Raw genomic sequence first — 72,089 nt, forward strand, 5'->3', positions numbered from 1 at the left:
TATTATTTTTAAAAGTTCCTGTCCCTTCCCCATTTTGAGATCTAACCTACATTGCTTTAAATTTTAAATTTTCTTAAGTTTTTATTGTTTATATGTGAGATGTATATGGGTAGATGTCTATGCCACAGCACATATGTGCAAGTCAGGGGAAAATTTTGGGGGGGTCGTAGGGGAACAAAAACAAGAAATCAAAGGAAAAAGAAATATGACTGATCCTAGGTATGGTGGAGGAGACATGAACAAACTGAACTGCACATTCAGGTGGAGAGAGCAAGAGATGAGAACCAGGTTCATCATCATGAGGCCCAAATTAGTACATGAAAGGAGCAGGTAACCAAAATGGTTAGTTAGGGCAGCCCAGCCCCCTGGGCTGTAGAGTTCAGAGTAGGGGCAGGATATGGCCAGCCAAGAGGGCCTTATAACAGGTAGGGGCTGAGGTATGCAGGGAGAACATGGAAGCCAGTATCCATTTTGATACGTTATGTTAAGTAGGCACTTCAACCATTTGTCCTGGGTTGAAACCTAGCAACAGGACAACTTTGTGAAGTTGGTTCTTACCTTCAATAATTACCTGGATTTTGAACAACAGCACTTTCAACACTGACCCCTCTCACCATCCCTAATTCACAGTTTCCCAAGATTTAACTTTTCCTTAGAAAAAAAGCAACATTCATACAAATAAACAAAAGAGTTAATATATAAATGGATATTATGGTTAGAATAAGGCAAGTTATCCCATGTCATCTATATTGTGTAAAATCTCATTCAGCAATTAAGTGAATAATCCCCAAAATCTTTGCTCTTATGTGCTTGATATCCTTTCTTTCTTATGAAATTTAATGTGTAGCCAGTATGTTTAGAGATAAGGATCAGATCCAGACCTTTCAGAATTTGTTGTCAACTCCCTGTGTCCAGATGCTAATTCAATTATTATGGTTCTTTTTTCAGTAACCCTTACATTTCTATTCTTATCCTGTCTCTTAACTTGGAACTACAGAACACTGACAGGTAATAACCAAAACCTCTGGGCTCTTTTGTCTTCTGGAGAGGAGTCACATTACCTTTGATAAAATGAGAAATATTGGCAGTTTTGAAATGGTAAGTTCAGAATGAAGCAATAGATGATAACTGATAATGAGGGTTGTAGAGGGCAGAGATGCACTAAGAGAACCAGGAATGTTAATCATGCAGGGTGTCTTCCACAAGGATGAGATAAAATCAAATACCTGCAATCTATCCAAATAGCAGAGAGTGGAAGTTGTTAATGAGTTGGTGAACTTTTTGCTGTCTGTAGGTACAGACCTTATCCTAACTCCCTAGAATAATTATTTCAGGCTCTTCTCCCTCTAGACCATAACCCATCCTTAGGTGAAATGTCACTTGTACTTTATGACCTTTTGACCTCTATGCTATTGGTCAGAGACTACATTAGATTTTAGGTCTTTTAGCTACAGAACCCTCCCTCACGGTCACATGAACTTTGTAAGAGTTTCTATGTAGCTACACCTTAATCTTTATTGTGCACCTGGAACCAGGATGATTATACAAATTATTGTTGCCTGGAGACCCTTTTCTAAATTCTATTGTGTTTAAAATCTGTCTACATTGCAGTAGACTACCTAGAAATTGACTCCCTGGAGTCTGATCCAGGTTGAAGAAGTCAATCTGCACCAGAGTTTTCATTCTTATCTCTTTTCCAGTTTTGCTTCCCTGTCTCACATCTGCAGGGAACCCCTCAGAGGATGGTGATACTTTGATTAGATTATGAAACTTTAGGTGCTATTCTTTGATCATTATGTCATATAATAAACTGAACTTGTTATAAAGAATAATCATACAAGTGTTCTTTCTTGGCAATGGTGATGGACATCTTCAATCCCAGCACCTAGCAGGCAAAGGAAGATGGATCTCTGTGAGTTTGAGGCCAGCCTGGTATACAGAGGGAGTTCCAGGACAGAAAAGACTATATAGAGAGACTCTGTCTCAGGGAGGCAAAGGTGTTCTTTCTGCTGCATCAAAATCCTCTGATCACAAAACATGAATTTTCTTTATTAAGAAAAATTTTTATTCCTTTTACATACCAAAGATCCCCCTCTTTCCTCCTCCTGCCCTCTAGCCTCCCCCTCCCAATACACATCCCATTCCCTCCTACAAGAAGGTAAGTCCTCCCATGGGAGGTACATTTAGTAGAGGCAGGCCCAAGCCCCTCCCCTTGCCTCAAGCTTGTGCAAGGTATCCCATCATAGAAGTGGGCCCCAAAAGGACTGCTCATGCACCAGGGATAGATTTCTGATCCTACTGCTGGGGCCCCGTAAGCAGATCATGCTACACAACTGTCTCATTTATGCAGAGGACCTAGTCCAGTCCAATGCAGGTTCCACAGCTGTTGATCTGAATTTCATAAGTTCCCACTAGTTTGGTTTGGTTGTCTCTGTAGGTTTCCCCGTCATGATCTTGATGTCCCTTGTTCATAGAATCCCTCTTCTCTCTCTTGGACTGGACTCCTAGAGCTCTGCCTGGTGTTTGGCTGTGGATCTCTGCATCTGCTTCCATTAGTCACTGGAGAAAAGCTCTGTGATGACAGTCAGGGTATTCACCAATCTGATCACTGGGGTAAGCCAGTTCAGGCACTGAACCTCCCCACTATTGCTAGTACTCTAAGGTGGGGTCATCCTTGTGGATTCCTGGGAACTTTCCTAGCACCCGGTTTATCCTATCCCCATGATGTCTCCCTCTATCATGGTATCTCTTTCGTTGCTCTGCCACTCCATCTCTGTTCCTGCTGGACCATTGAATTCCCTTATGTTCTCATCCCCCATCCCCTACCCTATATTGCCCATCCCTCATCCCAAGTTTACTCATGGAGATCTTATCTATTTCCTTTTCCCAGGGCTATTCATTCATCCCTCTTTGGGGCTTCCTTGTTAGCTAGCTTCTCTAGAGCTGTAGGTTGTATGTAGTCTGGTTTTCCATTGCTTTATATCTAGTATCCACTTATGAGTGAGTACATACTATGATTGTCTTTCTGAGTCTGGGTTACCTCACAAAAAAAGGATGATTTTTTTCTAGTTCCATCCATTTTCCTGCAAACCTCATGATGTCATTGTTTTTCTCTGCTGAGTAGTACTCCATTGTGTACATGTACCACATTTTCTTTATTCATTTTTTTGGTTGAGGGGAATCTAGGTTGTTTCCAGGTTCTAGCTATTGTAAATTATGCTGCTATGAACATATTTGAGTATGTATCCTTGTGGTATGATTGAGCATTCCTTGGGTATATGCCCAAGAATGGTAGAGCTGGGTCTTGAGGTAGATTGATTGCCAGTTTTCTGAGAAACTGCTATACTGATTTCCAAAGTGGCTATATAAGTTTGCACTCCCACCAACAGTGGAGGTGTGTTCTCCTTGGTACACATCCTCTCCAACATAAGGTGTCTTCAGTGTTTTTGATTTTAGCCATTTTGACAGGTGTAAGATGGTATCTCAGAGTCATTTTGATTTGCATTTCCCTGATGACTAAGAATGTTGACCAGCTGGCTGGAGAGATGGCTCAGTGGTTAAGAGCACCGATCGCTCTTCTAGAGGACTCAAGTTCAATTCCCAGCACACACATGGCCACTAACAACTGTCTATAACTCCAAAATCTGACATCCTCATTCAGACCTACATGCAGGCAAAATGCCAATGCAATTGTGCTGGAGAGATGGCTCAGAGGTTAAGAGCACTAACTGCTCTTCCAGAGGTCCCAATTTCAATTCCCAGCAACCATATGGTGGCTCACAACCATCTATAATGAGATCTGGTGCCCTCTTCTGGTGTGCAGACATACATACAAACAGAACACTGTATACATAATAAATAAATCTTTTTAAAAAATAAAATAAAAATAAATTAAAAAATGTTGATCAATTCCTTAAATGTCTTTCAGGCATTTGAAATTCTTCTGTTGAGAATTCTCTATTTAGCTCTACAGCACATTTTTAATTGGATTTTTCAATATTTTGATGTCTAGTTTCTCAAATTATATATATATTTGAGATCAACCCTCTGTCAGATATGGGGTTGGTGAAGATCTTTTTCCATTCTGTAGGCTGTTGTTGTGTTCTGTTTACTATGTCCTTTGCCTTAAAGAAGCTTCTCGGTTTAAGGATGCTTCATTTATTAATTGTTGCTTTCAGTGTCTGTGCTACTGATATTATATTTAGAAAGTAGTCTCCTGTGCCAATGTGTTCAAGACTACTTCCTACTTTCTCTTCTAGCAGGTTCAGTGTAACTTGTTTTATTTTGAGGTCTTTGATCCAACTGGACTTGAGTTTTGTGTATGGTGACAGATATGGGTCTATTTGCCATCTTCTACATGTTGACATCCAGGTATGCCAGCACTATTTGTTGAAGATGCTTTCTTTTTTTCCATTGTACAGTTTTGGATTTTTTGTCAAAAATCAAATATTCATTGGTGTGTGGGTTAATGTCAGGGTCTTCATTTCGATTCCACTGGTCCATATGTCGATTTTTATGCCAATACTAAGTAAGCTGTTCTTGTATAATATTAGAGGGAACAGCCTTAATATTATACATCCCAAGGGCTCAGGAGAGAGAACTACTAACGGCGAGGACTATTATCAGGAAATATAATCTCAGCACACCGAGTTCTATAGTCCACTTGCTTTAATTCCTCTGGCATAATATCCTTTATACACAGCTTCAGTTCTGTTCTCATGTCTAGCTCCTTTCTTGTCTGATTTCTCTCTATATTTATCTACTGTCCCCTCTAGGTTCTATCTTAATTCCTTCATCTAGTTCTGCCCCTTCTAGGTTCTCATCCATCTTGTTCCTTCCCATATCAGCTTCTCTCCCATCTCCTTCTCTCTCATCTGGCTCTTCCTCATCTTGTTCTTCCCCATCTGGCTCTTCCTCATCTTCCATCTCGTTCCTCTAGTCCTCTCTTTTAGCTCTTCAATCTAGTTCTTCCCCATCTCAGCTCGTTCCTCTCAAGTTCTTACCCATCTAGTACTTCCATTCTCTTCTCTCTTCTCTGTCCTCACGTGCCTGGGAGTCCTGGTATATATATACTTACAAGCAGTATTTCCTTAGCAGTGCAAAGCCAGGCTTCCAGGGTCAAATGGAGGGGTGATAAGAATAGGCTTAATTGACACATCCGCCAGGCCTTCTCAAACAGGTAACCTGGATGCTTAAGTCTGTTCTTAGAGAGTACAGAGGTATCTCTGATAAGGTACTTTCCTCCATCCGGTGATGGACCTGGCCGGATGCTACCAATAATGATAATTACAGGGAGGCTTGAACTGGGGGTTCTGGCTGAGCATAGCTGTTAGCACAGAAGGTTATCTAAAAATTCCTAGAAGTGGTTAGGTAAGTAGTTAGAGGTCTATAAAGTTAGTAAGGCTGTAAGAAAGGAGGGGTCTGAGCTAAATTGTGTAAAGCTATTACTTAATGTCTACCTGACCTAGGCGGTGTCCCCTTGTGGAATTTACCTTAAGTCAGGAGACTCGCCTGTGGGTTGCTATCACTGTTAATCCTCGGAAATTGGGTGACCACCTGGGTGATGTTTCCTGTAGTCCTTGAAAGTGACCAAGGGAGATATCTGATTCCAGAGAAAGCCTTTCCCTAAGGCTGTTCTCCAAATTACCTGGAATGTGTATGTCAGAGAGTGCTCAGTCTACACTGTTAGTCCTTCTTAGGGAAAAGTCAATTGGGAAAGCTATGAAGGCACACATGATTTTCATAACAGAAGACAGCTGATATATAACAAGCCAAGTAACACCAAAAACTCCTTGGGATTTGGCTTCCTCTGGAGGAATTCCATGATCCCTCCAGGTAGTGACTTTGCCATAACCAGCTGAGTTCTTATGATATATTCCTGCGGCCCACAACAAGCTGTTTTATTACTATAGCTCTATAATAGAGCTTGAGGTCAGGAATGGTGGTGCCTCCAGAGGCGGCTTTATTGTACAGGATTGTTTTAGCTATCCTGGTTTTTTTGTTTTTCCATAAGAAGTTGAGTGTTGTTCTTTCAAGGTCTGTGAAGAATTGTGTTAGTATTTTGATGGGGATTGCATTGAATCTGTAAGAATTTAGTAATACTTTGGTAAGATTGCCATTTTTACTATATACCTATCCATGAACATGGGAGATCTTTCCATTTTCTGATATCTTCTTCAATTTCTTTCTTCAGAGTTTTAAAATTCTTATCATACAGGTCTTTCACTTGCTTTGTTAGAGTTACCCCAAGGTATTTTATATTACTTGTTCCTATTGTAAAAGGTGGTGTTTCTCTAATTTCTTTCTCAGCCCATTTATCATTTGTATATAGGAGGGCTACTGATTTTTTGAGATAATTTTGTATCCCCCCCACATTACTGAAGGTGTTTCTCAGCTGTAGGAGTTCCCTGGTAGAATTTTTCGGGTCACTTAATGTATATTATCATATCATCTGCCAATAGTGAAAGTTTGAATTCTTCCTTTCCAGTTTGTATTCCCTTGATCTCCTTTTGTTGTCTTATTGCTCTAGCTAGAATTTCAAGTACTATATTGAATAAATATGGGAAGAGTGGACAGCCTTGACTCATTCCTTATTTTAGTGGAATTGCTTTGAGTTTCTCTCCATTTAATTTGAGATTGGCTGTCAGCTTGCTGTGAATTGCCTTTATTATGTTTAGGTATGTTCCTTGTATTCCTTTTCTCTCCAAGACGTTTATTATGAAGGGATGTTGGCTCTTTCATCATCTAATGAGATGATCATGAGATTGCTAGAGCAAGGATGATCAGAATGTTCCTGTAATTTATGCATTGTAGATCTGAAAACATCAGGGCTATAGTATTCAATTCTCCTTCCTGTCCAGATGAGCAGTGTAGACAACTGTGAGAAAGATGAATGGGACATAAGAAAGAGAGGTCCCAAGTAATTTCAGTCTAGCCACTGAATACTGAAACTTGGATATTCTTACTTATATGAACTTAATCCAAACTCTCATACAATTGCATAATTTGTATACAAAGAAAAAAATTCCAGGAATCTGTTATGGGAAGCTCTGTCAATCTCTCCAAAGAATATATCCTAACTAGATATCGATTGAATCTGAAGGGGAAATGCCAAGCACCAATGCTAAGCACCTAGAAAGTAAATGAAAGTAAAGTGAGGCTGCACAGTCTACAGTGTTTCTAGCAGAAATATATATTGAGTGTCTGAACTCTCCTCAAACCTCTACAGCACTGTTATGTGCCTGCCTATCTGCTCTAATAGATCTCTTTCTTTTTTCTCTATTTGTTTTTATTTATTTATTTATTTATTTATTTATTTATTTATTTATTTATTTATTTTTGACTTTTTGTATTTCAATGATTGATTATTTTATTTTATTTTATTTTACAATACAATTCAGTTCTACATATCAGCACAGATCCCTTGTTCTCCCCCTCCCGCCCCCTCCACTTCCCTCTAGGCCATCCCCCATTGCCACCTCCTCCAGGGCAAAGCTCCCCCCGGCCCCAGGACTGAGATCCACCTGGTAGACTCAGTCCAGGCAGGTCCAGTCCCCTCCTCCCAGGCCGAGACAAGCGACCCTGCGTAAGACCGCAAGTTTCAAACAGCCAACTCATGCAATGAGCACAGGAACCAGTCCACTGCCTGGATGCCTCCCAAACAGATCAAGCCAATCAACTGTCTCACCTATTCAGAGGGCCTGATCCAGTTGGGAGCCCTTCAGGCATTGGTTTATAGCTCATGTGTTTCCATCCTTTGGCTATTTGTCCCTGTGTTTTATTTATCCAACCTTGGTCTTAACAATTCTTGCTCATATAAACCCTTCTTGTTCTCACTAATTGGACTCCTGGAGCTCCACCCAAGGCCTAGCTGTGGATCTCTGCATCCAGAACCCTCAGACTTTGGATGGGGTTTCAAGCACAACAGTTAGGGTGTTTGGCCGTCCCATCACCAGAGTAGGTCAGGTCCGGCTTTCTCTCGACCATTGCCAGCCGTCTATTGTGGGGGTATCTTTGTGGATTTCTGTGGGCCTCTCTAGCACTTTGCTTCTTCCTATTCTCATGTAGTCTTCATTTACCATGGTCTCCTGTTCCTTGTTCTCCCTCTCTGTTCTTGATCCAGCTGGGATCTCCCGCTCCCCCAAGCTCATTTTCCCTCGACCCTCATCCTTCATTACTCCTACTCATGTCCAGGCTGTTCATGTAGATCTCACCCATTTCTTAGTCATTGGGTGATCCCCGTGTCTTTCTTGGGGTCCTGTTTTCCAGGTAGCCTCCCTGGTGATGTGAGTAGCAGTCCAGTCATCCTTGTTCCACATCTAATATCCACCCATGAGTGAGTACATACCATGTTTGTCTTTCTGAGTCTGAGTTACCTCACTCAGAATGATTTTTTTCTAGATCCATCCATTTGTCTGCAAACCTCATGATGTCATTGTTTTTCTCTGCTGAGTAGTATTCCATTGTGTATATGTACCACATTTTATTTATCCATTCTTCAGTTGAAGGGCATCTAGGTTGTTTCCAGGTTTTGGCTATTACAAACAATGCTGATATGAACATACCTGAGCAAGTGCTCTTGTGGTATGATTGAGCATTCCTTGGGTATATGCCCATGAGTGGTATAGCTGGATCTTGGGGGAGATTGATTCCCAATTTTCTAAGAAAGTGCCATATTGATTTCCAAAGTGGTTGTACAAGCTTGCATTCCCACCAGCAGTGGAGGAGAGTTCCCCTAGCTCTACATCCTCTCCAGCATAAGGTGTCTTCAGTGTTTTTGATCTTAGCCATTCTGACAGGCTTAACATGGTATCTCAGAGTTGTTTTGATTTGCATTTCCCTGATAATTAGGGAACTCAAAACAATCCCACTAAAATCAGGAAGGAGGCAAGGCTGTCTGCTCTCCCCATACTTATTCAATATAGTACCTGAAGTTCTAGCCAGAGCAATAAGACAACATAAGGAGATTAAGGGATACAAATTGGAAAGAAGTCAAGCTTTCCCTATTTGCAGATGACATGATAGTATACTTGAGTGACCCCAAAGATTCCACCAAGGAACTGATACAGCTTATAAACACCCTCAGCAACATAGCAGGATACAAGATCAACTCAAAAAAATCAGTAGCCCTCCTATATACAATGGACAAAGAAGCTAAGAAGGAAATCAGAGATACATCACCCTTTACAATAGCCACAAATGACATAAAATACCTTGGGGTAACACTAACTAAGCAAGTGAAGGACCTATATGACAAGAACTTTAAGTCCCTGAAAAAAGAAATTGAAGAAGATGTCAGAAAATGGCAAACTCTCTCATGTTCATGGATAGGCAACTAACATAGTAAAAATGGCAATTTTCCAAAAGCAATCTACAGATTCAATGCAATCCCCATCAAAATACCAAGACAATTCTTCACAGACCTGGAAAGAATAATACTCAACTTCATATGGAAAAACAAAAAACCCAGGATAGCCAAAAGAATCCTGTACAATAAAACAGCCTCTGGAGGCATCACAATCCCTGACTTCAAGCTCTACTATAGAGCTACAGTAATAAAAACAGCTTGATATTGGCATAAAAACCGACATGTGAACCAATGGAACCGAATTGAAGACCCTGACATTAATCAGCACACCTATGAACATATAATTTTTGACAAAGAAGCCAAAACTGTACAATGGAATAAAGAAAGCATCTTCAACAAATGGTGCTGGCATAACTGGATATCAACATGTAGAAGGCTGCAAATAGATCCATATCTGTCACCATGCACAAAACTTAAGTCCAAGTGGATCAAGAACCTCAACATAAATCCAGCTACTCTGAACCTGCTGGAAGAGAAAGTAAGGAAGTAGTCTTGAACCCATTGGCATAGGAGATCAAGTCCTAAATATAACACCAGTAGCACACACACTGAGAGAAATAATCAATCAATGGTACCTCTTGAAACTGAGAAGCTTTTGTAGGGCAAAGGATACAGTCAACAAGGCAAAGCCACAGACTAAAGAATGGGAAAAGGTCTTCACAAACCCACATCAGACAGAGGACTGATATCCAGAATATATAAGGGAACTCAAGAAATTAGACATCAAAATGCCCAACAGTCCAATTAAAAAATGGACTATAGAACTAAACAGAGAATTCTCAACAGAGGAAACTCAAATGGCTGAAAGACATTTAAGGAATTGCTCAACATCCCTAATCATCAGGGAAATGCAAATCAAAACAACTCTGAGACACCACCTTACGCCTGTCAGAATGGCTAAGATCAAAAACACTGAAGACACTTTATGCTGGAGAAGATGTGGAACTAGGGGAACTCTCCTCCACTGCTGGTGGGAATGCAAGCTTGTACAACCACTTTGGAAATCAATATGGCACTTTCTTAGAAAATTGGGAATCAATCTCCCCAAGATCCAGCTATACCACTCATGGCATATACCCAAGAAATGCTCAATCATACCACAAGAACACTTGCTCAGCTATGTTCATATCAGCATTGTTTGTAATAGCCAAAACCTGGAAACAACCTAGATGCCCTTCAACTGAAGAATGGATAAATAAATTGTAGCACATATACACAATGGAATACTACTCAGCAGAGAAAAACAATGACATCATGAGGTTTGTAGACAAATGGATGGATCTAGAAAAAATCATCCTGAGTGAGGTAACCCAGACTCAGAAAGACAAATATGGTATGTACTCACTCATAGGAAGATGCTAGATGTGGAACAAGGATGACTGGACTGCTACTCACATCACCAATGAGGCTACCTGGAAAACAGGACTCCAAGAAAGACACGGGGATCACCCAATGATGGAGAAATGGCTGAGATCTACATGAACAGCCTGGATATGAGTGGGGGTAATGAAGGGCAAGGGTCGAGGGAAAAAGAGTTTGGGGGAGCGGGAGATCCCAGCTGGATCAAGAACAGAGAGGGAGAACAAGGAACAGGAGACCATGGTAAATGAAGACCACATGAGAAAAGGAAGAAACAAAGTCCTAGAGAGGCCCACAGAAATCCACAAAGATACCCCCACAAAAGACGGCTGGCAATGGTCGAGAGACAGCCAGAACTGACCTACTCTGGTGATGGGACGGCCAAACACCCTAATAGTCGTGCTAGAAACCCCATCCAATGATTGAGGGATCTGGATGCAGACATCCACGGCTAGGGCCCGGGTGGAGCGCCGGGAGTCTAATTAGCAAGAGGAGGGTTTATATGTGCGAGAATTGTTGAAACCTAGGTTGGATAAAGCACAGGGACAAATAGCCAAACGAATGGAAACACATGAACTATGAACCAAAGGCTGAGGGGCCCCCAACTGGATCAGGCTCTCTGAATGGGTGAGACAGTTGATTGGCTTGATCTGTTTGGGAGGCATCCAGGCAGTGGTATTGGGTCCTGTGCTCAGTGCATGAGCTGGCTGTCTGAAAACTGGGGCTTATACAGGGACACATGGCTCAGTCTGGGAGGAGGGGACTGGACCTGCCTAGACTGAGTCTACCAGGTGGATCTCAGTCCTCGGGGGAGGCTTTGCCCTGGAGGAGGTGGGAATGGGGAATGGCCTGGGGGGCAGGAGTGGGGAGAACAAGGGAATCCATGGCTGATATGCAGAACTGAATGGTATTGTAAAATAAAATGGAAGGAAAAAATGGCTCCTAATGATATATTGCTATTCTCATAGATCAGTGCCTTCCTCTGCAATCATTATAGAACCTTCCTTTCCTGTCACAGATGGGAATAGAGCCCCATAGCCAGCCATTTGTCAGAGTGAGAAACCTTGGAACACTCAGCCTTAAATGGGATGTCTCAATAGAGTACAACTCAGCAGTAAAAAACAATGATATCATGAAATTTGCAGGCAAATAAATGGAACTAAAATATATCCTGAGTGAGGTAACCCAGACTCAGAAAGACAAATATGCTATGTACTCACTCATAAGTGGATACTAGATGTAAAGTAAAAGATAACTAGACTACAACCCACAGCTCCAGAGAAGCTAGTTAACAAGGAAGACCCTAAGAGGGACACATTGATCATTCCAGGAAGGGTAAATAGATGAAATCTCCTGAGTAAACTGGAGGCAGAGGTTGGGCAATAGAGGTAGTGGATGGGGAAAGAGAACATAAGGGAATTCGTGAACTTCAGCCCAACAGCTTTGGAGCCTGCATGTGACTGGACTAGGCCCTCTGCATAAGCTAGACAGCTGTGTAGCTTGGTCTGTTTGAGGGGTCCCTGGCAGTGGGATTAGGATCTATCCCTGGTGCATGAGCTGACTTTTACCAGCCCATCACCTATTGTGGGACATTTTGCATAGCCTTGGTGCAGGGGGAATGGCTTGGACCTGCCTCAACTGAATGTACCAGGCTTTGCAGACTTCCCACAGAGGGGATGTAGATGCGTTGGGGGAGCTTAGGGAGGGAGCAAGAGGTGGGGGGGGGAAGAATGGGATCTCTGATTGATATGTAAAATAAAAAAATTTTTAATAAAGACAAAAATGAGTATCTCCTTCAAATTCCTCTCCATCATGGAAGAGGAGGCAGAAAGAGTGTAAGAGCCAGAGGGAATGGAGGACACCAAATAACCAAGACCCTCTAAGTCATTGTGATCAAAGCTCAATGAACTCACAGAGAATAAGGGAGCAGCATGGGCAGGGCCTGCACAGGTGTATACCTGGTCTTCTGAGTATATATTAGTGCTTCCAGTTTAGTGTTTTTCATGAGATTCTTGAGTATGTGAACTAGTGGGTCTCTGATTTTTGTGCCATCTTCTGGACTCTTTTTGTTCTGTTTTTCCAACTTCTCCTAATCTGATATAATAGTTTCTGTTTTATCTTATTATATTTTGTGAAACTTTATTATTATTCCTTAGAAGTCTATTCTTTTCTAATAAGAGACAGAAAGAATGGACCAGGATGGGAAGGGAGGTGGGGAGGAACTGTGATGAGAGAGTGTGTGTGTGTGTGTGTGTGTGTGTGTGTGTGTGTGTGTGTGTATGACGGAGGGATGGGCCTGTAATCAGGGCATATTATGTGAAAAAATAATCTATTTAAAATAAAAAAAGAAAAATATATGAATAAAATTTAATTTTGAAACTTAGAATTTTCATTGGCACTGAAAACAATGCATACAAACTTAAATTTATGCTTCGAAAACTTGAGTTTTGTAATTCATGAACAAGTAGTATTTCTGTGTTAATTTAAATGCTTTTTCATTTCCCTTTGCAGTGTTTTACAGTAGAATGAAGTCTAAAAACATCCTCATTCATATCACTAATCTATGACAAAACTGTCCAAAAATATTGGTAGAAAGTGACAGTGTTTTCAATTAATGGTGTCTGAAATGACAGGTAGTTGTAATGTGTGATAAAGGCATCCTCATTTATCATCTCATACAAAAGCAAATATTAAAGAAAAGTAGGTCATAGACTCTTTCTAAGATGAACTACTGAATTCTTAGAAAATCATGCCAAAACATCTGCATGACAGTGGTTAGGCAAGTGATGCTTAATGAGCCAATGCATAAATTAGCTCATTAACATTAAACAGTGAAATAATGATTACATAGATTACATTAAAACATAAAAATTGATATGGTGAGAAAACAGCTAGAAAATGAAATGTCAAGCTACAGGTTAAGAGAAACTTTTCATGAAGGTGTCTCACCAAAGACATAAAATACATAAAGAATTGTGGGAAATTATAAGAGGAAATACAACCAAAAAGAAAACAGGCATAATATTTGAAAACAAATTCCATAATAGAAGATATGTTAAATGTTAATAGGAACATGAAAATGCATTCAACATAGTCCCACAACAATGCAAATTCAAGCACAATGTAAGTTCATAACAAGTCCATTTAAAGAACTAGCAATATAAGCAATGAACAGCAGGTAGCAAAAGAATAATACATTGTTTGTAAGGATGATAAATTGTTCAGTCACTTCAGGAAACACCATGTCTGTATTTGAAGGTAAACTTCCATTCATCATGTCATCCTGCCCCTGTGCTTTTAGGTGCTTTTACTGATGAGAGATGAAAATAGAAGTCTACTAATCATTCATATACAAATATTTATAGCAACATTATTTGCAAGAACCATAGACTGAAGCAATTCTAATATCCAGCAACTATTGATCAACAGATAAAGAAGCTGCTACATCATAGTATGTTTAGGTTTTATAAAACAGTACTATATAGATCTGGTTAGGCAGCTCAGTGGATAAAAACACCTGCTGCCAATCTGAGTTAAATCACTAGAACCCATATAGTAGAAGGAGACATGTGAGTCCTGCAAGTTGTCCTCTGACTTCCACACACATGCAAATAACATGTGTGCCCCCAAGACATACACAATATAAATAGATATGCAATTAAAATATTAAAAGTACTAACTCGGTGGAATAGAATCTGTTTTCCAGTTTGTGCTCCTGGATATAACCTGGATATATTTATGCAGGATACCTACATATTTAAGAACACGATAACAAGCTTTTTTGTACACAGGAGAAATCCAACTTACTTAGAAATTGAATTTATTCAAGATTGTTTTTAAGAACTGGGGCTCACCTATGTTCATTGCTTCTTTATTTATAATAATTAATTAGGGGAATATTATTTTAAAAATACATTCCTGTGAGATTTACAGCTAAACAACTTTGATTTGAATACAAAAACATTTTTACCTTCATGCCTACTTTATGAGATAAATTTAGATATTTGTCTATAGGACAAATAACCACCTTTCTAGAGAAAGTGTATAGATTAACAGAGAGTAAGGAGGGTACTTGACTCTCTCCAGAGGGGGCTCCTAGCTTACCAGTATTCGGTCTGGCTACTTACACAGCTGTTGTCTAAAGTGTCCTTTGGAACTCAGGCCATCCCATGATAGATGCAGTGAAGCATTTTTCCTTTCATGCTGGCTCTACTATAAATAACATGCCAGTTTCCATAAACAATAACATTGAGGCCTGGGGAAGCTTTCACAATGCAATGAATATAACAGAAAAAGGCCAGTGCAACCAAGTCTTCTTACTTCAAATTAGTGACAGTAAAAGAAAAAAATGAAAGAAACAGAAAAGTGTAGGACAAATTACTTTACAAACAAACAAAAACATTGGTTAATCAACAGACATTCAGTTGCCCAACAACACTCCTTTTACCTGTGGTTATAAATAAGCATTTCCTGGAAATGAGCTTTGACTGAGAAATGAAACAGAATGTGCCTGTTTAGTCACATGTGCAAATTTGGTCAGGGGTGGCTTATATAACAGGAAATGTTAACTGAAGTTTCCAGGAGAGGATGTGAGGGAAGGCTAAATCTACATTCAGCTTCCTCCAAAGCTGAAAATTAGAATTCTAATTATTTGGAAGAATTAAAAGGCTGAATGTCACTCAAGTTATTTTGGGCTATCTTAGCCTCTAAATAGTTGAATCATCACTCATATTTAGCTACAGAGTAAATCATCTTATTCCCATTGAGGTAAGAACATCTTGTTGTTGTTGTCGATTTAGTTGTTTTTTGTTTGTTTGTTTGTTTATTTGTACTGTGGAGAGAAGTCTTTGTCTACTTCATAAAGCACAATACTGTGCTCCTTCATTTATAGTCAATGTTATCTCATTCTCTGAAATCTCGGGTATAGAAAACAGATCCTAACTCTTCTCAGATCATAGCTTTTAAATACCAAAGGACAGAAACACTAATGCAAGACTTAACAGAAGGTAAAAATATAAATCATTGAGAAGATAGAGAAATATCATGGAAATTTTCTTTTTTATTTATTCAAGACTCACTGGTTCACTGGAATTATCTGGGAAGAGAAAATAGAAAAATTCTTCTATATATATTAATATACAAATGAAAGAACTACAGCATGGGTTTTTCATGCTGGGCCTTGTCCTGAATGAGTCCGTATTATAAGCTACTCTGGACTCTGGTTTCATAATGGAAGGTATTTGCATTCCTACGAGTACAGGACAGGTCAGCAACACTTTTTGAGTAGTAGTAATGTAAGGTCTCAATCTCTGGACAAATGGGTGAGATGTCTATTTAACATATCTAGGCACATACTGTTTCTGGAAATGGGTAAGTGTCATTCTATAGATTTACCAGAGTGAAGTGAAAGTTTAGCCATTAACAGTGAAGTTGTGGTGCCCTACTAGAACTCTTTGTATCGTTGATAAAATAATTTAAGAATAGACTCAATAAGAAACGCCAGGGAAATTTTATTTGTATTTCAAAGAAAAACCTCAGGGCAGACAGGCTGTAAATCTAGAAGCAGAGAAAGAGAAAAAGTCATGTCTTAGAGTTATGCTGCGTGGACGTCAGCCACAGCATGGATAAATAGGCATCTAGCAGGAAGGACAGCTTTAGAAAAAGAGTGAAGTCAAAAGTGTCAGGGAAATGATGCTCACAAAAGGGACAGAAATGATCAAAGGGAGAGTTACATTATTCTGAGTAATTCAGTAAAGGGGGCAGTGACAGCAGTGGAACAGACAAACTTCCAGCAAGAATGAAACAGGCAGTGGGAAGCCAAACTGTCCTTCTCCCATGTCCTTTTATGTTGGCAGCCATTGGAAGGTTGTTGGCCATACCTTGAGTAGGTCTTAACAGTTCAAATTGTCTGATTAAGAGAGACCCTCAGGACAGTGCCCAGTGGCTTGCCTTGCAGGTGACCTTACAGGAGAAACTGGAGCTGAGACAATGATACTCACTGGGCCCTAACCTTGGCCAGATTGATTACTCATACATCGCATTCTTCTATTGAAAACTTACTTCCTTTAAGGATCACAAAGATAAATATAGGGGAGGGTGAGATGTCTCTGAATCTCTTTATGCTTTTTCCATATGTTCCCAAATTGAATGAAAACTTTTCCTGCTTTTTGTTATTTATTTGGCTTACCAAGGATGGATGGCAGAACCTGGCTTGTTGGGGCACAGGATGTAACTACAATCCTGTTAACACCATTGTTGAGGCTGCCTGCTTTTTTATATAAAGCTCTGATTCAGAAAGTATGACTTTCTTCCTCTTACCCAACCCCATCCTTCTGGCAGCTAATAAGATTTGCAGGTGACCTTCCTTGTTTATTTCTCTAAAATTCCAATAAATCTGTCTTTGAGATTATACCTCAAACAATTTTTAAGTTTTTCTAGCTACAGTAACTTACACAAGGGACCCTGATTCTAGTGAGACAAGAAAAAAATATAAGCATGAAAGAAACAGAACCTCAGTGAACAGGAAGGAAAAGGGAGGTGCCTGGTCCTTAGAGGGAATTCAGTCCCTGCCCTCATAGAGCCCTATCTGAGCCTCAGCTAATGGTCAGCAGTCTGGCAGCCTTGAGCAAGGGGCATAATCTCCTCTTACTTCTCTCTGGAGCAACAACCTGAAGACAGGTACTGGACTTTCAGGAGATAAGTAAGTGAAAAGACAGCATTGGATAGACAGATAACTACAACAGACACAGAAACTAGAGTAGAATGAGCAATGATGAAAATTAGAGGCACACAGCAACTGTGACATGCTAAAGCCTCAGACAGGAATTTAACATTGCCATGTTACCAGAACCTAAGGCTCATAGCAAAATCAGACTTTGGTCCATGGCACCTCCAAGAATTAACAACAAAACAGAAATTGAATCTTTAAACAGTGCTGTACTCAGAAAGCTGGGAGCTAAAATCTGCCTCCTCTCAGCCTTTTTTTTGTTGGCTCTTTCAATTTTGCTTTACAAGTTGTGTCATTTGTTGGGATGGGTCAGGGTACATTAACCATGGCTTTCCTTGGAATCATTGAAAAATTTCCTTCTGTGATGATCCTCATCATGTGGAGTGTGCACTGGTTATAGGACAATCATTGAAATCTCTCTCTTTGTCCTCTATGATCAGGAAGAGAGCTAATTTACTGGAGCTATAAGACACTCTTAAAGGTGCCTCCTCCTCTGCTCCCTTGGTAATCTGTTGACCTAGAAGCAATGGCAAACATACTTATTTTCCTTTTAGCATTTTTATACTCATTGATTGGGCTCTAACTATGATTATTGAAAACTGAGACTGTTAGTTGTAAGAGTATTGAAGAATGTATAAAGTTAGTTTATAACATTAAGATAAAGCTTGACAAGTACTTTTAAACAAATTTTTATTCTTTTAGGACAGTTTCCTATTTAAAAACCATAAGCAGTTACTTTGATAAAATCCTTGCTCCATAAAGAAGTTTTTATATATCAATATTACTTTCATATTTGCTTAAATTGTGCGTGTGTGTGTGTGTGTGTGTGTGTGTGTGCATGTGTATATGTGTTGGGGATATGTGTGCCACAGCATATATGTGGAAGTTCAGAGGATAGCTTGTAGAAGTCAGTTTTTCCTTCTAGCATGTGTTTCTAAGGATCATACTCAGATCCTTGGGTGTCTTTACCCACTGAGCCATCTCACTGACTCAACTATCATCCAGTTTTAACTTTTAGAAATCATTTTATGATACACATTAACTTTCAGTTTTTTAAATTTCTTTTTATTTTTATTTTGTAAAAATCTTTTACCTTAAAATAAAATCTATATATCAAATCCCCTGTCATATAAAAGTATACTTTTAAAATTCATATAATATTTTCTTACCAAAACATATTTTACATTCATAAATTTTAATATCTTATATTTGACTTTATTTGTTTATAGTGTTTCATATATAAATATATATGTATGTATGAGCTGGCAGAATTTAGAAAACCCTTACTTTTTAACAAGATATCTATATTTCAAATAAATTAATAGGAAGCTGTATTTGAAACTCAAGCAAAACATGTTAGAAATCCTGGAGAATATTTTTTTTTCTTATTGGCTTTTGTGTTTATGGTCTTAAATTGGCAAAAATAAGAAACTTGGGGAGAAAATTGTTTTGTTTTCTTTCTTTTAAGAGGGGAGAGCACAGGCATATAGTAAATAGTTTTTACATATCAATAACATAACTCTTAGTTAAAATTTATCATTAAGATGTATTATATTCCTCAGTCCTTGGATGGGGTTTATGGCACAACTATTAGGGTGTTTGGCCATCCCATCACAAGAGTAGGTCAGTCCCGGCTGTCTCTGGACCATTGCCAGCAGTCTTTTGTGGGGGTATCTTTGTGGATTTCTGTGGGGCTCTTTAGCTCTTTGTTTCTTCCTTTTCTCATGTGGTCTTCATTTACCATGGTCTCCTATTTCAATCTGGGAGGAGGGGACTGGACCTGCCTGGACTGAGTCTATCAGATTGATCCCAGTCCTCGGGGGAGACCTTGATCTGGAGGAGGTAGGAATCGGAGGTGTGCTGGGGGGAAGGGGAGGGGGCAGGAAGGGAGAGAACAAGGGAATCTGTAGCTATTATGTAGAACTGAATAGTATTGTAAAATAAATTTAAAAAAAGATGTATTATATTGTCTTAACTATGAATAAACTTTTGAAACTAAATGAAAAAACTTTTAAAAGACATGGATGAAGTAAGCTTACTTACATTATGAATGTTACAATTTGTGGGGTTGTATCTTCTGCAATTTCAATTATTAAAAGAAAAGTAACATTAATGTGTTTGACAAATATTTATGTAGGCATATTTATCATTTCGTGTGTATTACAGCCTTAATGAAAATCTTACATTAATCATTTGTATATAGGGATTATTTTTAAAACACAACTATGTCAATTAATTTAATCAGAATATATATATGTATGTCAAAATATTTGATTAACATAAAACATTTCTTGTTTTTTAATTTTATTATGCTTGATTGTTTTGAATGATAAAATTTAATTTATTACTTCTTATGAACATGTTTAGGAGTATTAACATTAGTGTAGTCAGTGTTTAATTTGATAGCCTAATGAAAATTATATTATGAAATAAGTAATGTCGTTCTAAATGAACTATGCCTAAAATATTTTAGATATTTATAATCTCTTTAAAATATTTGATTCAGGGGATCAAATATCATCTAAGTTGTATTTAAACCATTTCAGTGATTTATGAAATAGACTTTAAAATACCACTTTCCTGGGTTTATAGACATTAAGAGTGCCTAAGCAGTATAAGTGTTTTACATTCAGCAGTAGATACATAGATTTAATCTGTGTTTTTCCCATCTCATATTTTTCTTTGAGTTTATTTTTTAAAGGATTAGATATACATCAAGCTTTTAAAAATATGTATGGATGTGAATATGGATATTTCTAGAGACACATACTGAAAAAATCTATCTTTTCCTCTATGACAATGTCTTTGCTCCTCAATTCTATTTACATGACATTCATTTGGATTCCATTTTTTCCCTTGATTTTTAAAAGCCTCTATCAATGCCATATTTCATTGATTGATGTATCTTTTTTAAGCCTTGAGCTGTCAGTGTTCTATTTTCCTGCTTTAATGCTGCATAATGATTGTTCTGTACCTTTTCTTCTTTCATATAAACTGTTTGGTTTGTTATTTAGAAAATAACTTGGTGGGAGTTTTGTTAGATTATAGTGAATCTACAATGACAAACCTGTAAAGAGTTATGTAATAATAGATCTGAAGTGACAACGTGACTAGGTAGAAGATGCCTAGAACTTACACAATGCATCTGTATGGCTATGAACACTTTTTCATATAGGTTTGACATGTCAGACAGTCAATAGTGAGAAAGCGCCTGCCCTGAATAAGGGTAGGATTATCTACAGGGTAAACTGCTCCAATGAAGAAGGGTGAGATTATCAATGGGGTAAACTGTTCTAATGAAGAAGTGGCATGAATGCAACAAACAGGGTGTCAAGTCTTACTGTTCCCAGTGATTGCTTCTATTGCTTTTGCCACCTGCTGACATTAGAGTCCAGCTCTTCAGACATTCAACATGAACCCAATTCCAGCAAATTCCCAAGGCTTTCAGGATTAGATTGGAACTGCAAAGGCATCCTTCCTGGATTGGGAACCTAGTTCTCAGCCTTTACAGCACATAGTTGAGCATTATCCAGATGCCTTATACTACATGAGTCAATGTAATGAATTTTTTTATAATATAGTTGCATGTACATTATGTTGTTTCTATTCATCCAGGGATTCACAGGGCAATTAGAATTTTAACAGCATAAATTAAAGAGTATGGCTTCATTAATTTACATACTCTTTAATCTGTCCATTAGAATTTTATAGTCTTCATCTAAGTCTTGTACATATTTTCTTATGTTTGCATTTAACTGTTTTTTTGGGGGGGTATTCATGTAATAGTAATGTGTTTTAATTTGAAATATCACTCACTTATTCTTTGTTAATATACAAAGAGCATTTTTTATTTTAACTTTATAATGGGAATTTTTTTTAAATTCATGCTAGCTCGTGGCAAATTTGTTCACTCTTCAAAATTTTCTACATACTAAGTCATATTATCAGTGAGTAAAGTTAATTGTCTCGTTAGTTATTACATTCTACACACACATTTTATTTTCATTTTTATCTTGTTTATTAGCTAAGACTTCAAGTTGAGTATTGTATAAGAGTGATGAAAAGTGGGATTCTTGCTCTGTTTCTGTTTCTCAATACTAAATAAAATGTTGCCTGTATGTTGTTTGCATATGCTTTTTTACAAAAATGAAAGATGTTCCCACTTTTTCCTATATGCTGAGATTATTTTTTTAAATCACAATTGAGCTTTTGGATTTGGTGAAAATGCCTTAGTATCTGAGAGATATAATCATGTGATTTTCTTGTTAGTGTACTGATATATGTATGTTCACTGGTTTTCATCTGTTAAGCAGGCTTGCCATGTCTAGGTAAAGCTCAGTTGGCCATGGTCAAAAATTCTATTATATATTTGTATGGTAGCATTCAACTTGTTCTGAATTCAACATTGAGACTCTGCAACTGTCACGCCTACGAGCGGGCGAGGGAGGCGCCTGGGACCGAGAGCTGGATGGCCAGCGCTCGCGCTGGCGCTCTCGTGCGGACGCTGACCAGTGCAGATTGACTGTGTAGAGCTCCGGAGAACACGTTGACTGCATTACACTTCCCAGACCTGTGACTACCATTACTTAATTTGTGAGTTTTGCCATTAAATAAATATCTTTTAACTACGTGGAGTGGCCAAAATAATTTCTCCAATATCTGGCGCCCAACGTGGGGCGCCATTTGTAGCTGGAGGGCTTCTCTCCAGGTTCCCCAAGCCCCGCAGTCCCACAATTCACTTATAAAATAATCACTCAGACGCTTATATCACTTATAAACTGTATGGCCGTGGCAGGCTTCTCGCTAACTGTTCTTTTATCTTAAATTAACCCATTTCTATAAATCTATACCTTGCCACGTGGCTGGTGGCTTACCAGAGTCTCTACATGCTGCTTCTCCTGGCGGTGGCTGCAGTCTCTCTCCCCCAGCCTTCTGCTTCCCAGAATTCTCCTCCCTCCTTGTCCCACCTACCTCCTGCCTGGTCATTGGCCATCAGTGTTTTATTTATATAGAGTGATATCCACAGCACTTCCCCTTTCTTCTTTTTTTAAAAAGGAAGGTTTTAACTTTAACATGGTAAAATTACATATAACAAAACAATTACCGAGCAAGAATTATAGTTACAATATTAAAGAAGATGTCTTATCTATCTTATATTTGTGAGTTTAAGGTTTTATAGCTAACTTATCTTTTATCATAACTGAGGAAATTACGACTATCTAGTCTTCAACCACATCAAAGACCTGAGAAGGAACATAATGGTACCTGAGAAATGGTAGATGGATGCAAGCAACTTTCGGGAATCTTGCAAGAGTAGACCAAGACAGCTGGCAGCCTGGACAGTCACCTAATGTTTCTCAGCATTGTTGGTGCATTCAAATTGGCTACAGGCCTAGAGTATCTGACAGACCATTTTCAGAAGCAGGATTTCTGAAAGACCATCTTACCCTGTCTTGGCAGAGTACAGTGGTCGCTTTCCTTGTGTCCCGCTTGTCCAGAAAGGAGAGCATTGCATTTGTACTGTCAGCCATCAAGGCAAGGGCAGTTCTTTGCCCAGTAGGCCATTTTGTGCCAAAAGACAAACTTCCAAATGGAAATGTCTTAGAAGCCCAACATTCTCTCGGATCAATTGGTGCAGCCTGGAGCAATTGTGTCTCACGTCAACAGAATTCTAAGTTATTTAAATGCCATATTCTCCAGGTCTACGAAGTGTTTGAAGATTACCTGCCCATCTAACCTATGTATCTGTAAATCTGGATAACCTAACTAACGTAACTATAGAGATGACATAGGCGACTATAAATCTATAAATCTTATCTATCAAAATAACCTAAGGACTAAGGCTTCACGCAAATAAGGTAAACAGTCTATAAGCAAATGTATGGTGAAGAACGATGACTTCAAAATTGTGACAATACACAAGATATTTATAACAGAGGTAGGAATATATAGTGCGATATGCAATATGACAATAATATTAAATATATATCAATATACCGAATATCCTAAACAGCTGTCTTGGTCTACTCTTGCAAGATTCCCGAAAGTTGCTTGCATCCGTCTTCCATTTCTCAGGTACCGTTATATTCCTTCTCAGGTCTTTGATGGGATTGAAGACTAGCAGTTATAGTTACAACTTAGTATATATAATATCTTAGATAGAACTTATTAAGTATTAGGTTCAGGTTCTTTAGGATAGGACACCTTTGAATGATCTTTATAATATGCTGTTTACCTATGCTCTATACTTCTCTGGATTTTAGTATGTGTTTCTTGCTTGATATTGTTTGCATTGGTTGTAGTTACATCTTATCTAGGTCATTATCTCTCATTATTTCTGGACAATATTTGATAACCATTCCTTTGTATATAGTCTTGTATTAGTTTAGAACCTTCTTATTTAGACAAAAAGGGGGAGATGTAGTGGGTAGCCATTCCAACTTGGTTCTGGAAGTTCCAACCCCCATTGAGACTCTGGCAACTGTCACGCCTACGAGGCGGGGCGAGGGGAGGCGCCTGGGGACCCGAGAGCTGGATGGGCCAGCGCTCGCGCTGGGCGCTCTCTCGTGCCGGGACGCTGACCAGTGCAGATTGACTGTGTAGAGCTCCGGAGAACACCGTTGGACTGCATTACACCTTCCCCAGACCCTGCGACCTACCCATTACTTAATTTGTGAGTTTCGCCATTAAATAAATATCCTTTTAACTACGTGGAGTGGCCAAAATAATTTCTCCAATATATATTGTTGGATTTCATATGTTAATAGATTTTTTTCAGAGATAAGAGATATTTGTTTGCAGATTTTATTTTTTCTAATGTCTCAATAAGGATTTGGAAGTAAGGTAAGATGGCCTCAGAGAATCAATTAAGAAGTATGATATAATTTTATTTTTAGAAAGAAATTATTTTAAATCAGGTATCATTTTCTTACATACTTTCTTCCATACATCTAAAGGTATTCTTACATACTTCATATGATTCACTAATATAAACTAGGCCAAATGTTTCTGTTTTTGAAGTTTATTCATCACTGATTAATATAAAACATTATATAGGTGAAGTCACATTATAATTTCATATTTTTATTCATTTTGCTTCTTCTGAGGATTAAACCTGGACCCTCTTGCATGCTAAGCAGGTGCTCCAATGCTGAGCTCATTGACGACTCTATCTAATCCTTCTTGTCTGATCTTTGTTCTGTTCTTCTATACCAACAATTTAGTGATGTTATTTGCTTTTTCATAAGAAGGGTCTTATATCTGGTTTCCAACACCTTGTTTCTCATTTCTACCTAAGATTTCACTGGACTGCCAACAGTACGTATATGTCTATAGATATGTGAATCACGACAACTCAATTCATCTCCCAAAAGTTACAGATACTCTCACAGTTCTTCTCTTAGTCAGGGTTCTGCCAAAAATGCCCGTAGCACTGTATTTGTGGTAATGTGGCTTGATCCTCATGTCCTTCCAACTTCCTTTCAATACTTGTTTGCCATGCCTTTTTCACATTATCAGGTGTTTCTCATAACACTTCACCTCCCTGCACCATTTTCTGTCTTCTTCATTCTGATCTGTAACAAACTACCAGAGACTAAAAATTTACAATGAACAGAATTTGGGGTTTACAGGTTTGGGCACTGGAAAATCTAAGATCAATACATAGGCACCCAAAGTGAGCCTTCTTGCATCTTCACCACACAGAGACAAAAGGGCAAATAGGCTAGTGGTTGTTGAACTCATCATTACCTGAAGATATTAATCTCATGTTTTAAGATAGGATTTACTGGTGAGGAGAGAGGAGTATGAGAGAAAAACATAAAGAAAAGCAAGACAGATTATGGGAAAAACAGGAAATTACAACTTAAAATATACAATCTCTAGGTGTGGGGTTTTAAAACTACAAAACTGAGTTTTATGTTACAAGGAAACTAAACCAAAGACATGTCTAACATTTTAATCTACATTTTGACATGACAAACAAATGAAATGGTTTAGTTAAGTCTTCCTAGTCAAAAATAACCTATAATCAAATATGTAATCTCATTCAGTATCTTTTGGAATTGATAAACACACACACACACACACACACACACACACACACACACACACACACAATTTAAAAGCCTGTACAATTTAACTCTTACTTAAGAAGCTCCCAGTCACTCTCTGTTATGTAACCTTGAGGACAAATCCTCCTTTGCTTGGTACTCAGTGTTTGTTCCATGTCTGAGTTATTTTGTCATGGAGATGAGAACTGGGAAACACTGGTAGAAGAAGCTCCATCTGGTCTTTCTCTGATTAATATTTCCACAGGCCTCACCACTGGCAGTACATATAGGTGAAATATATGGGTAAAGCAGTTTTACAAAGTATGACATATACATCCTAATAATGCTGAATGCCATTTTATTTTAAAATGAATCTTGAAGAGCAGAAGAGGAACTAACATCAGATGTGATGCCTGTTACAGCCATTACAATAAGTGCATATGAAGGCAAAACATAAAGAAAACCTGTCAAGGCTGAAAAACAAACAAGACTGAAGAGAGTCATCTGAAACCCATGGGTACTAAGTTTATATAAAGTGGAAAAGAGATTAATATGATAATCATTGGACAATATGGTTGTGTCTCTGAATAAGACAGAACTTACAGGAGAATTGGAAGCATAATTAATGAATGCAGCTGAAGCCTGTACAATCTCATTTGCCTTATAGATAAATGGCTTGAGGGTGTGTGTGTGTGTGTGTGTGTGTGTGTGTGTGTGTGTGTGTGCGCGCGCGCTAGAGGTGTGAGAATAACAATAAGGAAATGAGTGGGATAGAGTAGTGGATTAGAATATACATGAAATACAAGAAGAGACTCTAGCCCACTCCAGCATGTGGTTCTGCCAGCCTTTCCCTTCTCCCCCATTCTGTCTGCCTTGCCAAAAAAACAGTTAGATTACAGTCCTGAAGCTATTACCAAGGTCTATTCCCTTATTTGTCCAATCCCTCCTCCTGAGGATGACTACCAAGGTACAGCTATCAAAGGATCGAAATTTAGCAATAAAAAGCCCCCTTTGGCTCACCTAATTAACATGCCAAATTAAACACCTGCTTCTAACATGGGATTTCCCTCTGTTCTTTATAAACCACCATTGCCCTATGTGCCACACCTGTCTCTTCTCTATCCGGAGGCAGTCCTTTGTCCTACTCCAGGACAAATACACCTTACCCCTCTAGGTTGTCCCTTTCTTCTCTCTCTGTTGTTCCTTTCCCCTTCTCCCTCTTCCTCTGTCTCCTGTCTTTGTCCCTTATCCCTGTCCCCTGTCCTTCTGGGGCAAATGAATCTCCTTTGTGCTGAGAACTTGACCTGAGAATTTGGCTGGGGATACTGGGCCAATACTTTTCCTTTCATTGGTGCCAAAACCCAGGATTCAGTCTACAAGACCCCCACCCAATAACCCAGTTCTCTAACATTCAGGCCTCCTGATGCCTGATCTCCTCATCCAACAGTGCGTGGGTGGTCAGTTCCCCTCCCTTGCTGTCCTAACCATCCTCTGGTTATCAGGTGACAGCTGTTGTGTGTCAGGTGCCCCTGCTCTGTCAGGTGAGATTAGGGCAACATTTATCTATGTAAAATCTGAACCCCATAAAAGAAATAAAATAGGGTTTTATATTTGCTGAGCTTATTTCATTGAATATGATAAAGTATCCTTATCCATTTTCCAGAAAACAACATAATTTTATTTTTTATGACTGAATAAAACCTTATTGTGTGTATATGTCATATTTTTATTATTCATTCATTTTTTTGTGAATAAGATGTTTTTTCTTGGTTTCATTCTCTTTAAGTTCATTATTAGTATTTAGAAAGTTACTGGTATTTTTCATGTTCATATAGCACCCTAATACTCTGATAAAAGTGTTTGTCAATTAGAAAAGTTTTATACTAAAGTTTTAGAGTATCTGATCTATAGGATCATATCATCTGTAGACAATAAAAGATGAATTCCTTTCTTTCATTTTTGTACACCTTATTAAAGTGTTCTCCTGTGCCAATGGATTCAAGGCTACTTCCTAATTTCTATCAAGTTTAGTGTAACTGGATTTATGTTGAGGTTTTTGATGGACTTGGACTTGAGTTTTGTGCATGACAATATATGTGGATCTCTTTGCAATCTTCTACATGCCAACATTAAGAGTTTGTAATTAATCTCTCCTATTTGTACTTTCTTCAGTTGAATTTCCTGAAAAATCTATCTTATATCCTAAATAATTAATAGAATCTCATCCTTGCATTTTTTCAGGAGCAATTTGTAATTTCAAAAAGGAAAAATTCACTTTACTTTATCAAATATTTTTTAAGGTATCTGCATCTGAATCAACCAATAATGTATTATCTATGTAATGGTAAATTATATTGATAAACAGGAAATGTTTACAAATTATTTGAAATGGCTCTTGTATAAAATATTGACACAAGGTGGGGCATTTTAGCACTCCTTGAGGAAGAATTTTCCAATGATACCTCTTAATAGGCTGGGAATGAGTATAAGTAGGTACTATGAGGCAAATATTTTCTCTATCCTGTTCTTGTAAAAGTATAGTGTTTTAAAAAAAAGTCTTTTAAATCAATCCTATAATATACCATCCTTTAGGTAATAAAGAAGGCAAGGGAATTGCAGGCTGCAAAGAGCCAATTGGCTGAATCACCTCATTTATATCTCTCAGTTCTGTTACTATTCTCAATTTTCTAGATTTCTTTTTAATAACAAATATAGAAGAATTAAAAGGACTGGTTGATTCTTCAATTTTGATCATTTATCTGCCTTGTACCAACTGTTTTAATGCCTATAATTTTTCTGATGTCAGAGGCTGTTGTTCCACCCACACGGGATTTTCAGTTAACCATTTTAAAGGTAGGACTGTTGGTACCTTTGGAAGACCAACAGCTGTTGTGTCCTGCTTATGTACAACCTTGACAGTGTGTGATTGTTCCTGATAATACCTTTTAATATTTATCTCAGAAGCATTCTTTATGTTTTGTTTCTGAAATCTGAGGAATGTTAATCTGTTTCTTCCATTACTGCAACAAATCATATCCCCATAAATACATTGATATGTTAGCCACATATGGCTTTAATTTTTCTGCATGTCCCTCTGGCTCTCTATACTTGAGCCAACTTGTACTTTGTTTTTTACCTAAGATATGTAGCCAGAAGTTTCTCTGGTCTTGCCTAGCCTAGGGATGGTTTCATATTGTCCTGGCCTCAGAAGATGCCTTTTGATAAAGCCATAACCACACTTGTTTTGTCAAGAATCAGTAGTCCTTTGTTTCCTGTCCTGTCTGTCCATTTTGTCCTGTTGTCAGCAGTTGATTCGAGGATACTTTGTTGTCCAGTGGCTAACTTTTGCCACAATGAAAGTTAACTCCATATGCAGTTTCGTCAATGCCCATATGTTCTGTGAAGTAGATAGATACTGCCAGAAGCCAACATGTCTCATAGTCATAACAAAATAGAAAAATTATCTAAGTTATTGAAACATTTTAAATGCCATATTCTGTAGATCTCTGAAGGGTTTGAAGATGACTGGTCTATCTAAAATAAATCTGCTCAATTTTGAAAACATACTTATATTATTGCAAGTTCTATTATAATGTCTAACTACTAACTTTCATTTCTTTATATCTTAATAGTTGGTAATAATAACATTCAAGAATCAGAAAATTGTATTACATTGTTAAATGAACAGTATAAGTACAATTAGAAATATACATATAGCATTTTCTAACAATATCAATTTCAATATATATAATTTGTATATAATATAAAACAATCCAATCCAATGTAAAGTATTTAAAACTAGTAATTATCTTTTTCCTTTTTTTTAAACAAGAACTTAAATTTAATCTCCTTTGCTTAGCCCTTTTCCTAACCCTTGACAACAACTTGTAACCAACCCCCCTAATCAATGAAAATTATCCCAGACACAAAACCCATTAAAAAGACCAAAAAAACCACCTGCCCCACACCACCTCTTTGGGAATGTGGGCATTGTATTCTTAAAATTGCTTCCTGCTGGGTATGGGTGAAGGTATCTTTATCCTGAAAAGAAAAATTTTAGGTTAATTGTCAAATTCTAGGAAAGGTAACTATATACTTTGTTATCCAGTCTGTGTATAATGCCAAAGTTCAGGGTTTATCTCAAGTCCTTATTCAAGTAGTCTTTGAGACTGGATCATCTCAGCTAGCCCTCTCAAAATTGCTCTGAGCACTTTGTAGTTCAAAGTTGATCTGCAAATGATGTTTGTCAGCTTAGTGATATTATTATTGTCCACATGGAATTGTTGTTGTTGTTGTGGGGCCCCATCTTCTTCCTGGAGACTTCAGTTGATGTTAGGCCTGGCCGTGATTTTCTGCAGAAAACTGATAAGAGACTTGAACACAAAGACATATATATGCAGCTAGCCTTTTTTCTAGAATTAGTTAGTACTCTATATGACCATTCATATCTTAACAAAGTTTAAAATGTATATATATATATATATATAGTAAATTTATATATATATAGTAAATTTTGATATAAAATCCATACTTTAAGAAAAGTTTAAAAAATCAGAATAGAATCAAAGAGTTGAAATTAGTAATATAATAGTCCCTTAATTAATTTGGTTTTTCTCTTGTCCCATAGCAGAAGATGGCTCTTTTCTTCTGGCATTATACAGGGAGTGTGCATTTTCCTTTTAACAACATGCTTGAGTTTAAAGAAGGAGAGCCATTCTCCAACTCCAAAGTCAGCTTTAATTTTAATTAAACTGGGACTATTAGAAGACTAATAGCATTAAATTTCTTTAGAGAAGAGCAGAAACAGACATTTAGGAAGACATAAAATTTTACAGATGATATACCAATAGGCCATTTTACTCTGTTTCTTGGGATAGATAATTTGTCCTTTTTCTTCAGTTGTCTCTTTTGTCCAGTGTTCTTCAGATTCCTTAGCCTTCATTCACCTAAAAGACAAAAACAAAAACCTTTCCCCAAGACTAATTTTGGAGATGTTCCTTTTTGGCAAGTTATTATCTGATTAAATGAAAAGGCATGTGTTACTGGTATAAGTTAGTTTAAATTGGATGTTCATGCTGGTTGATGAACTATCTCCTCTAATTAAGAGGTCTCTCTTGTTCAAATTGAACCTTTATCAATTCTGATGGTACCCACAGCTTATCTTCTCCTGTAGAAGCAAAAGCAAAACCTCATCCCCAACGTAATACATACCCTGGTTTCCATTCTGAGGTCAGCACATCCTTAAAGTATATAGGCTGATTTAATTCTGTAGTTTTTTTCTGTTATCCAGTGTCTCTCTGCAGCTGTTGTTCCTTTCTCATTGGCACTGAGAAAATCCAAAGTTAATAGAGCATTGTGCAGTCTATTTCTGGGGTTTTTTTTGTTACCCCTTTCTGTTTATTTAGCATATTCTTTAGAGTTTTGTTTGATCTTTCTATAACTGCTTGACCTGTAGGATTATGTGGTATACCTGTAATATGATTTATATTGCAATTAGCAAAAAACTGTTTCATTTTAACAGAGACAATGCTGGAGCATTGTCAGTTTTGATTTGTGCAGGTATACCCATGATGGCCATAACTTCTAGCAAATGAGTGATTACAGAATCAGCTATTTCAGAACTCAAAGCAGTTGCCCATTGAAATCCCGAATAAGTATCGATGGTGTGGTGTACATATTTCAGTTTTCCAAATTCTGGAAAGTGAAACACGTCCATCTGCCACATTTCATTCCTCTGAGTACCCTTTGGGTTACATCCTGCTGGTAATGGCGTTTGATTGTAGAAGGAACAAGTAGGACATTTCTTTCCTATTTCTTTGGCTTGTTGCCAAGTTATGAAAAAATCTTTTTTTAAACCTTTACTATTGACATGATGGTTTTTTATGAAATTCTGAGGCCTCCAGCACATTTCCTATCAATAATTTATGAATCTCATCATTGCCTTGTGCTAGAGGGCCTAGCAGACCAGTATGGGATGGAATGTGAGTTAATTTAAAGGATGACTCCTTTTCCTGATTGTATCTTGTAATTAAAAAAATAGTGGAGTTAATTCTGACTCATCAGGGATAAATTCTGCAGTCTCAATATGTAACACCACTCTTTCAGCATACTGAGAGTCAGTTACTATGTTGAGAGGTTCTGAAAAATCCATTAATACCAATAGAATAGCATACAATTCTGATTTTTGAACTGAATTATAAGGACTTTGAACAACTTTACTTAAATTTTCTGATTTCTAACCTGCCTTTCCTTGTTTGTTGGCATCTGTATAAAATGTACGAACTCCAGATATGGGTTTTTCCCATACAATTCGAGGCAATAGCCAATCAGCTCTCTTTATAAGATCAATTCTATCGCTTTTGGGATATTTGCTGTTAATTTCTCCAAAAAAATACTGCAAGCTATTTGCCAAGGTTCACTTTCTATCCATAATTTTTCAGTGTCCTCCTTAGTTAAAGGTATGACAATTTCTGCTGGGTCTATTCCTGCTAATTGACAAAGTCTCAATTTTCCTTTCCAAATCAAGTCAGAGATTTTTTTCCCCATAAGTTTTTAATTTTTAATTTGGTTTATTTGGTAAAAGTATCCATTCCAATATAATATCTTCCTTCTGTATTAATATTCCTGTAGGAGAATGCCTAGAAGGTAAAATAACCAAAATGCAATCCAGCTTTGGATCAATACGATCCACGTGCCCTTCATGTAGTTTCTTTCTACCAAGGCCAATTTTTTCTCAGCTTCAGGTGATAATTCTCTCGGACTATTTAAGTCCTTGTCACCTTCTAAGATTTTGAACAAATTATTCAGTTCATTATTTTTTACCCCAACAATAGTTCATAGATAAGAAATGTCTCCAAATAATCTTTGAAAGTCATTAAAAGTCTGTATTCCATGTGTCAAATTTGCACCTTTTGGGGTCAAATTTTTTGTAGCTCTATTTTATATCCTAAATAATTAATAGAATCTTCTCTTTGTATCTTTTTGGGAGCAATTTGTAATCCCCAGCAAGGCAAAATTTTCTTTATGTCTTCAAACATTCTTTCTATAGTATCTGCATTTGAGTCAGCTAGTAAAATATCATCCATATAATGATAAATTATAGGTTTAGGAAATTTTTTATGTAAAACTTCCAATGGTTATTGTACAAAATATTGGCACAGAGTTGGGTTATTCAACATTCCCTGTGGGAGGACCCTCCATTGAAATCTTTTAACCAGTTGAGAATTATTGTAAGTAGGCACCATGAAGGCAAATCTTTCTCTGTCTTTTTCTTGTAAGGGTATTGAAAAGAAACAGTCTTTTAAATCAATAACTATGAGAGGCCATCCTTTTGGTAACAGAGTAGGCAAACTAATTCCAGATTGTAGAGAGCCCGTTGGCTCAATTACTTTGTTAATTGCTCTAAGGTCTGTTACCATTCTTCATTTACCAGATTTCTTTTCAATAACAAATACAGGAGAATTCCAAGGGCTGGTTGATTCTTCAATATGATGAGCATTTAACTGTTCTTCTACCAGCTCTTCTAAAGCCTGGAGTTTCTCTGTTGTTAAGGGCCATTGCTGGACCCATACAGGCTTGTCTGTTAACCATTTTAAAGGTAGAGCTCTTGGTGTCTTGGGAAGATCTTCAGTTGTTGTGACCTGTTCTTGTATAATATGGTTGCCTGGTGACCACTCAAAATAATGCCTTCTAATATTTCTCTCAGAAACATGTGCTAGTTTATGATTTGTTTCTGAGATTGGAGGGATGTTAACCTGAGTATTCCATTGTTGCAACAAGTCTCGACCCCACAGGTTCATAGCTATGTTAGCCACATATGGTTTTAATTTTCCTCTCTATCCTTCTGGACTTATACATTCCAGCCATCTTGCACTCTGTTTCACCTGAGATAATGTTCCAATTCCTAACAGTTGAAGGTTTACCTCCTGAAGAGGCCAAGTTGGATGCCAAAATTCTGGTGCAATTATGGTAAAGTCTGCACCTGTGTCTACCAGACCAGACAACAAAACACCATTTATTTTTATCATTAATTTTGGTCTTTGTTCTTTAATAGAAGTTTGCCAAAAAATTTTCTTTATGTTTTCTCCTGAATGTTGAATTATGTTTGCAGAAATTATGTTTAACCTATTGGTATTAATGCACCCTGGTTTTGTTGAGTTAAGGAAATATTTAAGTTTGATGTGAATACATCAAAGTTTTTCCTATGTTCTGTTAGCAAGAAAATCCAACCGATTAAGAGTTAAAATTGTAAGACTGAGAAAATTGACTATATAGCAACATATATGCTAATTCAAATGGTTCTGTTAAGAGTTTGCTTTGAGTTGTAAGATTTGGAGAATTGTGACTATGTATAGCAATATTTATGTTAACCTGTTAATGGTAATGATGAAGCTAAGGCATTAAGTTTGCAGTTGCCTAAAGAGTTTTTGGTTTAGATAGGGCTTGAGGCAACTAAGACTGCTATAGTCACCTTGGACCTAATTCAAAGAGAAATGCCATCTTTATCATCCTCTACTCCCATATTGAGAGGTGTAACAGCTATGGAGATTGCTGTAAGCCATTAATAATTATTTATTTTTTATATATTCAGAAATGGGGACCTGTGGGAGCCCATTTTCAGCTTCCTCCTGGCTTTACCCAGCAGGTCTGCATAGAGGATGATCGGACCACGGGCCTGAGTGCAGGTGTCTGAGATGGTCTGCACTTGGCTGTGCTGGGGAGGAGGTCTTTTGCTCCACCCCTTGGCATATCTATAATTACCCTGGGCCAAACTGTCGGGGCCCATTGGAAAACAGTCCAGGCCCTCTCAAGGCTATCCTTTATTTTCTAGCTGTTTATCTCCACAAGATTCTCTGCAATAAATCCTTCTATCTAATATTTCCTGCTGCTCACACTCAAGAAAACTCTGGGGAGCTGTGGGGTTGGTGGGTAAATGCCCCACAAACAAATATAAGCACAAATTATGTTCAGTAAACAAAAAATATGACAAAGATATTAAAGAAATACATATCAGAGAATTAGATTAAGGCATGAAAATGTTGAAGACTTGCCTCCTTACAACATGCACACATTGGATCATTTATAGAAGATTTCTTACAACTGAGACACAGACTAAAATGTATCTGTTCTTCACAGAGCCATGGCAACAACAAAGTGCACCCCTGATGAGCCTCAGCCTAGAAGACAGCAAGATCTCCAGGAGATGCTGACAGAAGTGGGATTGTCTGTTGACTACTGGCTACCTAAGCTGCAGAAAGACCTGGGTGTGACCTGTACCCAGGCTTTACAACACTTAGAAGAAAAAGATCTCCAGAAGCTGAAGTCCCAGACACAACACACATGGGAGAAAAAGGCTCTGGAGAAACTGCTTGACGCTTCACAGTCAAATAGTGTTGCAGAGTTCCAGAAAAATCTAGGGGAGATGATAAGGAACAGGCAGAAACAGGCAGAACAGGCCCTGCAGGAGCTCAGGGCCTTGCAGTTAGAAGGAAAGAACAGACAGGAAGAGGCAGTGAAGAGGAAAGAAGCAGAGCTGAGACAAGCAATGGAGATCCCTGAAGAGTGCTGGCCAGGGCCTGATGTGTCCCTGAAAGATGTCACTGAAACAATGGAGAGACAACTGAAGGACATGGAGCCGAAACTGACCTACAGGGGAAATCTCCATGACAGAGACCTGGTAAGATGGGCATCTGGAGGGCTGGCCCTGCAGGGAATTTTTAAGACCTGCCACCAAAAGGACCTGGTAGCAAGAAGAGAAGAACTGCTCAGGGTCCCCAAGGAATTCTTCCTCTTTGGATCGGAGCAAGGAAAAAGGATGGAAGCAAAAGAATTCATATCTTCTAAAGAAGAAACCCTGTTCACCAAAACTGTGGAAAAGTTGGGATTTGGAGCAATGATATCAGCCAAGGGTGGATGGTATGGATTTAGCCTGGAAGGTGGTAGAGATCAAAGTAAACATTCAGACTCTAAGGACATCAGTGAATCATATTCAGACCACTCTTATTTCTGCTCAGCCAAGTATTGCTATATGCCTCTGGTCTCCTCTCACTTTCAAATTGATCAGCTCCAGCTCTCCACTGCTGCTCTCAAGGAACTGAAAATCATTGAAGAACAGCTGGAACACACTGATGGACCAGACAGATTCCTCTTACTGAGGAACAAGACTGAAAACTTCTTCAACAGATTTGGCTCTCATGCTAATCTAGGACCTCTGCACCTTGGGGGAATCTACTGCTGGAAGGCTGTTTCAGAGGGTTTCAAAAGTGACCAGCTGGGGTCTTGTGAAGCAGCAGACAGCAGAGGCCTTGGAGAGTTACATAATGGGGAGCTACAGTGGCTGTGGAGTTGAAGTTGGGGGAGAGATGAAAACATCAGACTCACATTCAGTAAGATCCCACAAAAGTTCAACTAATCAACAGCTCCAAATCAAAGTCCAGTTATCTGTGGCCCAGATAGGTGGACCACCAGAAGCAAATGGAATTGTTCAGTGGACAACTGGCCTTCTCACCAGCAACAAAACCTGGTCTGTCATTGACCAAGAACTTCAGCTGGTACCCATTTGGGACATCATCCTATCTAACCACAGAAGCAATTTTAAGGACACCTTTCTGGTGGCTAAATGCCTGGCAGACAACTACTCTTCTCTGACTGGCCTTGCTGCCCACATCCAGGATGGAGAAGAGTTGCTGAACACCATAGAGGAAGCAGAACTTTTCCTGAATAATGTGAAATTCTGGGAGATCTCTGACCCTGAAGAACAGCTTAACAACCTGGTGGATTTCATGCAAACACTGGCTCACAAGACAAAAGGTTATGATGTTTGGATTAATACATGCCTCACAAATTTGGATCTACAGAATTTTCTCATAGGAACTGTCAACTGTTGCAAGAACTCTTCCATTAAAAGGTCTCAGTTTATTAAATCTCAGTTCCTCAGCCTTCTAGAACCTCATGTTTACAAACTGAAAAACTTTCCTCAGGCACATTCAATCATGCAGTGGATCTACCAGGAAGACTCAGAGGAACAGCAAGTCAAGATCACTGAATTTTCTGAATTCCTTAAAAGTTTGAAAGAAATCCAAAAATCTCTCATAGAAGTAAATGTCAAGGCTGAGTTCTCAGAAACAGTGGAAGAAGCTCACAGAAAGGCCACCTGTGAGGTCACCAGAGCTCTTGGCTCCTTCTTGAACCACCTCAGAGAAGCAGAACAGCCAGACATGCAGCTGCTGCTACTCTCCATTGCAGCTGGGGCAGGATATCAGCTGGAAAAAAATGTTTTTCAGCCTCTCCTGGGGTGCACTGAGATAAGCTTCCTCCTGGATGAAATACAAACTGTCCAACACAGATATCAGGAGCTCAAAACTATCTGCATAGACAGGGCACAGGCATTCCTAGTGCTCAAAGCTCTGACAACCACAGTTGGAGTCTCAACCATTTCTCCAGAAGAAAAAACAAAGCGCTTGGCATTAACAAGGCAGCATATGGAGCCTTTATTGTCTACAAAATTTGCACATGTTCTCACAAAATTTGAAACTGATCATGATTGGGAAAATCTAGAGAATAATTTGAGATTACACATTGATGGGAATTATGAAGACACCATCCCAACTTTGCAGATGGATGAGATAAAAAAGCAACTGCAAAGTCTCTACCCTGAAAAGAAAGAGATTTGTAAACAAAAAGATAGTGAAAATAACCAAAAGGAAACCATAAAAAAGGGACCTTTCTTAGACTTACTCCAACGTCTGGGTCTAGAACATAACTACATAAAAAAGATGAGCAGAGCTGACTTCCATCTGATCTACAAGACTTCAGTGTACAATACACAGCCAAAATCTGAGCAGGAACTTCCCTTCTATTTCCTACAAAAGCTACTGATGCTAGATTGTGGGTTTAGATATCTAGTCTTCAAAAATCCTGGAAATGCAAAAAACCAAGACTCTGTAGTTCCTTGCAACCAGGAAAATGAGGCTTTTGATCCATATGAAGAATTGTTTGATAACAGAAATGAAGTCACTAATTCTTTACCCACTGAGTCCCAGCCCCACATTTACCCAATGGACATCCAGATGGCCGTTTTTCACTGTGCAGATGATCTTGCCAGACAATATATTCTGTCCAAACTTTCCACTTGTCAATTTGCACTCCCCCTTGTGGTGCCAAATCCCAACACTTCTCAGATTGAATTTTCTCTCTGGTCTCTCAGACAAATTAAGAGAAGTTGGCAAGAGAAAAATGGCTCACAACAGAAGAAGAGCTACAGTCACAGGAATCAGCAGATGTGCCGTGTCTCTACCCCCATTGTGTCCTTCATTAGAGTGGGTAATGGCCTCTCTGCTTCCAAATCTCAGATCATGAACTCTCTCCTCAGTAAACATAAACATAACATGTTTTTTCACAGACACTGCAGAGGAAGCCACAAACACTGTCTCCTGATGGAGGGAGTGGTAGAGATCTGCTGGTTCTGTCCTGGCAGCCAAGGTGAGGACATATTTGACAAGTGTGTGGCCTTCACCAATCTTCATGGAGATGCCAAGGAACATAGACAACAACTCAGCTTCCTGCAGGATGTCTCTTCTCTCATTGTGATCCTCATGTCAGTTTCTGATGACAATAAAGAAAACCAGAATCTTGTGAGACACCTGTGTCAGTCATCAAAACCTCTGATCTGTTTGGTTGATGACAAAGAAAAGGCCATAACCAGTCATTCTGGTAAAAAAATGAGGATTGGTATCAGAAATAGAAATGAGGCAGAATTAACAGAGGAGCTCACAAATGCCATCAAACATTTACTAGAACCCTCTGGCACTCCTCTTAGCTTAGAGGACTGTTCACAAATGGCTAGGAAACAAGGATTTCTGATTGATGAAGATAAAAGAGAAATGAGAGCAGCCAAAGAAAAGGCACAGACTATACTGGACCTCCTGAAGCTATCAAAGTTACCTGAGGTAAAAGAAAACTTGCTGCCCCTGCAGGGACAGCTGTGGCACCATTGGTGTAAGAAAGACAAGGAACTCTATCATCTGAGAGAAAAAGGGAATCGGAGCATTGAACAACACAAGAGTGAAATTGAGATAGAAAAGCAAAAACTACGATGCCAGCAGTTGAAAAAGGCCTTTCCTCTCAATCCTTTGATGTGCTCTGTTCTACAAATTCTCCAAGAAGATTTAGAAATTTACCCCAAACTCTATTTCTTACACTGGTTAAGTGTGGTTTTAGAAAACCTAACCTCAGGACACTTGGAGAATTTGCTTAGGACACAACAAGCTTTGTGGTCAAAGGTACAGGAAGAAAAGCAAAAGGAAGAGAAGAGCAGCTCCCTGACACTCTGGCAGAAGCAGATAGAATCCATCTCTACTGAGATTCTTAAGTGCACTTTAGGAACTGAGCACCTTCTCCGAGAAGTTGGCCAGATCTATGAAGCTCTGGAAGAAACTTGCTCCTCTAGAGATAGCCTTTTTCTACACCTCCCTGAAATTGCTGCAGACCTTATGGTAGCTGGTGTTCCCATTGAGCTGATGGATGGGGATGCTTCCTATGTACCCCTAAAATGGGTGGCATCAGTTTTTGACAAGATCTCAGAGAAACTTGGAGACCAAAGACTGTTTGTTCTCTCTATTCTTGGTCTGCAAAGCTCAGGGAAATCCACTTTGCTAAATGCCCTGTTTGGGCTGCAGTTCACAGTCAGTGCAGGCAGGTGTACCAAGGGGGGCCTACATGCAGCTCCTAAAGGTAGATGAGGAATTCACAGAAGAACTTGGCTTTGATTTTGTGCTTGTTGTAGACACAGAAGGACTTCGGGCTCCAGAACTCAACAACAAATCCCACAATTGGGACAATGAGTTGGCAACCTTTGTCATTGGCCTTGGAAACTTGACTCTGATCAATATTTTTGGGGAGAATCCATCAGAGATGCAGGACATCCTACAAATTGTTGTCCAGGCCTTTCTGAGAATGAAACAAGTGAAAGTCTCCCCCAGTTGTCTCTTTGTCCACCAGAATGTGGGTGAAGGTACAGCAAAAGACCAAACTATGGAAGGAAGGAGGCAACTGGAGCAGAGACTGGATGAAATGACAGCATTAGCTGCTGAACAGGAAGAGTGCTCCAACATAACCCGCTTCAGTGATGTAATTAAATTTGATATCAATTATCATGTCTACTACTTTGCTCATCTCTGGGATGGCAATCCTCCAATGGCCCCTCCCAATCCTCGCTATAGCCATAATGTCCAGGAACTGAAGAATGAGATTCTTAAGACTGCCCAGCAGAAATCTAGGGGAAGGATCATGAAGATCTCAGATGTAAAAATCCGTGTTCAAGATTTATGGCAAGCCCTGGTCAGTGAGAACTTCATTTTCAGTTTCAGGAACACCCAAGAGGTCATAGCCATGAGTAAACTGGAAACAATGTATAACCACTGGACCTGGGAGCTGAGGAGTCATGTGCTGGAATTACAGAATCAGCTGAACAATCAGATTCAGAATGGGAAAATCCGGACACTCACACCTGACACACTTGAGGGCCCAGTTAATAAGAAATATGAAACAATCAAGCAAGAATTTGACAAATATTTTGAAGAAGACACAGATAGGGAAACATTGGTTCAATGGAGAACAAATTTTGAAAATAAGCTACTAATGCTTAAAGGTGCACTTATTATAGACACCAGAAGTAAAGGCAATGAACTCATCAATCTCAAACGAAGCCAAGAAAGACTAGATAACCAAAAGTCACAATATGAAAATGAATTGCTAGAGAAGAGCCGAAAGTTGGCTTTAAGTGTGAAGGGTAAAGAATTAAGTGATAAAGAGTTATATGAAAAATTTGATCAACTTTGGACAAATTGGATCTACAGTGTGTCTTTGACTGCACCTCCTGTCAAAGAGCCTAACATTGACTTAGATTCTGAAAACATCCTTCTGGATTATTTCAATAAGGAGAAAAACATTGTGGAAAGACTTAAAAAGGACTCTGGAGAGATGTTTGAAATCAATTATGCCAAACATGTCCAAGTGAAAAAATGGTATAAGGTATTTCCAAAGAGCTTAGAAAGTTGTCATAAAGAATCAATTAAGAAGACTACTAGTCACATTGAATTAAGATTTAATGAAACAATTAAAAACATTTTGAAGCAAAGGCGTGATTACAGTCCAAATGATTTTCATGAAATCTTGAGGATAATAGAAAAAGAACTGAAATCTGTACCTCCTGAGGAAGACTACACATTTACCAGAGACTACAATATTGATTTATCCTTATGTTTATTCCAAAGAGCATCTAAGAGTTTCAAGGAAATAAACAGGGCATTCAAGAGAACAAATGATCCTGTAAACTATCTGGAGAGAAAGAAAGATGATTTCTTCATGAGTTTTAAGATCTCTTGCCAAGGTGCCACCTCCATCACACCTTTGTTGATTTCCTGTGGCTCAAGCTCACTCCTGCTATCTATGCCACTATATGGGAGCAAATGGGTCCTAAAGTAGCTGGGGACATGAGAGCCACTTGCCCTTCCTTCAATGGAAACAGGGCTAACCTGGAGAAACATATTCTCATTTCTCTGGCAGAAGAAGAAAACTTTGATAAGTATTGGCAATACATTCATCAGCCAGAAAATTTCTTCAGGAATTACATTAGAGACCACATTAGAAGATACTGTTTTGAAAAAGAAGGTAAAAAAATAAAGACTTTCTTAAAAATAAGTTTAGGTGACATCAAGAATGCCATCCTCTCTGCTATTCAGGAGTCCACAGCAGTAGCTACAGATAAAGGCAGCACTGCTTCTGCCTGGTTGGATTTGTTCTGTGATCACCTGGGGAGCAACCTGATTTTTCCAAGAAGAGACCTGATAAGCATTGAGCACCAAGAGATAAAGGATACAGAGTTTCTCAAAGAAGCCATGAGTGCAGCTTTGGATCCTGCAATGAAGAAGGTAGAAGAGGACTGCACAAGTAAGGACATAGATGAAATGATTCCTGATATTGAGAAAATTCTCTCTGAACAACTCTGTGGCTGCTGGAAACAGTGTCCTTTTTGTAAAGCAATTTGTACCAACACCATTCCCCAACATGAAGGAGACCACAGTGTGCCGTTCCACCGTCCTGCCGCTGTCAATGGATGGCATTGGTATAAAACAGACCACTTTGACATTGACTTCTGTACTAGTTCTGTAGCAAGTGATTGTTCATTTATTTTAAGTGATAACAAGGAATTCCCATACAAGAAATATCGAGAAGCAGGAGGTGAGTATGCCACATGGAGCATCACCCCAGACTCATCTACCCAGCCATATTGGAAATGGTTTGTCTGTCACTTCAGATCAGAGCTTGAAGGAAGATATCAAAAAAAATTTAAAAAGTTAGGTACTATTCCAGATTCATGGACCAAAATCACAAAACAAGAAGTAATTGACAACTTGAAAAATAATTACCAAAATAGAACACTGGCACTGGTACATACTATACAAGGCTTCTATAGTCAATTTTGAGGAACCTTCATGATAGTAGCTGATAAATGCAATACATAAAGACAAATCACTTACTATTTCAAGACCTGAAGATTTTCTACTGAAGAGATATTTTCCTGTCTTGATTTCTCCTGCTTTGAATATGATGTACTAAATATGAGAATATATGATAAAAATTAATATCCATTCAAAAGCCTACTTCATACTTTATTATTCTGAATCCTTGTTTAGATATATAGTGTGGCTCATGAGAAGTTGTCGTATTAGAAGAGAACTCTAGCATTTCAGTTACCACGTATCCATTTAGAACAACTAAGTGGCAAAATCAACCAACATACAGGTCTGGGAAAAAATATATAATTTGCCTTAAAGTTCTTTAAGTGGATGTTTTTACCCTCTCCGGTTATGAGAAAACATGGCTGTTGAATTTTGAATGCAATTGGACCCCATAATCTCATAGGAAGTGGCACTATTAGGAGCTGTGGCTTTGTTGGAGTGGCTATGGCCTTGTTGGAGGAAGTGTGTCTCTGTGGGGGTTAGCTTTGAGGTTTCCTATGCTCAGGATACAGTTCTGTGTTTCAGTCAACTTTCTGTTGCCTGCAAGACATATAGAGCTTTCAGCTGCAACACCACATCTGCCCGAATGCTGCCATGCTCCCCACCATGATGATAATGGACTGAACTTCTGTGCCAGGGACTGGGATACTGCTGTGATAGCCCTGACCATGTTTTTGTTTGTCGTAATATGGACTTTTTTGTGTTAGGAAAGCAGTGGAATGCTTTAAAGTGCTGCTTTATGGTTCATACTAATAGGAGCATGGGATACACTGGTGCTGAATGTAATTTTATGAACTGTGGGCGTCAAGAGGTTTCAGAGGAGAAGAATGTTATTATGTGGCCTAGAAACTGGTCTTATAATATTTTGGGGTGAAGAAAGCAGCTGTTTTTTGTCCTTATCCAAAGAGTGTGCCTGAGGCTAAAGTGAAGAGTTTTGGATTAACTCTCTTGGCAGAAGAAATCACAAGGCAGCCTAGTGTAGACTCTGTCATGTGGTTACTAGTGTTCACGTTTATACAGATTTATAATGAAAGGGGGCAAGTTGAGCATGGTAAACTACAAAATGAAAACTTTAAGGAGAAAAACAAGCACCAGGAAGTGGAACATAGCTAAATCCTGTATTTAAAAAGGTAAATGGATCAAGAAATTGAATAAAGGGAGTGGTGATGTCAGGGCAAGATCCCACCCAGCTAAGTTTCCAACTTGTGGGAAAAAAACTAAAGAAAAGCTTAGAGCCATGTGTGATAGGGTACACTTTTAACCCCAGCACTGAGAAGGCAGAAGCTGGAAGGTGTCTGAGTTTGAGGCCAGCCTAGTCTAGAGATCCAGTTTCAGAACAGCCAAGCGTAGGCAGTGAAGAAAGCTGGTGAAGATGTAATTGAACAAGGGGAGGCATGTTCTAGTCCCAGTAAGCAGCAGAATTTAGCAGATTCAGCCATCTGGTTCTGGTTTTAGAATTAAGGATAAAAGAAATAGGTTATGGAATTTGGCCCCAAAATTAAGGAAAGCTACTTAGGCCAGACATGTGTCAGGGTGTCCCTGAATGGAGGCCTAGTAGAGAGGCCATTTTGTGAAGCTGTGAAACTGTAGCCTGGATTGTCTTGGAGACCCAAGATGTTAGAGATGTCAGAGTTGAGCGATACTTGCCAAAGAGAGCTGTTAACAGGATTAGAACCAGGCAAAGAGAAAGACATATGTTGCAATCAACAAAGCTGAATGGCATTGGAGATTTGCAGAGCATTTTGACATTAGACATGAAGATGCAAAATTTGGACTTTTCCCAGCTGATTTTTGGTCTTGCTTTGGTCCATTATTTTCTCACTATGCTCCCTTTCCTGTGATTTGGAATAGTAATGTATATTCTGTGCCACTACATATTGGAAGTGTGTGAGCTGCTTTAGATTTTGAATTTACAGGTGGTTACAGTTAAGAGATTGCATAAATCTGAGAAGAAACTTTGAACTCTGGACTTCAAAGCATTATTGAGCCTGTGATAGACTATGGGGACTTTTGAAGTTGGACTAAATTCATTTTGCATTATGGATATTGATATTCAAAACATAGTGTTACCCAGCTACAAACCCTGAAACATATAACAGTGACCTGACTACAAGATATATTAGTGCAAAAATGGCACAAATTTTGGCAGATTAACCAAACACTTTCTGATTGGATTTAAGACCTACTCCATAATGTAGAATGCATACTGACACTGCTAATAAGGCCAAGAATCTAAGGTAAGATAGGTCTCAGGCTTAGGGGAAAGCCTACTACCATTATTTGGCTAAATAATATGATAATAAAATGATTACTATACTCTATATCAGTGCCTTGCTCAATCAAAGAGGCATTTCCTTATCATAAATGAGAATTAACACAGAAACCCACAACTAGACAATGAACAGAAAGTGAGAGACTTTGGAGCACTCCATCCTAAATGAGATGTCTTCACAAATCCTTCTTCTCAGGGAGACTCAAGGAGCTATACAGAAGAGAAGGCCATATGATTGCTCAAAAAATTCCATTTAATGCTGGTCATCCATCTTGAAACTTGCTAAAATTTGTATCTGGATTACAAATTCTCAGTAATCTCCAACTCAGTGACCCATGTACACACACTCCAAAATGTGTAGCAGTGACCATCTACTTGTTATATGACTAATGACATTTTTGGCTTCTGTTATTGGCTTATACACATAGCTACAGATTATTTTGGATCACCTTCACCACTTAACAGTGTAATAGACCAGGTTTTTGCTTGTTTGAGTAGATATTGAAGGTTTGCACCATAAGAATCCTTTCCTCACCCCTCTTCTCATGACAGTCTCAAGTTTGGCTCAAAGATTGTTGTCCTGCTATCAGTTAATCAATAAAACTTTTAATTATAACTGGATTGAGTCTATGGTCTTTTGTAAGTCTATTGTCTTTCAAAAATAACATTTGGATGCCCCTGCAAGATCCCTGGGAGTCCCTAGACTCAGCACTGGGGATCTGGGATAGGCCCCATATACTTTGAAGCCCAGGGAGCCCAAGACCATGACTCCACAAATTAAAGGTTGCTAGTAGGTAATAGACCACAGAGGGATCAAGTCCACCTTGTTAGGGCCCAGGGAGTCCATATTGCAACTTGCCCAATTTTGCAAATTGGAAGCAAAAACAAAATTAAGAATTGCCAACAAACATGCTTAAGTTCAGGCTGATCAGTGACTTGTTCCCTTCTGTTTTGAAATCTAGACATTTGAAGAGCTAAGGGGAGGTCAGAAGAGATCATAGACCCATTCTTCAGGGCAGAGTGAATGCCCTACTGTCCTTGTGGTTTTGATGTATGAATGAAGGTGGCCACTATATGTCTGAGTTCATCTGGTCTTCCCTGATTGTGTTCTTGTATTGGCTTTCTACCTTGTTATTGTAGGGGAAAAGGGTCAGTCAAAGAAATACACCCTGACCTTGAAACCAGAGCCAGCCAAAGAAACACACCCTGACCCTGGCCCTGAAACCAGAGCCAAAGGAGACACACTCTGTCCCTGACCAACTGAGCATGAAACCAACTAATTCCCAAGCAGAAAAACCAACCAATACCTAAACACAAAGTTCAGCCAATCTCTTGAGCTTGTCCAACCAATTCCCACCCTGAAAATCTTCACCTTGGAAAAGCTCCACCCCTGAGAAGTCCTATATAAGCCCTATGCCTGTTCAGCTGAGGGCTTCCCTTTCCTACCCTGGCAGAGGCAGCCACTCTCCTGGATTCTTCCCTCCCAATAAATCTCTTGATTGAGTTTTGAGTGAAGACATTCTTTTGCCAAAGCAGAGCAGAGAAGGAATGGGCATCTGTGCTTGGAAGCTCCCTTAGTTAGTGGAGTGAAACAGAGAGGTAACAGCTTTAGCCAGAGAACAGAAGCAATGGGCATCTATGCTTGGAAATTCTCTTACCTAAGTGGATCAGAGCTGAGCAGCAATGGAGAGCAGCAGGATTGCCACATCCTGCAGGGAGACCATCCTCCACTGGAATACAGATGTAGGTATAGCCTGGCTTTCTGACAGCCAGGATACTTTTCTCTTCACTGCTGTAGGTATCCACAATACCTTCCCTTCACAACTGTAGGTATAACCAGACTTCCTGACAGTCAGAATATCTTTCCCTCAAGCGCTGAAACACTTGCATTATCTTTTGTCTGTTGGACTTTTCAAGTTTGTTGCAGAGATGGAAATCAGACAAAGCACAGCTGTATTGTCCCTAAGCTTCATGCCATATTTTCAGGATTTTCTAGAGGCAGATTTCCCCTGCCCGACTCCACACCACACACTTCTTTATGTACAGCCTTCTGATTGCAATTCTTTTCCATCCCTCTGCTTTTCAAGAGTGTCTTTTGTCCTGCTTGACCTATCTTCTAACTTGCCATGGAGCTCTGGCTGCCACCTCCTCAACCCTGCCTTTGCCTCCAGGCTGGGATGATGCAAGAGCCCCTGTGCATGACCCTTTTTGGTACCATAACACCCCTCTTTCTCTTCCTGCTGCTCACTGTGCTGCTGCAGCTGACCAACACCCAGAGTTTTCTTATTTCTAAGCCTTCTTTGCTCTCTGCTTCCTCTGGTCTCTCCTTTAATCCCTGGATTTGGTTTTGTAGGGATTCAAGCTTCTTTGGGGTATAGATCGTATAGTTTTATGCTGTTCTACTTTATTAAAAAGCTGGGTGTGGACTTGGGTTATGGTCTCTCTCTCCCAAATCAATCATGTTTAAGTAAACATTTCTTCCTTTGTCCTAGGTCAGAAGCTCATCTGACTCTAGGACAAAGAGAGGAAACAAAACATCCCAGGAAAAGTCACTATAAGCCCTTTTTTTTAATTCTTCCCTTATACATCTTGACCACTGTGTTCCCTTCCCTCACCCCTCCCAGCCTCTCCCCCTACATCCCCTCTCTCCCAGACCCACTCCTTCATTCATCCCCCTGAAAAAAGGAGTCTTCCCAGGGATGTCAACCAAATTTGGCACAAGTTAAAATAAGACTAGTCATAAAACCTCATATCAAGGCTGAACAAGGCACCTAGTCAAAGGGAAAGGGTCTCAAATGCAGGCAACAGAGTCAGAGATAACCCCCACTCCCACTGTTAATTTAAGAGTCCTACTAGAACAGGAAGCTATACTGTATATGCAGAGGACCTAGCTCAGATGCATGCAGAGTCCATGTTTGTCACTTCAGTCTTTGTGAGACCCTGTGAGCCCTGTTTACTTGAATCTATGGGCCATGTTCACTTGGTGTCCTTGACCCCTCTGGCTTCTACAATCCTTCCTTCCCCTCTTCTGCAGGGCTCCCCTGGGTCCGCCTAGTATTTGGCAGTGGGTCTTTGCATCTGTTCCCATCAGTTACTGAATGATGCCTCTGATGACAATTGGGCGAGGCATTGATCTAGGAGTATAAAGGAATATTTCTGAGGTCCATGGCATATTACATCAGATGATAACTAATTTTCAAGGTGTCCAGCCATCAGATGAATAAATTCTCTGGTAGGGGAACTTCCTTTAAGCATAGTTGCATGCCAGACTCTGAATATTGTATGCTTCTGTCTCTAAATTTCATATGAAGTTGAGTATTGTTCTTTCGAGGTCTGTGAAGAATTGTGTTGGGATTTGGATGGGGATTGCATTGAATCTGTAGATTTCTTTTGGTAAGATAGCCAATTTCAATATGTTAAAACTACCTATCCATGAGCATGGGAGATCTTTCCATTTCTTTCTTCAGAGATTTAAAGTTCTTATCATATAGGTCTTTCACTTGCTTAGTTAGAGTTACCCTAAGGTATTTTATGTTATTTTTATATTATTTGTGGCTATTATAAAGGTTGGTGTTTTTCTAATTTCTTTCTCAGCCCCTTTTTCGTTTGTATATAGGAGGACTACTGATTTTTTGAGTTAATCTTGTATCCTGCCACATTACTGAAGGTGTTTATCAGCTCTAGGAGTTCCCTGGTAGAATTTTTGGGGTCACATATGTATACTATCATATCATCTGCAAATAGTGAAAGTTTGATTTCTTCCTTTCAAGTTTTTATCCCCTTGATCTCCTTTTATTGTCTTATTGCTCTAGCTAGAACTTCAAGTACTATTTTGAATAAATATGCATACAGTGGACAGCCTTGCCTCATTCCTTTTTTTAGTGGAATCACTTTGAGTTTCTCTCCATTTAATTTGATAATGGCTGTCGGCTTGCTATGAATTGCCTTTATTATGTTTAGGTATGTTCTTTGTATTCCTGTTCTCTCCAAGACCTTTATCATGAAGGGGTCTTGACTTTTTCAGCATCTAATGAGATGGTCATGTGGGTTTTTTTTTTCTTTCAATTTGTTTATATGTTGTATTACATTGACAGATCTACATATGTTGAACCATCCTACCATCTCTGGGATGAAGCCTACTTGGTCAAGGTGCATAATTTGTTTGATGTGTTCTTGGATTCAGTTTGCCAATATTTTATTGAGTATTTTTGCATCAATGTTTATGAGGAAGATTTGTCTGTAATTCTCTTTCTTTGTTTTATCTTTGTGTGGTTTGGTTATCAGAGTAATTGTAGCCTCAAAAAAAGGAGTTTGGATATGTTCCTTCTGTTTCTATTGTGTGGAACAATTTGGAGAGTATTGGTATTAGCTCTTCTTTGAAAACCTGATAGAATTCTGCACTGAAACCATTTGCTGCTGGGCTTTTTTTGGTTGGGAGACTTTTAATGGCTCTTTCTATTTCTTTTGGAGTTATAGGTCTATTTAAATAGTTTATCTGGTTTTGATTTAACTTTGGTATGTTGTACCTATCCAGAAAAGTGTCCATTTCTTTTAGATTTTCCAATTTTGTGGAGTACAAGTTTTTGAAATATGACCTGATGATTCTCTGGATTTCTTCATTTTCTGTTGTTATGTCCCCCTTTTCATTTCAGATTTTGTTAATTGGGATGTGCTCTCTCTCTGCCTCTTGATTAGTTTGGATAAGGGCTTGCTATCTTGTTGATTTTCTCAAAGAACCAACTCTTTGTTTCATTGATTCTTTGTATTGTTCTCTTTGTTTCTATTTTATTGAATTCAGCTCTCAATTTGATTATTTCCTGGTATCTATTTTTCCTTGGTGAATTTGCTTCTTTTTGTTCTAGAGCTCTCAGGTATGCCATTAAGTCACTAGTGTGAGATTTCTCTAGCTTCTTTATGTGGGCATTTAGTGCTATGAATTTTCTTCTTAGCACTGCTTTCATATTGGCACATAAGTTTGGGTATGTAGTACATTCATTTTCATTGAATTCCAGGAAGTCTTTAATTTCTTTATTTCTTCCTTGACCCATTGGTGATTCAGCTGAGCATCAATCAGTCTCCATGCAATTGTAGGCTTTCTGTAATTTTTGTTGTTGTTAAAGTCTAACTTTAAGCCATGGTGCTCTGATAAATTCAGGAAGTATTTCCAATTTTTTTGTATCTTTTGATATTTGCTTTGTGACTGAGTATGTGGTCAGTTTTAGAGAAGGTTTCATGGGGTGCTAAGAAAAAAGTATATTCTTTTTTGTTAGAGTGGAATGTTCTGTAGATATCTATTAAGTCCACTGGAGTCATAACATCTGTTAGTTCCCTTATTTCTCTGTTAAGTTTCAGTCTGGCAGATCTGTCCATTGTTGAGAGTGGGGTATTCAGGTCTTCCACTAATAAAATGTGGAGTTTGATGTGTGATTTCAACTTTAGTACTGTTTCTTTTATATATGTGGGTGCCCTTGTATTTGGAGCATAAATGTTTAGGATTGAGACTTCATCTTAGTGGATTTTTCCTGTGATGAATTTGTAATGTCCTTCCTGATCTCTTTTGATTGACTTTAGTTTGAAGTCTATTTTGTTATATATTAAGATAACTACACCAGCTTGCTTCTTAAGTCCATTTCATTAGAAAGTCTTTTCCCACCTTTTACTCTGAGATAGTTAGTGTCTGTCTTTGAAGTTGAGGTGTGTTTCTTGTATGAAGCAGAAGGATTGATTCTAATTTTGTGTCCATTCTGTTAGCCTGTGTCATTTTATAGGCAAATTGATATTAAGGGATATTAATGTCCAGCCATTGTTTCTTTTGGTGGTAGTCGTGTGTGTGTGTGTGTGTGTGTGTGTGTGTGTGTGTGTGTGTGTGTGTGTTTGTGTGTTTCTCTTCTTTGGGATTTACTGCTATGGAGTTATCTACTGCCTGTGTTTTTGTGGGTGTGTCTGACTTCCTTAGGTTGGAGTTTTCCTTTCAGTGCTTTCTGTAGGACTGGATTTGTGGATAGGTATTGCTTAAATCTGGTTTTGGCTTGGGATGCCTTGTTCATTCCATCTATGGTGACTGAAAGTTTTGCTGGGTATATTAGTCAAGCCTGGCATCCATGGTCTCTCAGTGTCTGCATTACATCTATCCAGGGCCTTCTGGCATTCAGAGTCTCCATTAAAAATTAAAATTAAAAAGTCGGGTGTTATTCTGATGTGTTTGCCTTTATAAATCACTTGGCCTTTTTCCTTTGCAGTTTTTAATATTCTTTCTTTATTCTGTAAGTTTGGTAGTTTAATTATTATGTGGTGATGGGACTTTTGGGGGGATTCTAGTCTATTTGTTGTTCTATAAGCTTCTTATACATTCATAGGTATTTCCTTCTTTAAGTTGGGAAAGTTTTCTTCCATGATTTTGTTGAACATATTTTCTGTACCTTTGAGTTGGTATTCTTCTCTTTCTTTTATCCCTATTATTCTTAGGTTTGACCTTTTCATGGTGTCCCAGATTTCCTGGACATTTTGTGTTATGACTTTTTTGGCTTTGGTGTTTTCTTTGACTGACAAATCTATTTCCTCTATTTTATTCTCTACACCAGACATTCTCTCTTCCATCTCTTGTATTCTGTTTGTTATGCTTGTATCTGTAGTTCTTGTTCATTTACTCAGATTTTCTATTTCCAGCATTCCCTCAGTTTGTGCCTTCTTCATTATTTCTGTTTCAGTTTTCAGGTCTTGGACTGTTTCCTTCACATGTTTAATTGCTTTTTAATTGTTTTCTTGGCTTTCTTTAAGGGATTTATTGATATCTTCCAATTTTTGTTTGTCTTTTTTCAAAATTTCTTTAAGGTAATTTTTCATCTCCTCTTTAAAGGTCTCTATCATGTTCATAAAATTATTTTTAAGGTAGCTTTCTTCTGCTTCTTCCATGTTGTGATGTTCAGGTCTTACTGTTGTAGAATACCTAGGTGGTGGTGATGCTATATTGCTCTTTATGTTATTGTATGTATTTTTGCACTGGCATCTATCCATCTCTTCCTCCAATAGGTGCTAGAGGTTCCTGTGTCTGAGTGAGCTGATCTGTGCTTGCTGTGTCTGTCTCAGGGGGCCATTCTGGGTTCAGTCTTAGCTCTTGGTCTGATTGAAGCTGGTAGATTTTGTGTCTCAGGAAGCCTCTCTTGATTCAATGAGACCTGGTGGATTCTGGTTCTCAGAAAGCCACTCTTGGTTCAATGAGAAATGGCAGGAGCTACTGGGGTCGCAGGGGAATGGGTATGTTTGGGGTAGGGCACGGGTCTTGTAGATTGCAGGATCAGATGGGGGGTTTTGGTGGGGAGTCTGCCCTCAGGAGTCTTCCCTGCTGGCCAGCATCTGTGGCAGTGATGGGTGGGGGTTCCTGGAGACTGGCTGTTTCCCAGGGCCTAGTTCCTAGAAGCAGGACTCTCTGGTCTCTAAGACTTTTATCATGAAGAGGTGTTGGATTTTGTCAAAGGCTTTTCCAGAATCTCATGAGATGATCATGTGATTTATGGTTTTGGTTTTTTCACATGGTAGATTCTATTGACAGATTTTTTATGTGGAACATCCCTATATCTTTGGAATGAAGCCTACTTGAGTATAGTGGATGATATTTGATGTGTTCTTGGATTTGATTTGTAATTGATTCTTGCATTAGTGATCTTGAGGGTTATTGGTCTGTAATTATCTTTCTTTGTTGAGTCTCTGTGTGGCTTGGGTATTAGGGTAACTATGGCCTCATAAAATGCATTTAGCAATGTTCCTTCTGTTTCTATTTTGTGGAATGACTTGAGGAGTATTAGCATTAACTCTTCTTTGAAAGTCTCATAGAATTCTGCAGTGAAACCACCTGGCCCTGGGCTTTTCTTGGTTGGGAGATTTTTAATGGTTGCTTATATTTCCTGTGAGTTACAGGTCTATTTAAGTTTTTTACTGATATAAATTTATCATTAGTAAGTGATATCTATTGAGAAAATTGTCCATTTCTTCTAGATTTTCCAATTTAGTGGAGCACAGGTTTTTAAGGATGGGCTAATGATTCTTTGAATTTCCTCTTTTGTTATATTCCCCTTTTTGTTTCTGAATTTGTTATTTTGAATATTCTTTTTCTGACTTTTAGTTAGTTTAGATAAGGGTTTGTCTATTGTTTATTTTCTTCAAGAAACAATTCTTTGTTTCACTGCTTTTCTTTACTGTTCTCTTTGTTTTTATTTTATTGATTTCAACCCTCAGTTTGATTATTTCCTGCCATTACTCCTCTTGGGTATGTTTGCTTCTTTTTGTTCCAGTGCTTTGTGGTGTACTGTTAAGTCACTAGTATGAGATCTCTCTAATTACTTTATGAAGGGACTTAGTGCTATGATCTTTCCTCTTAGTGCCACTTTCATTGTGTCCCATAAGTTTGCATATGTTGTGCATCAATTTTCATTGGATTCTAGAAAGTCTTTAATTTTTTTTCTTTATTTCTCCTTTGACCCAGTGATCATTCAGTAGAGACTTGTATTTTTCCCATGAGTTTATAGTCTCTCTGTTGTTTTTAATCATTGTTAAAAATCCAGCCTTAATCCATGTTGGTCTGATACAATAAAGTTATTTTAGTTTTCTTGTATCTGTTGAGCTTGTTTTGTGACAAAGTATGAGGTCAATTTGGGGGAAGGTTCTGAGAGATACTGAGAAGAAGATATATCTGTTTTTGTTATATTCTGTAGATATCTATTTAGATCTCTTGAGTCATAAAATCTGTCAGTTCCATTATGTCTCTTTTTAGTGTCTGTCTCTATGACCTGTCCATTAGTGAGAGTGGGGTGTTAAAGTCTCCCATTATTAATGTGTGGGGTTTGATTTATGATTTAAGCTTATAGCAATGTTTCTTTTACCAATATGGGTGCCCTTGTTTGGGCGGCATGCATGTTAAGATTTGAAACATTATCTTGGTAGATTTTTTTTTTGATGAGTATCAAGTATCCTTCCCCATCTCCATTGGTTAATTTTGGTTTCAAGTCTATTTTGTTACATATTAGAATTTTTGCACCAGCTTACTTCTTGGGTACATTTGCTTAGAAAATCTTTTCCCAACACTTTACTCCAAGGAAATATCTCTTTGATGTTGAGGTGTGATTATTGTATGCACCAAAAGGATGGACCCTGTTTTCATATCCATTCTCTTAGCTTGTATCTTTCTATTGGGGAATTGAGTACACTGATGTTGGGGAATATGAATGACCAATGATTGTTAATTTTTTGTTATTTTGTTATTGATGGTGTTGGTAGTGTGGGGTGATGTGTGTGTGTGTGTGTGTGTGTGTGTGTGTGTGTGTGTGTGCACTTCCCTTCTTTGGATTTTGCTGGTATGAGACTATTTATTTCCCGTGTTTTCATGGGTATGTTTAACCTCCCTTATGTGAGAGTTTTCCTTCTAGTACCTTCTGTAGGACTGGTTTGTAGATAGATACTGTTTAAATTTGACTCTATCATGGACTATCATCTTTTCTCCATCCATGGTGATTCAGAGTTTTGCTAGGTATAGTATTCTGTGCTGGCATCTGTGGTGTCTTCGAGTCTGCAAGTCATCTGTCCTGGCCCTTCTGGCTTTTAGAGTCTCCATTGAGAAGTTGGGTGTAATTTTAATAGGTCTGCCTATATATGTTACTTGGCCTATTTCCCTTGCAGCTTTTAGTCTTATTTCTTTGTTCTCTATGTTGAGTGTTTTTTATTATGTGGTGGCAGACTTTCTTTTCTGGTCCAATCTACTTGGTGTTATGTAAGCTTCGTGTGTGTGTGTGTGTGTGTGTGTGTGTGTGTGTGTGTGTGTGCATTTCATTCTTTAGATGAGGAAAGTTTTCTTCTATAATTATATTGAAGATAATTTCTGGGCCTCTGAGCTGGGAATCTTTTCCTTCTTCCATTCTTATTATTTGTAGGTTTGGTCTTTTTATAGTGTCTTTCCCTCTTGATTTCTTTTTCCTCTATGGTCTTCTGGCCTGAGTGGCCTATGTTTCTGGTAACCTGCAAATCTTCAGATCCACTGGTGTGTCTCCACTGGGCTTTTTGTAGCTTTCTTGGCCTTTGGGATTTTAGGTGCTTACTTTGTTTCTGGAGTTCTTGGATTCTGGAAACTGTTGTGGTCTCTAGGGTTCCAGGTACCTGGGGTCCCTGGAGTCCTAATACCAGTTTCACCTCCATTACAGCGGGTTCTTCTGCCAGAGTTATGGGCCAGGATATGGAGCCCAGAGGAGGGTATGCTATTGGGGACAGCTGGGTGGGTTTTAATGGGTATTAGTGGGCAGTGAGTGATTTCTTACCTGGAGTTCCTAATACCTGCATAGCCTCAGGTACATCAGGATCCATGTGCCTGTTTGTGGGCCTGCATATGGAGCCTGGGGAAGAAAATGCTGTTGGGGATTGGGGATCCTAGTACCTGTGTCATCTCTGGTAAAGCAGTAGTCTTCTACAGGAGTTGTAGGCTGGGATATAGAGCCCAGGGTGTGCATGCAGTTGGGGACTGATGGGCAATACTTAAGGGGTATTATCAGCAGTGCACAGTGTCTTACATGGACTTCCTAGTACCTGCATGGCCTCCTGTAGAGCAACAGTCTTCTGCTAGGAGTGAGGAGACTCTGGGCCGGGATATGGAACCCAGGGGACTGCTCTTAATGTTTTTATAGTCAGTGTGTGACCTAGGACAAGTCTCCTTTGTCCAGTGTGGCCCATGAACCTAAAAAGTTGAGCACTCATGCTTTATACTATAGGCTTTTTAATTTTACTTATTGAGTGTGCTGTCTAGTTTTACAACTTGGCATAGGCTAGAGTCATTTGGAAGTGGGAACCTCAGTTAAGAAAATACCCATGGACAATGGGCTGTGCTTGAGACTATGACACATTTTCTTGATTGATGGTTGATGTGGGAGACCCCAGTTCACTGTGGGCAGTGCCAACCCCAGGATGGTGGTCCTGGTTATTATGAAAACACAAACTAAGCAAGCCATGACAAGCTAGCCTATAAGCAACATTCTTCCAAAGCTCATTTCAGTTCCTGCCTCCTGCCCTGAATTCCTGCTCTGACTTGCCTGAGTGATAGATGGTAATCTGTGGTGCAAAATAATCCCTTCCTCTCCAAGTTTCTTTTGGTCGTGGTGTTATAGAAAAATCATAACTTCATTCATCTGCTTGTTTGTATCCTCTTTGAAGTCATTACCATTTTTATGAGTAACATTTACATTTTTTGTTAAAGATTTTACCCATGTATATAGATTTAGGTTTGGTAATTGAAGAGTTATAATCATCTGGAGGAGTCATGTAGACTTTTTTCCATGTTTCCTGTTTCTGCATTGCAATTTATCTACTTGTTGGTTTTGATATCTCTTCCAGCTTTATTTTGAGAATGTTCTAGTCACAAACTTACACTTGAGTACTCAATCCCCATAGATACCTCTGATTGGGAGTTCTCATGCGACTCTTCTGCTTTGAATCTGTGTGGATAGAGCCAAGGGCTACTAATTCATTTTCTGAGTCACCATTCCATTTTCTCTGCAATTTTCAGCTGATACATCATTGCCTTCATGATTTCCACTGTTTTTCCACTTTTTATCTCTGGGATAGAGATATACTTTTATCCATTCAGTTGCCATCTAATGTATAATAAAGGCAGCTGCTAATCCTCCATCTTATACTCAAAGAGGATTTCAAAAATCTAGGTATTCTTACTAGGTTTTTTTAAAAAATTTATTTTTATTTCCATGTGTTTGGAGTTTTCCTTGTATATTACTGCACCATGCTCATTCAGTGCCCAGAGAAGCCATAAAAAGGCATTGAGCCCCTGGACCTGAAGTTACCGACAACTGTGAACCATTATGTGAGTGCTGGGAACTAAACCTCAGTTCTCTACAAGAACAAGTGCTCTTATCCACTGAGCCATCTTACCAGCCCCAAACCTGATTATTCTTTTGATTCTTCCCATGTAATGTTAACTTTCAACTCATAATTTCTATAACCCTTCTATTTTGTTTTGTCATAGTTGTCTATGTATTTTAATTGTTTCCCTTGACTAGATCCAAACACTATAAAGTAATTACTGAGCATCAGTTACATCCTGAATAATATAATATACCTCACATAATTAAGTTTTAGCAAAATTAATAAGTTGTAGCTTATTTTATATAACAGAAACCCCAAAACTACATAGAATAATATTCCTAAGCAAACAGTTTGTCAATAGGAACATTATAGGTCAAACACATATTTTCAGTCCCAGAAACTGTCATCCTTCCATTACACTAATAGAAAATAAATAAATTCCCACTCTCCATATCATCTCTCAGCTGCATAGTGTTCTTTTGTTATTGCTGTTGTTGTTGTTGTTTTCTTTTCTGCCTCTTCTCATCCATTCTTCCTCTTCTTCTCTGCAGTGTGAAAAATCTGAATTCTCTTCCCACTCAGTCTGCATCTTTATCTTTTTACTCATACTGCTTTATTAGTTTCAGCCCATGCTGCCACAGTTGATCAGCTAGTATAAATACCACACTCTTCCCCCAATATCATCCCTGCAGACCCTGGCCCAGGCTGCTTTCAATATTTCTGCTCAAGATAACCACATCTCTCTTTTAAAATTCCATCAACAAAGAGAAGATGTCTGACCCAAATTTTGGGCCACTATCTCACAACATACCATCTTATCAAGTACACATCATCCAGAAGTTATAGAATTACTATATAGGGAGAGTGTGGTGATACTGTGTTTCCCAAAATATTGTGCACCATAATAAACTTATCTGAGGTCAAAGAGCAGAACAGCCACTAGACAGACATAGAGGCCAGAAAATGGTGGCACCTTTAATCCTAGCATTCCAGAGGCAGAAATCCTCTGGATCTCTGTGAGTTCAAGGCCACACTGGAAACAGCCAGGCATGATGATGCATGCCTTTAATCCCAGGAAGTGAGCCTTTAATCCCAGGAAGTGATGGCAGAAGGCAGACAGGGCTTGGGGGGGGGGGGGCTGGAGAGAAGCTCTCCAGATACAAATGGTGCCCAATGGGTTGGCAAGAGTTTCCACCTAAAACCTGAGGCGGAACAAAAGATTCTAAAACAGAGCTAAAAACAGCTTCCTAGTGTCTCTTTCAAGTTGGCGGGTTCCTGGCGTGCACGTTTGACCAGCAGTATGGCGGGAATGAGGCATCTACAAGTGGTATATTACGATACGTGGTAGATTTAGTGTTTGCTAGTACAAAAAAAAAAAAAGAGGTTTCTGGGCTATATGCTTCTTTGATAGAAGCATAGAACTACTATTTCTAAGAGTTAATAGTTCCCAGGGCTGGTGGTGGCCCAGAGCTGGTGGTAAACATACTACCGCCATGTTGGAAAACTAAGGTGGGTGGAGCCACCAGCCAAAGCTTTATTTTAGCCCTAAAATGCTGCAGTTTAAAGCAATAGGTTCACAATAAGACAGATTCAGATGGAATAGTTTACAATGTGTGTAAAATATACATAGGCTTGAAAGACACAAAAAAGGTGATATATACAGTTATAAAAAGAAATACATAGTTTTAAAAAAATAAAGTCTTTAAAGAGACAGTAAAATTAATATAAAATATAAGCCACGTAAAGAAGGATATCACACAGAGAATCTGTGTTGTGTTGTCTTTGGGATTTTTAACTGCAGAAAAACATGATTGTAAAAACTGTTGACTTAAGCCAATATGTATATTTTAAAGATACCTTGACATTAAAATTTGGATCTAAGTATATGTTGCTTTGGAAAGGAGGCTTTGCTTTTGTTTCCACAGAAATCCAGAGGTTATGGATTTGTTCAAGTTTAATATACATCAGATTTGATCAGCCAAGGCCCCCTGAAAGGTCTCCAATGACACCATGACCCAGATGATCCATCATCCAGAACAGTTTCAAGGCAACTGACTCAGATAATACACTCTCAGGGACTACTCCATAATCCTAAAATTTTCTTTGTGTCCCAATAAGACACAGCACCCCCCTCTAGCAGGAAGGAGTAAGAGAAGCTACCCCCAAATTCGCAAATATACCAAGCTGGCTTTGGAGATGGAATTGACTCACTCTTCTCTAAACCCAGGCATATTGCTAAAAATAAAAGGTTAAGAAATTCTTTTTTTTTTTTTTTTTTCGGTTTTTCGAGACAGGGTTTCTCTGTGTAGCTTTGCACCTTTCCTGGAGCTCACTTGGTAGCCCAGGCTGGCCTCGAACTCACAGAGATCCGCCTGGCTCTGCCTCCCGAGTGCTGGGATTAAAGGCGTGCGCCACCACCGCCCAGCCGTTAAGAGATTCTTATGTCCCATATCAGAAGAACACTCTGGTGTGGGTCAGAGGAAAACCAATATTTTTCTTTAAAGCAGGTTGATTATAAATGTAATCTCTTTCTAAAGAAGAAAAGGGGATATGATATAGATATGATAGGATGAAAGGGTAGATTAATGAACCTACTTTTAAAGAGCAACAACTTGTTTAGAAATGTTTTACATTGCTATGGATTTTAGTTTATTGATATAAAATTAAAGTTAATTTTGTTTTACTGTATGTGTATTTTTACTCTTGTTTAAGGTATTATGTTTATAAAACTCATTTAAATTGTAATGGAATAATTAGTCTTCTATGATAGTCAAACTTGTAGCATGGTAGTTAAGTTTCTAGGTATACATAGATATATTTCAGATAGATAGATAATCTTCAAATACTTAAAAGACCTACATAATATGCCATTTAAAAGGTTTTTTTTTTTTAATTTAGACTTTCTGGACAGTGGGACATGTCTGTTCCTGACAGCAACAATTTACTTCAGAGAGCAGGATGGGCATCAAAGACACTCCATATGGAGTTTATCTTCACCTTGGTAAAAATAGCAATTTTGGAAAGAAACTGATCTTGCCTGGACTGCTTGACTGACTGGACATACAGGACCCATAGGAAGGTGACCATTGAACTTTGTGTGGCAAAATGTTCCTTCAGGTTTCTGCTTTGCAAAGAAAACTGCCAGACATTCTACAGGACACAGAGAAAAATGACTGAGAGACTCTAGGCCTGTGGCCTGAAGACAGATGCCCCAACTTTACAAAGGAATTTTGGATGACTGTCCAGTCTGCCAGCTGTCTCTGTCTATGCTTGAAAGACTCCTGAAAGTTGCTTGTGTCCTTCTCCCATTTCTCAGGTAATATTATATCCTTCTGAGGTCTTTGATGTAGCTGAAGACTAGATAGTTATAATTTCCTTAGTTATGATAAGAGATAACTTAGATATGAAATGTTAGACTCACAAATATAAGATAGATAGGATATCTTCTTTAATTTTGCCAAATACAAACAGACTAGATATTATAAATAGACTAGACAGTGTAACTGTAATTCTTGCTTAATAATTGTTTTGTTATTTGTAATTTTACTATGTGAAAGTTAAAACCTTCCTTTTTGATAAAAAAGAAAAGGGGAAGTGCTGTGGGATGTTCTGTATGTTAAATGTGTTGCTCTGATTGGTTAATAAATAAAACACTGATTGGCCAGTAGCCAGACAGGAAGTATAGGCAGGACAAGGAGAGAGGAGAATTCTGGGAAGTGGAAGGTAGAGGCAGAGAGACACTGCCAGCTGCCGCCATGAAAAGTGAGATGTAAGGTACTGGTAAGCCACAAGCCACGTGGCAACTTATAGACTAATAGATATGGGTTAATTTAAGATATAAGAATAGCTAGCAAGAAGCCTAAGCCATTAAGCCAAACAGTTTAAATAATATAAGCATCTGTGTGTTTATTTTATAAGTTGGCTGTCAGACTGACAGGGGTTGGCACACACACACACACACACACACACACGTACATTTACACACGCATGTATATTCTAGTTTTAGGCTTAGGTTTTTTTTTCCTTTCCTATTTTAATTTTTACTATTTCTCTTGATTAACTGTTATCTTACAACAGAGATATTTGCTCAAACATGTTCTTTGCTGCTTTACTCACAAAATCAAGAAATTGAAGGAAAAAACTATATTTCCCTCAATAGATAAATGTAAAAAAATGTTATACATTTACACAATGGGCTATTACTCAGCTGTAAAAAATAAAATTATGAAATTAGCATGTAAACACATGAAACTAGAAAAGATTATCCTGAGTGAGGTAACAAAGAGCCAGAGAGACCAATTTGGTATGTGTTCACTTATATGTACTTATTGCTATTAAGTCAATGATAACCAAATTACAATCCAAAGAACCACAGAGGTTAGGTATAGAGTAGGAGACTGGGGGATAGAGATAGATCTTGATAACAAAAAGGAATAGAATAGGTAGTTATGGATGGAATTGTGTAAGGACGCTGGAACAGGAGAATCAAGTGAGGAAGGAGAGGGAAAAGGAGATGGGGAGGGGGATAATATTGGCAGAAACAGCCAAAATTAAAGGTCATTTGAGGTAGTATGTAAACCTGATATAGCATAAGTCTCCTAAACTATATACATATATGAAGATTATCTAAAAGAAATCAGCAAATTATGGGAGAGAAAGAGGCCCAACTGGCCATACATTGTTACCAAAGGAAGCTTCCAACACCAGGTTTTGGTTATGTCTAATTGAGTTGTTAGCCAATGGAGTCCCATGGTAACCTCCAAACTATCCAAGCTGTTGTCATGACTACAGATCGTGCTTCACAAACAGACAACAAGGCCCTGTTGCTGAAGACAACACATACACAACTCACTGAACATGGAGAAGTCGAGCTGGTGCCTACATAGATCCTTTACCACTATGATCTAGCATCTTTGGTAAAGGAATGCACTCTGTATTCTAGCAAAAGAGAAACATAAATATCCAGCTAGCCATAAACTCTATTTAGTTTTGTAATTTTTATATATATACTCAATACAAAACAACTATCTAAACTATATTTCACAAAGATTTTGCTCCATTGTGTGGGTTGTCTTTCATTATGGTGTTTATTTTCTTTCCAGATAAAAATTTTTTACTTTAATGTCATCTCATTTGAAGTTTTTCAGGTTATTTCCTGGATTAATCCAAGTCTTTTCAGAAGGTTCTTTCTTTACATGTTACCTACACTTACACCTGTTTACATCTATACATGTATACATTATAGGCCAGGATGTGCACATAGGGGAGAGCATATTGTGTTGTGGGATATTTGATCACACTGTGACACTACAATATTGTTAATAAAGTTAATCTTGAATCCAGGGGTGGAGCTAGTGACTTACTGACCATAATTAGCCATAGAGAAACCAGGAATTTGGATACATAAGATGGAAAGCAAGAAAAGGGTGGAATGAGAGTTTGGGGTGTTCTTTTTGGTTTGGTGATAGGTGAAGAGACATGTGTCTTGCTGTCTCTTGCCAAAAAGCAAGGTCAGCTGGTTACTTCTTGGCTTCTCTGATGTAGCAGGTTTTCAACCCCACATCTTATTTCCAAGTCTTTGTTTCTAAATGGAACAGCAAAGACTTACTTTAAACTGGGCCATGGGACTGGAAATCCCTCCAGGCTGCAGAAGGGTGCTGACTGTGGGGCCAAGGGGACACAGAGGATAATTAAAGTATTGGTAGATTCATGTGCAGCTGCTAAACTGACAAAAGAAATATCAATATTGCTTTTCTCTTCCCAAATTTTTGATACCTCGTGTAATATTATACTTTTCTACATCCAGCCAGTTCTAATTTTGTAATAGCCAGTTGGTTTAGCATGGGGACTTGGTCAGACAGAAGAGACAGACCAGTCATAATCAGGAACATTCAGGTTTGACTACTACACAGAATGCTCAGGCAATCTTTAAGGACTTTCTGAGAAATGCTTCTGGTTTCTGTTTCTCAGCAAAGCAAAACTTGCTAGCAAGGCCAGGCCCAGGTTAAACCTGGGCCATCACCCTTTGCCATCAACACTGCCATTTTGGAGGCTCTGTTTTGGAGATCTAACTTACCTATGCCCTCATCCTATTGCTAAACCTGCATGGGAGTTGGATAATTTAAGTCCTCTTGAAGAAATTTGGGAGAACTTCTTAACTTCAATGGATTAAGGCAAGGACAGACTTTCTAAACCTTGAAAGTGAAATTAAAATTAAATTAAATATAAAAAAGAAACAAAAATGCCTATGGGGGGAAACAGTTTACAAAGACCTTCATTAATTGAATAAATGCCTGGTTTACTTGTGGTAAGAATAAGCATTTCCATAGGTAGGAATAAGTATGAGTCTTCTGCAAGCTCAAGCAAAACAAAATCTCAGCATAGAGGGAGGAATTGGGCACGAAACTCCACTGTTAGGTGAGGAACCATTAACTTCTGATAGTTTCTGGAACAGGGAGAGATGTGACCCCTGGTAGGTCCATCACACTCCAGTGTAGTCCCCACTTCCAGGAGCAGTTAGGCAAAAGAAACTGGACTCAATGGGTGAAAAAGGTAGAAGGAAAAGGAAACAGGAAGAGGAAGAAGAGTAGACAACACCAACTCAAAGTGGATGGGTAGAGAAGTGAGGATGGGAAGGTGGATATGTAGGGAAATAGAGGTGGAGAAAGAAGCTGAACAAATTACAATGTGTTAAATTCTCAAAGAATTAATAAAAATATTTTTAAAGTGGAAGTTCTAGGTGTACCTGAAAATACTTTGTATTGTTTTAAACTACTGTTTGTGATAACATATAACAACAGCAACAAGAAAACAAAATACTGACTGACTGACATTTGTCTAGGAGTATCTTGGTAAAAAGGGGGAAATAGGTCTGTGCTAGGCTCAGGGACATCTGGCAATCTTACCTAATCTTAAGGGTTGGAATTTTTGGCATGTCTGGTACTTCTCCTTAGATGCTGGTCCACCCCTGTGTAGATCCCTGGGTGGTGACAGCTTAAGGTCTTTTCTGGATCTAGGTGTTGCCTACCAATAAGCCTGTCATAGCAGCTGTGTCTGGGCCTCTAAGCCTGTCATGGCAGCTGTGTGGTCAAGCTGTTTTTGGCCCCCCATATATCCCACTGTTCTGGTATCTCCAAAATTTTGGGGTCTCAAATGCAATCTAGACTTCACCTTCACAGCTTCACACAGTATCCTCTCTAGTTTTCCATGAAGGGCCACTCCTGATACATGCAGTGTGAAGGCAATATGAAGGCCTAGACTTGACTTTACAGACTCCATCTTAGGGAAGGGCCACCATCTTAGACCACCTGGTGACTGAGGGTTGTACTCAGTTCCAGGAAGAACCTCAAGAATGTAGCATGATAACTCAAGCAGATACTCTAGAAAGAGTCAATTAAGAAACAGAGCAGGGAAGTTTAACAAGATTGAGAAGTTCCTGCAGACATTCTGTCTGCAGTTTATGACACTTGCAGATATCCAGATGGTCCTGTCAGCAGGTTGTGGTTTCAAAGTCTAACTCAACAGTTTCAAATGTGGTTTCATGCTGAAAGTCTAGACCAATAGTTTTAAAAAATCACCTTAACCCATATCTCTTCTACACAACCCGCAAAACCGCCAAGGCATGTAATTCCCTGCTTGTGGTTTTCCCTTTTAAAACTCTCCTACCCCTGGGCCCACTGCTGATTTTCCTTTATATGCTGTATTGGCGAAATTATTGAGGCCACTCCACGTAGTTAAAAGGGAGGTTTTTTTGTGGGGTAACTTACAAATGAAGGGATAGGTAGGTCACAGGGTCTGGGAAGCAGTTCAGCAGTGTTCTCTGGTGAACACTGCTTGGTCTACCTCCAGTGTCCAGGGTCCGGGAACTAAGAGAGACAGTTCATCCGGATCTTGGGTCTTCAGGGTCCTATCTTGGCCCCGCCTTGTAGGTGTGACAGTTGCCAAAGCCTCAATGGAGGTCGGATCTTCCAGATCAAGGTTGGAATAGCTACCTACTACATCTCCCCCTTTTGTCTAAATAAGAAGGTTCTAACCTAATACAAGACTATATACAAGGAAAGGTTATCAAATATTGTCCAGGGGTAAAGAGGGTTAATGACCTAGATAAGATGGAACTTCAACCAATGCGAACAATATTAAGCAAGAAACACATACTAAAATCCAGAGAAGTCTAGAGAATAGGTAAATGGCATGTTACAAAGATCATTCCAAAAGGTGTCCTATTCTAAAGAAACTAAATCTAATACTTAATATGTTCTAGCTAAGATTTTATATATATATATATATATATATATATATATATATATATATATATAAAACTTAGTGTTGTTGTATATATTGTTGTTGTATATATAGTTGTAACTATAACTGCTAGTCTTCAATCCCATCAAAGACCTGAGAAGGAATATAATGGTACCTGAAAAATGGAAGATGGATGCAAGCAAATTTCGGGAATCTTGCAAGAGTAGACAGAGACAGCTGGCAGCCTGGACAGTCACCTAATGTTTCTCAGCATTGTTGGTATATTCAAATTGGCTACAGGCCTAGAGTATCTGACAGACCATTTTCAGAAACAGGAATTCTGAAAAACCATCTTACCCTGTCTTGGCAGAGTTCAGAAGTCACTTTTCCTTGTGTCCCGCTTGTCCCGAAGGACAGCACTCGTATTGTCAGCAGTTGAGGCAAGGGCAGTTCTTTGCCCAATAGGCCATTTTGTGCCAAGACAAACTTCCAACTGGAAATGTCTTAGAAGCCCAACATTCTCTCGGGATCAAATTGGTGCTGCCAGGAGCAAATGTGTCTCACATCAACAGAATAATGTCTAAGTTATTTAAATGCCATATTCTCTAGGTCTATGAAGTGTTTGAAAATTACCTGTCCATCCAACCTATGTATCTATAAATCTGAATAACCTAACTAATGTAATTATAGAGATGACAAGCATAGGTGACTATAAATCTATAAGTCTTATCTACCAAAATAACCTAAGGACTAAGGCTTCATATAAACAAGGTAAACAGTCTATAAGCAAATGTATGATAAAGGACGATGACTTCAAAATTGTGACAATACACAAGATTTTTATAGCAGAGGTAGGAATGTATAGTGCAATATGCAACATGACAATCATCTTAAATATATATCAATATACAGAATATCCTAAACAGAAGTAGAACATATATACAGTATGACAGATATAATTTTACATTTGTATCAATATACAAACATTTCAAATGAGAGTAGAAATATATGTGCATTATAACAAATATAGTCCTGTATTTGTATCAATATACAAATTATCTTAAACAGGAATATAATAATAGTTTACATTTGTATCAACATATAAGGATCCGTAACAATGCAAATTACAGTGCAAATTATCTAAGGCTGCTATTTTACTGAATTTGTTTACTAGTATATACAATAATCTACCATAATATCTTATACCTATCCATTCCATTTCTTCTATCCATTCCATTTCTTCTTTTCCCCTTTTTTAAGGAGAATACTGAGTTTAATATTTTCTTCCACCCCCAACCCTATAGCCATCATCCATAACCCTGAGAAATATGAAACCTTAGGGAGAAGGGGCGTCGCTTTCTTAGAATTGCTTCCTGCTGTTTTGGGGGTGATGTTATCTCTGTTGGGTATTGTGAGAAAGCTCAGATAGTTGAATCTCAGTTAGATTAACTGTAGATTCTGCAGCAAGTCTTAGAGTAATGGGTAAAATTGTCTGAAATTCTAGCAGGAAGTGTAGTATGATGATGATTACCATGGCATCATTCTGGATTGGGTAGTGTTGTTACTACTACAAACAGGGTATGTACTCACTGATAAGTGGACATTAACTGTGAAGTAAAGGATATTCATGCACACAACCTAGATAGGCTAAGTAACAAGGAAGGCTCAAAGTATGACACATGCATCTCCCTGGGAGTGGGAAATAGAAGAAATTTCACAGGTGGACTATGGTCAGGTTGTGATGGGAACAAGAAGGATGGCAGGAGGAGGGAGAAAATACTGGAAGACCGGAACTCAGGAATTTCTGAATAGAGACAGAAACCTAGTGCAATGGAAATTCCATGAAATCTAAAAGGGTGACCCTAGAGAAGAGTTGTAGTAATGGGGGATATGGACCCTGAACTGACCTTCCATAACCAGTAAAGGCTTCCAGTGGAAGGACTGGGATACCAACTCATCTACTAAACCTTCTACCTACAATTTGACCTGCCTGCAACAAGTGCTGGGGTAAAGGTGGCACAGAACTTGTGGGAGTGGCCAAGCAATGACTGGTACAACATGAGACCCATGCCACAAGAGGGCGACAATGCCTGACACTGACTGGAGGAACCAGAGGCTGGCCATACCAGTGATTTAGGATAGAACCCAACATAACTGCCAAAAAAATGTCAGTGAAATGATTCCTATGATATTCTACTACACTTGTAAACCAAACCCTACCAAATAGTCATCAGAGAGGATTTACCCAGCAACTGATGGAAGCAAATACAAAGACTCACAGTCAAACATTAGGCTGAGATTGGGGAATCATCCAGAAGAAGGGGAGGAAAGATTCTACAAGCCCGAGGGGTCAAGGACAACACAACAACATTGCCCACATAATCAACTAATCAGGACTCATAAGGACTCACAGAGACTGAACCAATAGTCAGAGAGCCTGGATAGGTCCAACCTAGGTCCTCTGCATATAAGTTATGGTTATGTAGGTTGGTATTCTTGTGGGACTACTAACAGTGGTAACTGGGGATGGCTCTGACTCTTTTACATGCTGTTGGGACACTTTTCCTGCTACTGGGTTACTTTGTCCAATCTTAACATTAAGGCATATGCCTCTTTTTACTTTAACTTGTTGTGTCATGTTTGGTTGATATCCCTAGGAGGCCTACTCTTTTCTGAAGAGAAACGGGGATATAGTTCTGGGGGAGAGGTTTTCTTTGGGTGGACTGTGAGAATAGGAGGGTGGAGAAACTGTGATTGGACTATAATATATGAGAGAAGAATAAATAAATAAATTTTAAGAGAGCATTCTGCATGAGCCTAGGTTGTAAAACTTGATTGCATGGGAAAGCCAGTTCAATTAAGGTAGGTTATTGCATTATTCTCTAAAAAGCAGGTTGGGTACACAGTAGAATGACCATGTTAAGTCTTCAATGACCTCAAAGTGTATTATTATCTCTGGCTGTGAGACCCACCAAATTTTCTAGTCTCTTAAGATGTAAAAGATATTTTCAAAATATTTCACCACTGTAAAAACAATGGACTCCTCAAAGCTGTTTGCATCTTTGGTTATACCTCAGGAACATTAATCTACTATAGCCTTGTTTTCTAGGTTGTTTCCTAATGACTTAATTTCTATCCAATACCCCCAATAGCCTAGAATGTCATATTTATGACTTTTACCATAGCAACAGCTAGTGTTGCACTCATTTTTAGGAATTCTACCATTACTAGCCTTAAAATAAGTCAATTCTCAGGATAGGAGTTCAAGAAGGACACTAAGGTCCTTTTGTATAAGAGATTTATTGGCATAGTTACTGTTGCCAAAATACACAACACTTCAGAGATCTGGAAGAGAGTTAAGAACACAGAGACAAAATGAGGGTTTCCTACTACAGATTTCAGAGAGAGGGGTAAGCTCCCATGTAGTTGATGAAAAGCTCATATGGTCCATGCTTACAGTTAAGTAGTCTCTTATTCCTAGGTAGAAGGAGAAGGGAGAATGACTTGACCCTTTAGGTAATGCGTGTCCATCATCTGAGATGTGCTCCCTGTAGTTTTAATGAATTAGAGTCCTTGGTAAATGTCCTTTGTGGAGGTCAGTATTGTAGGCACAGACAGCCACAGAAAGGTAACTGTCATTTCTTTCATAGCAGCTGTGAAGGTAGAGAGAATTCTTCAGAATCTTGAGTAATTCATTGGGTATCCTGTTACATAGAGATTGTGGGGACCCGCCAAAAAGACCACCACAAAAACTGAATCTCATATGTAAAAGCAAAGAACCTTTATTCAAGCTTGAGGTTGATCTCTCTGTCTGTCCACCTCAGTAGTGAGAGCAGAGAGCCCTGAGGCCAGGAAAGGCAGGGTTTTTATCATCCCAGAGGTTGGGGTGAGGCAATTTCCAGGGCTCAGGACACTGACTGACTGACAATTGTCTAGGAGTATCTTGGTAAAAAGGGGGAAATAGGTCTGTGCTAGACTCAGGAACATCTGGCAATCTTACCTGTTCTTAAGGGTTGGAATTTTTGGCATGTCTGGTACTTCTCCTTAGATGCTGGTCCACCCCTGTGTAGATCCCTGGGTGGTGACAGCTTAAGGTCTTTCCTGGATCTAGGTGTTGCCTACTAATAAGCCTGTCATAGCAGCTGTGTCTGGGCCCCTAAGCCTGTCATGGCAGCTGTGTGGTCAAGCTGTTTTTGGCCCCCCATATATCCCACTGTTCTGGTATCTCCAAAATTTTGGGGTCTCAAATGCAATCCAGACTTCACCTTCACAGCTTCACACAGTGTCCTCTCTAGTTCTCCATGAAGAGACACTCTTGATACACACAGTGTGAAGGCAATATGAAGGCCTAGACTTGACTTTACAGACTCCATCTTAGGGAAGGGCCATCATCTTAGACTACCTGTGACTGAGGGTTGTACTCAATTTTCAGGAAGAACCTCAGGAATGCACCATGATAACTCAAGCAGATACCCTAGAAATAGGCAGTAAAGTTTAACAAGATTGAGAAGTTCCTGCAGACATTCTGTCTGCAGTTTATGACACTTGCAGATATCCAGATAATCCTGTCAGCAGGTTGTGGTTTCAAAGTCTAACTCAATAGTTTCAAATGTGGTTTCATGCTGAACGTCTAGACCAATAGTTTCAAAAAATCACCTTGCCCCATATCTCTTCTACACAATCCCCAAAACCACCAAGGCATGTAATTAATTCCCTGCTTGTGGTTTTCCCTCTTAAAACTCTCCTACCCCTGGGCCCACTGCTGATTTTCCTTTATCTGCTGGGCATCAGCCCAGGTTTACGAATGACAATAAAAAGACTTTTGTGTGCTTGCATCAGAATCTGGCTCCTTGGTGGTCTCTGGGGGTTTCAAGACAACACCTGGCCTCAGTGGCTTTTGTTTGTTATGAGGAAGAGGATTCTCTAACCCTTCTTGTATCCTTGACTCTAAAGTCAGAAGCATGTAACAAAAGCCACCAAGTTTGGCTGCTTGCTGGGGCTACAACATGATACCCCCATTTAGTTACTTTTTCATTTGCTTTGATTTTTGACAGTTTCCCTCCCTGCCTAAGCTTGGCTATCCTAGAACTCACTCTGTAAACCAGGCTGGACTTGAACTCAGAAATTCAGTAGCCTCTACCTTCCTAGTGCTGGCATTGAGGTATGCACCACCATGCTTAGCTACTAGCTTTTCTTTAATTTCTTTTCACATTTCTTTAATTCTTTTTTTACAATTGGAAGCTTAGCTGGGTGGTCTTTCTCTGGGGTTGCCACTCCTTTATTCCACTTGGCACCAGGTATTTCTTTAAGCTGTTTACAGTTTCTGGTGCTGTTTTTCTCCTCCAACTCTACATTTTGTATTTATTCTTGCTCAGCTTGCTGCTTTTCATTCTAGCTCTGTATATGAATGGCCACTAATAGCCACACAACATTGTGAATGCTAGGTTGTTCTGAAATGTCCTTTACCAGAGCTGTTAATTGATTATTCAATTTAGCCTCAGCCAGATTTTTTTTTTTTTATTTTGGAAAAGGCAGCAACAATCATGTATGTTCTTTGCCTAAAATAGCACAAGAATGATCTCAAGGCCACATCATTGATAGTATTCTCCTCTGAAACGTAATGAGCCAAGCCCAAAGGGTTCACATCACCCTTGATAGCACTGTGTTACATGTTTCTACTAGTATAGCCCAATAAGTGCCACTGAAAACTTTCAACTACTTTCCTAATCCAAAGTAACAAGGTCCACATTCTGCCAAAAAGAAACAAGGTCAGGCCTATGTCAGCAATACCCCAGTCCCTGTGTTGTGGAGTACTCACCAGAGAAGAATACAAGATTAAGCCAATAGAAAGTCTTTATTAGTTGGCCAGTGACTACACTGGGATCCCAGTGTAGACCTAAGCCTTTTTCAGGGAGAGTTTTTAAACACAACGAAAGTGTTTTGAGTAGACATATTTCAGTTAATAGGAACAGTTAGCCAGAATCAGAAGTACAGAAATTAAAAGCAAGGCTATTGTTACATTTTGAGATTTTCCTAGAACTATGGACTCATGGATTAGGTCTTTGTTTTCTTTTTGGCAGATGGGATTGTCTATGTGCTGATTTTTATGACTTGAATGCTATTTCCATCATACAGTCAGTCATGCTAAGTTCTGGGGCCCTGTTACACCTAGTAGCAACTTCTGTCCTATTCACTGCCCTATTTATATGACCATGGTCACTTTTATAAAGGAAAATATTAAATGGGACTGACTCACAGTTCAGAAGTTTAGTCCATTGTCATCATAGCAGGAAACATGGTGGCATGCAGCAAAACATGTTGCTAGAGAGGTAGTTGAGAGTTCTACATCTAGATTGTAAGCAAGAGATAAAGATACAGGCCTGGCTTGAGTATTCACAACTTTAAAGCAAACCCCACAGTGATATACTTCCTCCAAGAAAGCCTTACCAACACCAAAATGGACACACTTCCTAATAGTGCCATTCCCTATGAGCCTTTGCACAGCCATTTTATTCAAACCATCAGAGAAGGCATAGAGGAAGGAAAATAAACCCAGTTCAAAGGCCCAGAAAATGTTTTCAACAAAATCATAACAGAAAATTTTTGAGTAGGAGTTACCTATAAAGGTACAAGAAGCATATAGAACACCAAATAGATTGGGCCAGAAAAACAAGTTCCCTTGCTACTTAATAATCAAAACATTAAAGATACAGAACCAAAAAAAAAAAAAAAAACATTAAAAGCTGCAATGGAAAATGTGCAAGTAACATATAAAGGTAGACTTATTAGAATGACTACTCCATAGAGAATCTAAATGTCAGAAAAGCCTGGCAGATATCTTCAAACTCTAAGTGACCACAGATAGCACTCCAGACTACTATAGCCAGCAAAACTTACAATCACCACAGATGGAGAAAATAAGATAGTCCAAGATAGAGTCAAGTTTAAGCAACATCTAATTATAAAAAAGCCCTATAGAAGGTGTTAGAAGGAAAACTCCAAACTAAGGAGGTAAACTATACCCATGAAAACACAGAGAATGAATAATCCAACACCCCAAAATCAGTGGCCATTGATATCTCTCAATATTGACGGTCTCAATACCTCAATAGAAAGACACAGACTGACAAAATGAAAGCAAGACAGTATACACCCTTCTACTGTATCTAAGAAACACACTTCAATATTAATGATAGACATTTCCTCAGGAAAAAGGGTTAGAAATACATACTCCAAGCAACTGAACCTAAACAACTTGGTGTCAGTATTTTTTAATAACTAGCAAAATATTCTTCAAACCAAAACACAACAGGAGATGAAGACAGATACCAAATACTCATTAAAGGAAAAACCCACCAAGAGAACTTTTCAACTCTTAACTTTTTTTTTTTTTTTTTTTTTTTTGGTTTTTCAAGACAGGGTTTCTCTGCGTAGCTTTGTGCCTTTCCTGGAGCTCACTTGGTAGCCCAGGCTGGCCTCGAACTCACAGAGATCCGCCTGGCTCTGCCTCCCGAGTGCTGGGATTAAAGGTGTGCACCACCACCACCCGGCTCAACTCTTAACTTCTATACTACAAATACAAGAGCACTTAACTTTGTAAAAGAAATAAGACTACAGTGCAAATCACATAATAACACTCACATACTGATAGTGGAAGTCTTCCCCCTCTCACCAATAAACAGGTCACCCACACAAAAAC

General features: G+C 38.8%; 1 protein-coding gene across 1 annotated transcript; it reads left to right on the forward strand.

The window, feature by feature from the left end:
* The first annotated feature begins 15,305 nt into the window (after positions 1–15,305).
* On the forward strand, positions 15,306–42,161 carry LOC114710254 (interferon-induced very large GTPase 1-like). The gene is given in 5 exon segments (XM_028894357.2): positions 15,306–15,493; positions 34,640–35,783; positions 35,785–39,210; positions 39,212–40,907; positions 40,910–42,161. Coding segments are annotated over 4 exon segments (7,341 nt in total). The 5' UTR covers positions 15,306–15,493; positions 34,640–34,643; the 3' UTR covers positions 41,989–42,161.
* Positions 42,162–72,089: the final 29,928 nt, after the last annotated feature.

This window comes from Peromyscus leucopus, chromosome 1 (assembly GCF_004664715.2).
Source record: "Peromyscus leucopus breed LL Stock chromosome 1, UCI_PerLeu_2.1, whole genome shotgun sequence".
NCBI lineage: Eukaryota > Metazoa > Chordata > Mammalia > Rodentia > Cricetidae > Peromyscus > Peromyscus leucopus.